This window comes from Anolis carolinensis, chromosome 6, assembly GCF_035594765.1.
Source record: "Anolis carolinensis isolate JA03-04 chromosome 6, rAnoCar3.1.pri, whole genome shotgun sequence".
NCBI lineage: Eukaryota > Metazoa > Chordata > Lepidosauria > Squamata > Dactyloidae > Anolis > Anolis carolinensis.
The window spans coordinates 105206802-105278890 of NC_085846.1; the positions used below are offsets into that span (position 1 = coordinate 105206802).

The 72089-nt window shown below is 39.8% G+C and overlaps 1 long non-coding RNA gene across 1 annotated transcript; it reads right to left on the bottom strand.

Annotated features, from left to right (window-relative positions):
- Positions 1–6310: 6310 nt before the first annotated feature.
- LOC103279089 (uncharacterized) lies at positions 6311–43417 on the bottom strand. Its single transcript, XR_001730396.2, has 3 exons — positions 43031–43417; positions 14930–15057; positions 6311–8849 (listed from the first exon to the last, which is right to left on the bottom strand). It is a non-coding gene; the product is annotated as an uncharacterized LOC103279089 (long non-coding RNA).
- Positions 43418–72089: the final 28672 nt, after the last annotated feature.

A 72089-nucleotide genomic window follows, 5' to 3' on the forward strand; every position in this document is an offset into this window, starting at 1 on the left:
TTTTCTAGAAGACTGTGTGAAGGGATGTGAAGATCTTTCCATCTTATGTAATTTTTGACAATTTCAGGACCTTCTCTCTGTCCCACCAGCCTTGAGGAAGACCTTCTCAATGACTGCTTCAAGGTTCTGGAACTCCCTTCCCAAATATCAAGCACACTGCAAAATTATAGCAGTTTGACACCACTTTAACTGTCATGGCTCTGTCCTATGAAATTATGAGATGTGTTGCTTGTTGTTGTTTTAACTGTTTTCAATTTTATGAGCTGTTCAATTATATATTATATATTTTTAAATTTTCTACTTGGTATATTTTATTCATGTAGTTTTTAACTGTTGGAAGTGACCCTGAGTTTCAAACTGGGAAAATAGTAGGTTTTTAAAAAATTGCTCAGAATCTCAGGTTTCTCTTGTCCTGTCAAATAATGCATTGACATGTTAGAATTAATGAGGTCTTTTTGGCTTCTTTGCCACAAAGTTCTGGTGCCTCAAAAGATACAGGAAAATGCAAGAATCCTCATTCTCATAGTGTTGTGCTTGGAAGATATCTGTTCCACTGAAATTGACTTCCCAAATTTGCTGCTTTGCTGAGGCTGGAGGTTAGGGCCCGTTACCTTTCATTTGAAAATCTACATTAATTTTAAAGCGTGACTATTGTCCATCTCATTCTGTGAAATCGGACAGTACAACTTTGTAACATTTCCAGATACTTTTTTCAAATCTCTACCAGTTTCACCTTTTTTCATTTATAATTGTGGTCCATTTTGATTCTGCGTTACTCTGCATTTGAAAAAAGAAATGCACATGAACATTCAAATATAATACACACATTTTTTTACCATCACCTGACAAACTAGGCATTTATTGAATGTGTTATCTCAAAGAATGACTTTTTTCAACGCATCCTAAAATATAATTTAAAAAATGTATTTGAATAGCTTTTTTGGGCTGAGAACTGATCAGCCAAATTTGGAAAAGGGAAAATTTGTTTAGTTCCAGGGGAATTTGCAACAAAATTCACAAATACTAAAATCATATATATTTACAGTGAGATGAAATGAGGAAATAGAGTTCTCTGTAGTCCCTGCCTCTGAACACCTTTTTTTTTATTCCACATTCAGAAGTAGTTCGATCTACTGTCTCACACAGTTTTGCCCTCTTGCTTCTCATTAAGGAAATGAATTCCTTGGAGACATAATTCCATAATGCTGATGCCAGAGTAGCTGCATCTTCCTATTTTAATGGGTGTCTTGACAGCTCTGTGAATTTTAGCTCTTTTTCTTGTAACAGCCTGCAAATTTGTGGGGTGGTGGTGGATATATTTGGATTTAAACACAGGAAGCTTGAGCCAGCTAGAAAAAGAGACCTGGCTAATCAGACCAATGGCTTTGGCTTTGAAATAGAGGCTCAAAATGGCTTTAGGATGTTTTAGCCAAGAATGGAATATAAGCTACTATCAGCCTCAAATCCATAGCTATCAAAACCTTTGGAGGTTTGTGTTGGCCATTGCATGCATTTTTGGGGTACATTTAGGAGTAGTTCTTGGTGATTCCAATCTAATGGTATTGGGTGGAGGGCATGGTTGCTTTTTATGGGCTTGCAGATCAATGTTCACAGACAGAAACCAAAGTGGCAGTTATCATCAGAAAGCACCAGCAGTTACAAAAATGGCAGTGGAGAGATTCCAAGAATAACTACAAACAGGACGGTCACATCTGTTGAATTGGGGAAAATTTAAGTGTCTGATAGCTCATGATAAGGATCCATCACCAGAAACCATCATCATTTGTGGACTTTAGCCAAGTTGTGCTTGGTTCTGATTTTATGGAAGTGTCAATTGGATTTGCTAACCCAATCGAGACCATCATGGACCTGATGGCCTAATACTTTTTCACTGATTTGATTGTTTGGGCTGAGAAAGACATTTGTTCCTTTCAAACAGAGCTCATTTTGTATTCTTGGATGCATTTACATTGTAGAATGAATACAGATTGACATTACTTTAACTGAGGGCTCCATGCCATGGAGCAACATTGCCACCAGCACCATTTGGCAGAGGCTGCTAAAGACACTGTAAGACTACAACCCCATTATTCCATAGCATTGGGTCATGACAGTTAAAGTGGTGTAAAGCTGCATTAATTCTACAGCGTAGATGCACCTCTTCTGCGGACAATGAAGGTAAGAATGCCAATAAAATGCACCCACCACTGATGTAATAAAACAATGCTGAAATAATATCAATATGGAGCAACATTCTGATCTTCAGATTATTTTTTATTTTTTCTCATCAAACACTAATTATTGGGCAAATGGCAGAATTAGGGAAGGAACGGCACCGTCTGACCTAAGAGGATTAAACGATTAATTTTTGCATTCGTTCACTCAATATTTTATGACATTTTCATTGATACCAATAAAGCTGATGGCTTATTGTGCTTTGTTGGTTCTCTCCTTCCAAATAGTCTGGTGTTATAGGAGAAAAAAGGGCCATCCTGTTTATGTGAGTAGATAACATGTATTTTGGCACTTTTGCACTTTTATGTAATAAAACCCTTTGAAGGAAAATCAAAATTCCTTTTTAATATGATGAATGGCACAAAAGAGAAGTTTCTCAAGAACTATTCTTACAGGGTGGATTAAATAATTATAATTTCATGTTTTGGGGCAGGGAGACACATTGCTCCTTCCACTTTTGAATGAGAATTGAGCGTTTTGCTAGTGCTCTCAATCTATTCTAGGGAAAGTCATTTGTAACTGCGTGGTATTTTTAGCATTACAAAATCCTACAGCAATTAGCTCTTCATGAATCCATCTCTTTGCTCTCATCGTCGCTTTCCTTTCACAAGACGCTTCAGAACCACAGCATTAGACGGTGATTAACTTGCTCTATTGCTTGGACTGAAACATTCCTTTTATTTGCATGACACCCTTTTTATGTTAGTGATTTTATCATCCTCTCTGAACATTATTGGAACACTTTGTCAGGGTTGCTGGATTCCCCCCTTTAAACAATAGACTTGCAGAATATATCTGGGAGCAAGAAATAGAATCAAAGCGGTGTGATCCATGAATGTTCTTTTCACTGGAGTCAACCATTAAAAAAGTGTTAGCAAATTCTCTCCTATCAGATCTGCAGTTGTGAAAGCATAGAAAATTTTTAACAACAGGTCAAATGATTTTTGCCTGATTTTCTAGCCCATTGCTTCTTAAACTGTGGGCCCCATCCCCAAATAGAGTCTCTTTAGCTCAATGTTGGAGTCATGAAAAAGTTTCTGAATGTCATCTAGTGGCTGTTTTAGACATTTGCACAAATCTGTTCTGCAGTTACAGCAGACTGCAGAAGATGCTTCAGCTGTACTTCATAAAAAGAAAAATCAGCCTGTTTAGCAAGCCTTGCAAATGCTGATTTGTTATCAGTTAATGATTGGTTTTATACCTATTTTATATACCTACATATCTGGGATCATGCATAAAATTGTTGGACCAAAAGGGGTCCTGAGTGGAAGAGCTTAATAAGTGTTCTTCTAGCATACACTTTGGTTTGAATTCACACTTTGTCAGATTCAGAATGTTTGTGTACCTTCAAGTTGCTTGTTGACTGATAGAGATAGAGTGAATTTCTAATTCAGCAGTTGAATGACTCCATGTATTTAAACCTGATTACCTGGCCCAAAGTGAAAGGCAGCTGGGCATAGAGTCACTGGATGATTTCTTGCCATGTGATACTGAAGAAGGTCTCATCTCCAATCAGAACACACCTCTGCTACTACCATCCCAGATGGGTCCTGCAGGCAATGATGGGTCCAAACCCAAACTTGCCATTTTGACTGGATCTAAACCCATTCCTCACTGTCCAAACTGTGACAAGTTGCAAAAATAGCTGAATGTGAATAATACTGTCTAGTATATCCATTAACTATCAAACCAAAATTTCACAGCAAAGGGTGGATGAGTGGGGAAACATGACTGCTTTGTCAGCTTGAGGTTCCCTGGATTTAAATTCCTCCAACGGAGCAAAATGAACTCTTCAAATTCAACATCTGGCCCTGGGGAAATATTTCCCTTCTCTCACAATGATTGGCTGTTTCCTCCCAGCTGACAAAAACTGCAGGGAATCCTAGAAAGAAGAAATCAGAATGATGAAATAAGGACTTCATCACATTGAGATGGCGAAAGCAAGGGAAAGGATGGAGTTTCATAGGATTCTGTATTTAATGAAGACATAGAATTTAGTCACTTCCATGACACTGAGATTGCCTTCTCCAGCTTCTAACTCAACCATTTTGAGTTTCACTAACCATTTTGAACTAGAAACAAATCTTAAAAACGTACTCCATGAATGGAGAATTATCTCATTAGGCCTGGTGTTGTGGTGTTACCATTGTATAAATGGCTGTGTCTGGGCACTGTTTGTGCACCTGGAGAGGCATCTAGCAATAGTCATTTAAAACTCTGTGCCCCAGCCTTTCAAAGGATAAGGGTTTCATTAATAAGCAATTCATAGTTGCAGAGATATAGCAATTTTAAATCAGGTCCATCATTTTGAAACTGCCTATATGTATTACTTCTAGAGAGAGATGCATGCAGATGGAAGATGCAAAATAATTCCAGATATTAATTCTATGACTTAGGGGGGGGGGGGGGGAATTGTTTTTTTTAAGTCCCAGTATCTGCTGCCTGCTGGATCCCAACATGTGGGGAACCACAAGTTGTATCAAGGTTTAAAGAGAAACATTTTTAAGGGGGAATTGATGTAACAACATACCATTTTATTTCCACATCACATTCCATTAATCTAAAAATCCTCTGTGGGGTAGGTTTTTATTTTACAAATGTTAGATCCAATGGGAGCATTTTGATTAGCATGTTTATGTTTGTTTGCTTCTATTTTTTTTTAAAAGGAAAAAAAGGATTGAGAAAGAAAACAGAACAAACAGAATTCCCAGTTAAACAAGTCATATATCTGAAGAAGCATTAAAGAAGTAGATGGCAGATATACAAGATAAGGGAATAAAGCAGAGTCAAGACACTGTAAATTATGGCTTACAGTAAGTGTGTATATACACTGTTACTATAAAAGTTATAGCAGTGATTTATTTTTAGCTTGTTGTCCTATCTTTCCTCAAACAACTCGGTTGTTAATCTAATACAGGCTCTGAGTCCTTTCATTTTTCTTAGATTCCTCATGCTGGTCACCCATGGGTCTCAAGTGGATGTTCGCTTATTTTTAAAACTGCATAAAACAGAATATTTCCTCGGGATAAAAGGCAGTGGGGAGGTGAGGGATAAAATGTTGGGCCTGTGATCTGTATTCAAATCTCTGTTCAACTGTGTTCAATTACACTGCGTCTAGTGGTTATTTCTCAATCTGATCTACTTCTTTGGAAGAAAGCAGGGTAGAATATAAAGTGTATTTAATTTCAAACACCTGTCCATCATGAATCCAGAAGCACCCATGTAAAAGCTATCTGTCAGAGGTAGGACACAAATCATATTTGCAGAGGTTGATTTGAAATGTCATTTCAGCCTTGAAATTCTGAATTACTGTGAGTTTTCCCAGCTCCAGCAGTGGTGTTACTACTGTGGTGCAGGAACAAGGAAAAACAGAACATAACTGTGGTTTGAATCATAGTTAATTAATTCCATTGACTTAATTGTTGAATGGTGAATCAACATCTAGGTAAAGCCCACTGGTTCAGTGGACTTATTTTGGTTTGGATTAACGGGTTTATGTATCAACATGAAGGAAGTATTCCTAGTTTTTAGAGCAGAGTATAAGAATGGTTAAAGATTACATTGTTCATGAACATTCCCATATACTTGGACAAGAGATAACTTGAAATTAAATAGAGATGAAAGCAAAACTGACTTTGGACTTTATCACATAAGGCTGACATAGCATAATTACAACAGGAGCAAACTACCTTTGGATGGATTTTACCACATTATATGGTCTTTCCTGTAATGACATTGCACTTGAATCATGATTCAATCATCTCTTTTCATTGGCAGGAAAATCTGATATCGCTATTCTTCTAGCACCTTTCCTTGTGTGATAATATCCTTCCACTGCAGTCCCATTACTGTGAAGTCTTGAAAGAATGCCAAAACTGCCACTGCACAGTCATGGAAAAATGGAGGTGTGAAGGAGAGAGAACGTAGGGAAAAAACACGGTCTGCTTGCATTGTGTCAGCCAAGACTTACCAGCATTCTCTTCTTCAAGTCACTCTCTCTATGCAACAGAGATATGTTCAAGTCCTTTCTAACACATTTTCCTGTTTTGTCTTTCAAGAACAGCCTTAAGACAAGTAAATGAAAACTGCTTTACTTCATCAAAACATAAAGTACAGTACATTCATTGAAATAATGCAAAAGAAAGCCAGGAAGTCTTACTTCAGACAAAGAAAAAGGCATTAATCCAGATGCAGACTTGGAGCAGGCACACAGAGAGTGAAGGCATTACAGTCAGTGTGACCAGCAAGAGCTGGCTGCACCTGATTCTGCTTTTATAACCCCGGGTCCCCACACAGCTGCTAGGGCAGTTCCTAATTACTCAGCTGTATTTCTGGCAGCTAATCTAGCTGTACGACGTCTCTGCTCTGTTTCCTTTCACCTCTCCTGGAATGAGGGTACTAGCAAAGTCTCCTCCTCAGACTCCAACTCACCCTCAGATTCATGAACACTTTCCTGCTCCCCTTCCTCTTCTGAAGAAGAGGAATCCCTGACACTCATGGCATTCTGAAGGAGCAGTTACCATAGGGGTTTCTGGGGATGAGAACATGTGGGTTTCCATGCCTAAGGAAGGGAATCAAACCCAGGTCTTCTGAGTCATAGTCCAACACCTAAACCACTACACCACATTGGCTCACTAACATTTTCTTTACAATCACCCTATTCATCTTAACAATGCTAGAAGATGTGGCAGCTATAGTCCTATGATCTCATTTTAATTGCTGTGGCAACATCTGAGGGAATTCTGGGTTTTGTAGTCTGGTGAGGCAGCAGAGCTATCTGGCTCAAAATTCTAAATGCCACTTCCCAAACCTCAAATCCTAGGTTTCCGAGTGATGTTGCCATGGCAGTTAAAGTAGAATGTAGCACTATGATAGTGTAGTGTGAACGGGCTCCTGGTCATGTCTGCAAACATGGTGGCTAACAATGCATTTTGATATTAATGGAAACAAAGAGAATGAAAGACATCCAGTTGATTAGAAGGTAAAGTCCATTTTTTTTCAAATTAAATGACGTCTTCTTGAGCATTATTTCTCTTCCCCACAAAAGGGCCAACCAGACAAATATGAATATGATAAGAAAGAGTAACAAAAGATGTTAGAAGTAATTTGGTTTATTAGAATGTGAAGCTGAAGATTGACAGGCGGGCAATAGAAATGTACATGAGATATCTGAGTCTGCTATCTTGGCTAATATAAGATATGCTTCCTTCCCCTCACCCCACTCCTGCATATCATTAAAGAACAAAAGGGAGTAGAAGGGAGGGGAAAATGGGGTACTTCTTCAGCAACTTATAAAATATCCTGAGAAAGAATCCTTGCCCTTGATAAAGGGAACATGCCTATTGGCACTCAGCATTCATAAATTCAAGGCCAGGAGTAAAGAACTGAAAGTGAAACAAGGCAACTTTGAAAGGGACCTTGACTTAACAGGAGAAGCCTGCCCATAAACAACTGTGGACAATCTAAGGAATAAATTGAAAAATGATGGAAAATGCGGGGACATAAATGCAAGGAAGCAGTAATGAAATCACTGGCAAGGTTTCCCTTAGCATTGCATGTTCAGTCCTGCTTACCACATCATAAAACAAAGCAAGAAAGGAAACAGATTTCTTTTAAGAAAAGGAAAAGACACATAGTGAGTGAGGCATGGAGCACTGAGCCTGGAAAATAAAATTCACATGATATGAGAACAAGAATGTATTTGAAAGAAGGCAGAGTGAGTAGGTAACATAGATGATAAGATGGTCTTACATTCTCTTGCCTAAAGCTTGAGAAAGTAACTTTGGGATTGCAACGCCTGGAGGGGATGCAAGACATCCTTTGCTATTGGCTCCTGAAAGTTTTAGCTCTCTTTCACTCTACAAAATTATAACATTTTGATATTGCTTTGATATCTGTGCAATATAGACTCCAAGTCTTTGATGAGCTATTGATTCTCTCTGGCAGAGAATTTTAAATAACTCATGAAACTCCAAAGCCTGGGATTCTATGGAATGGAGCCATGACAACTAATGGTAGACTAATGCAATAGTTATGTAGAATGGGAGACGATAATCTGATAGTTGCTTTTTCAAGTTCTGATTTCCCCTTTGTCTTTTCACATCCATCCAGCAGCAATGTCTTGTCAAAATTATTTTACCATTTCACTATTCTATGTGACTCCACACTTCAAACACCATCTTCATTGCTCCAAGGTCCTGCACATGCCTTTTGCCCTCATTTCCAAATATCTTGATGGCTTGGCTCCTCCTTGTCTCTCTGTTCTTATCTCTAGATTGAAGATCCTTATGACCTTCACTCATCCATCTCTATCATTTTCAGTTCCCCCCTGACCTCAATAAACAAAGCAGGTTTATACAGAAGTAGTTGATCCTTCAGAGTCTGACTCCTTTCTAAGGCCATGTCTACATTGGATGGTAAATTCAGGTCAAGTTTGGACTGGTCCTGGAGGTGACCACATGCTCCTTCCTGAAATCACGGCAACAGTGAGTTGCATTCCAAGCAGGACAAAATCATGTTGGGACTGCTAGATAATCATCCTGTCTTCCATCTCAGGGTGAATTGTTGGCCATCGCAGACACACTGTGCTGACAGCTGCAGAGATGTCCATATATCTGGAAAGAAGCAGAAGCACCCTTTGAAGATACCAGTGGACAGACTTGATGGCATAAACACAGGCATAACTCCACCTTATACTGTCTTCTGGGGTTGTAGTAGAAGTTTGTATAACCATCCATACTTTGCAATGACCACTATCACCCCGTTTGACTAACTGTTGACTTCTGTAGCTTCTGACTAATATTCCATAGCTGGTGGATAGTTAAAGTGTATTGACGAACCATATGGCAATGTCCCTATACCCAGATGCAGAAAGATCATATGACCAATAAAGACCTCTGCGGGACACTAGCGGATCTCAATGAATAATGCAATCATTTGGCATTTGTTTACAGTAGTGGTTCTCAACCTGTTGGTCTCCAGATGTTTTGGTAAACTGGTCAGGATTTCTGGGAGTTGTAGGCCAATACACCTGGGGACCCACAAGTTGAGAACCACTTGGTTACAGGGATATAGCCAGATTCTCCATTGACCCCTTCCTCTGAATATACCAAGGGGAGAAATCAGGAGGTGGTAAGATCAGCCTTCTATGGAATCCTGGCATTTGTAATTTGGTGAGACACTAACATGCTTTGGCAGAGAACGCTAAAGAACTTGCAAAACTGTAACTACTATGATTCCATAGTATTGAGCAATGGCAGTAAAAGTGTTGTCAAACTACATTAATTCTACAGTATAGATGCACCCAAAGGCAGGTTGTGATGTGCTTGATGTTGTTGTGTGTTTCAAGTAATTTCTGAGCTATTGTGAACCTAAAACGACCCGATTACAGGTTTTTCTGGGCTGAGAGTGTGTGACTCCCCAAGAGGGTATCCTTGGCTGAGCAAAGAATCAAACCCTAGTATACAGAGTTGTAGTCCAATGCTCAAACGACTACAGTATGCTGGTTGATAGAGTCATCAAAAACATAATTGAATATTATCTCTGCAATAGGTTTTTACAAGAACCTCAAAAAGAATTTTACAGCACTTTCATAAATTGGTTTTATTAGACTGTTGATAGATTCCTCTATAATTGTTTATTGGATTTCTTATTTTATTGGGCTGGCTGTTTATATTATTATTGCTGGTTCTTATTAGCAGCTGTTGAGCTTGATGTTTGTATTTGATGTTGATTACTGGAATGGTTTTTAAACACTCAAAGGAGGCTTATATTATTACAAAATAATAGTCAGTTGTCAAAAACAGTTAAGTATTCAAACACCAGAAATAATGCCCACAAAAATTAACATCCTTTTACAAGCCTGGTAAATTATAAATTAATTTTATAGGTGCTTTTATATATAAAAAAGTAATTGAGTCATCTGGCAAATGGCCCTGTGAAAGGAAGCCCAAAATCTAGGTGCCAATAGGTGCCACCCATGAACCTTCTATTGTAGTTATGAAGGCAAAAACATCTAAATGTGCCTCCACAGTACCTGGTAAGTGGTTACAAGGACATAGTCAGAGCCTTCTCTAACCCTCTTGCTATGCTATGCTATGCTATGCTATGCTATGCTATGCTATGCTATGCTATGCTATGCTATGCTATGCTATGCTATGCTATGTCATACTGTGCTATGCCGTACAGTGCTATGCTATGTCTTACATTAGGCATGGGCAAACTTGGGCTGTTAGGAATTGTGGGATTTGAGGTCCAAAACACCTGGAGGGCCCAAGCTTGCCCATGCCTGTCTTACAGTGTCTCCACTTTCCTAAATCCAGCACTATCTCATTCTTGTCTGGGAATTTAATGAAGAAAACACAGAGATCACAACCATTAAATGCTTAGATTTACAAAGTTAGATTTTTAATATCTACTTTTGGTGGAATGAATGTGTTCAACAGAAAATGTACTAGATCCTATTGCAAGTCAGTTGTCATATATACTATCAAATATTGACTCGTACTGCATGTCAACTATCAAAATATTGTGCCTTCCCACTCCGACTAAGTTTAGATGTTACATACCTGCCAGAGAGGAAAAGTTCATTCTGAAAATAACTCTGAACTAAGCTTTTCTTCTTGGAAAGTTTTTAGATGAGCAAGTCAAATCTCCATAGTAGGAAAAGTATTCTTTTTAATAAACAAGGCAGGGAAGAAAGAACATCCTAAACCATGCTTACAGAAGGAATGCTAAAAAGAGATGTGTTCTAATATGCCCTAGGTCCGATATAAAATTATTTCCTGAGTCCAACTCAGCCCAGAGCCCAAAAGACTTGAGTGTGATGTTATTAGAGCCACTTGTTTTTCCTGATGATATTAGGTAAGGAGCATCTATATCTGAGACATAGTAACACAGCCAGCCAAAAAACCCAAACAAATTATTTCAGCTTCAGTCTTCTTGCCAAGTTTTCAGCTCGACCTTCTTGTGTCTTTTTCTCTCAGAGGAAAAGAAATGGAGGGGAATGACCCATATGAAACTACCAAGCATGCCAATTTTTTTGTTTGTTTAGGATGACTCTCAGGGTTGCCGTTAAGAGGGTGTCATCTTCTCCTGGTAATGGAGATACTTAGGAGAAACCCTCTCTCTTAGAGACCTCCCTGGATTTTGAGATTCCATATTATTAGATACAGATTTACTAAAGCAGAACAAATCAGTCTCAGAATTAATGGCTTTTACAGATCTACATTCCTTGGAATAATTATTTAGGATGCATTTAAACCAGTGTTTCTCAATTTGTGGGCCGCGACCCAGCAGTGGGCCACAAGAACGAAAAACTGGTTCGCAAACCTACTTCCTCTTTACTTACTTATTTTATTTTATTAATTTTTATTTCTGCTTCTTTCCACAGAGCTGACCATTGCATTGAATAGACCACATCAGTTCTAGATTATTAAATATGGTTTTCTGTGGGTGAGCAGATGGTGACTAATGGATGGCATATGTTCTGTATCACAAACTATCCAGTGCAATTTTCTGAATTAGCACTCCAAATAACCGAACCGAACCTACAGTTGACCAAAAACTGATTCGTAACTCTTTTGGTGTTGGAGAGTGGTCTCTGGTCAAGTGAGCCATGGTCAAAGTGGGCCCTGGTCAAAAAAAAGTTGGGAACCACTGATCTAAACTGTAGAAGTAATGCGGTTTGACACTTGTGAGTGTGATGAGAAGGCAGAACTCGAAATGGGACTGCTGATGATAAAAGAGGGGCAATTCTCTATGCTAAAAGGACAGTCACCCATGCTTTCCCCTCTCAATGTGATGAGGTCAAAAGTAGTGTTAAACTGCATTAGTTCTACAGTGTAGGAGAATGTTGTTGTTGTTGTTGTTGTTGTTGTTGTTGTTGTTGTTGTTGTTGTTGTGTGCCTTTAAGTCATTTCTGACTTATGACGATCGTAAGGCAAACCTATCAAGGAGTCTTCTGGGCAAATTTGTTCAGAGGAGCTTTGTCTTTGCCTTCCTCTGAGGCTGAAAGAGTGTGACTTGCCCAAGGTCAGCTAGTGGGTTTCCATGGCTTAGCAGGAATTTGAATCCTGGTCTTCCAATGTACTGTTCAATACTCAAACCACTCCACCAGATTGACTCTCACAAGTCTGATATCCACCTCAAGGCTCAAGTGGGTATCATACAGTGGGATCTGGAGATCCACATTTTTTCTGGCTTTTCTTTAAAAGGGGGTTATTTTGGTACACATGCTTAAAACTATGCAATTTTTCACACTGACTAAAACAGGGTTCCTCATTTCCCAGCCTAATGGGTCACTAGTGCTTTTAAGTAATCTGAAATGTAGGTTTTTGGCTCTCACTCTTCTCAGTCCTGGTGGGTAATTCCAAATAACTGGAAAACCAAAGATTGGACTACACTACTTTAGATATTTAAAGGGTAAAGTCATGGCCATAGCCAGAAAAAATTTTTGATGGGTGGTTGAACCTTTTTTTAAGCAAATCATGAAGGATAGTTCCATAATGCAAAATAATTTAGAAATCAGTCTCTATAATAAACTTCAGTGGACACTCAAGACATATAAACTTCAGTGGACACTTATAGGGATTTGGTTAACCAGTTAAAATTCATGACTAAACCATGTTTCTTTTAAAACCTGAAAAAAATTGGAGGGGGGGGGAGTGTTGAACCCCTAACCCCCCCCCCCTCGGCTACAGTCCTGTGGGTACAGTCATGTGGGAGGTTTATTACAGGCTTCTGGTACATAATCTAAATTAAGCGTCTGAAGGGGCAGAGAAAAAAATCATGCTTTCAGGTTTAGAAATATTGTCAAATGCTTTTGAGTCAAATTCTCTCATTCAGACATCTCCTGATTGCCTTGATAGCCTTTGAAGTTATTTGGAAGCTGTAAATGTTATCAGCATTTGCTAATTAAACCTTCTTTTCAAACAGCTGCATGAGAATGGGGCTCTTTTATGCTGCTGCATTTTTTCTTTCCTTTTAACAGGGCCCCAGCTTTTCTGAAGCGACTCTTACTATTTCTCACAGACTTTCAAATGACATTCTCTTTAACCACCAACCAGGGCTGACTTGAGAAGGAAACATCCAAATTGATATGGACGACGAGGCCAACGACATCCCTGTAGAGTGGATTTAGTGGGTCACACTTATTCCCATCTTTCACAAAATGCAGGCTGAATCTGCACACAGTTATATCTCAGCTCCGTTGTATAGTACAGGTCGAGTATGGCTTACTCAAAATACTTGGGACCAGAAGTGTTTTGTATTTCAGGTTTCGCCCCCAGATCTTGCAATATATATATCTCTCGGATTTAGACATGCAAGGGAGAGAAGACCCTTTTTTCTGTGAAGCCTTGAAAGGGAGGGCGGCATCACACAATTGTTCCTTCTGCATCCTGCAGAAACAACCATAACTATCCCAAAGCATTTTGTTGTTATTTGCCTTGAAATAGTCCTCACCATATTTACCTCTAAATCTGCTGTCATGAAACTTTATTGCCACACAGGCAAGCTAGAGCACTTCTCTTGCCAGGGTATTATTGATTGTAAAGAAATCATTGATAAAACAAAACATGTGCCTTTTCTCTGAGCGGCTGCCAGCTCAGCATGCTGTCTGGTTTAACAATGAATCCAGCACTCAATACCCTAATGATGACACCAGAGCCTTTGGAGCAACCAGGCATCTAAATAGCTAAAGAAATACTGTCTTGGCCATCTTTGGGTTTCTTCTAGCTGAGAAGCTAGTGCTGGTAGAATACCAGCTATCAGAAGCAGATTAACTAACCTCCTAACAAGCCAGTTAAAGTATTTATATCCCATCCTATATTATACAATATGAAACAATATCATATTGACAAATTTAGCTAAAGCATTAAAAAATCCCATAGGTTAAAAGCATATTACAGTCAGCCTTCCAAATTTGCAGATTGTCTTTTTGTGGACTGGATTATTCAGAGACTTGCTTAATGCAGTCTCATTAGGAAACTCCAGTGTGCTCCCATGGTTAATCTATGATATATAGTTACACTGGGGGACTAAGAGATTCCAAGAGAAAGCATGTGTTTAGGTAGTTGTAGATCCTCCAGTATGATTCTATGGTCAACTTACAGCAGAAGTTGACCATTGTCCTGTGTTAGAAGACCTCAAGATTTCTAGAAATAACATTTTATTAGACCCCTTTCAAAAGCAAGCAGTACCCATGTGGGTTTGTGTAGCACCTTTATCCATTTCATTTTCCCTCTCCACAACATAGTACAAACAGTGTGAGAAATAAGGAATCACCAAAGAAATCTACTCCAAAAACATGGGTGTGGAAGATCAATGAATATTTGACTATGTGGAAGGAGCACAATAAGACTGTGGCATAACTGTTATCAGATTCTCGAGGGTGGCTCTTGGGTTTAACCGATTTGATATCAGGAATGTTACTATACTATAAAACTTTAGATTCCCACCATTGGGCTTAAAAACACAGGATTATTCTTTGACAGATTTAGTGACTCAGTGGTGTTACAAGCTGTAGATACTGGCCTAATCAAAGAGTCAACAGAATGGCAAGTCACATGTTCTTGTGTTACACCCAACTGACCTCGGTGAATCAGTATTTTGACTGGCATAAGGATTTCATCTATGGATAAAGGCTGGCTAACTCAGCATTTAGTCTTTTGACTATTTATCTTCTCTGACTTACAGAAAGGTGTGTCATATCCTCTAATGGTCCTCATTTGACAGTGACTGTTCCACTTTTCAATTGCTTTATAAATGACCCAGTTTCTCTCTCCTCCTTCCTCCTTTCACTTGGCTTTCAATTGCTGTGCACTGAGAAAAAAATGCAAAAAAATAAGGTTACATAACTCAACAGGGATAGGAAGAGAAAAGAGAAAGGGAGGTGGAGAACTGCCCTCCTTCCCTGTGGATTCAGGTGAAACTGTTGCAACTTCTAGCTTTTGTGTCTTTTCCATGAATGACTTTTTTCATCTTGACTGCACTCTGATGTTGCTTGTGGCTGCATGCATCCCAATGTTCCTCTATGTAATGTTGGAAGGCCTGGTGTGTTTAACGACTGGCAAAACATTTGTTACTGGTGCGAGGCAAATGTAGAATGAATGCATTCTGGCACCACTCAATGCTGTAGAATCATAAAACTTGCAGCTTGGTGAGGCATCAGCCCTCTTTGGCAGAAATGGCTAAAGACCTTATAAAGCTACAACTCCTCTGATTTCATAGCACTAAGCTAAAGTGATTTCAAACTGGATTAATTCTATAGTGTAGGTGCACATCTAGGACCTTATCACACACATGTGTGCATGCACACACACACAGTGCCATTTCGGCATCACATGTTTCGTCTTCCCATATTGACAAGGCAGCATCCTAGGATGCTTCCATGCCGATTGGGGGTGGGGTCTCCAATATAAGTTGAGAGACGTCATGTGATGGGCTGCATGCCCATTCGTCCCTCAACCATTTTGACCCAATTACAAATTATACACACCTGTAACCTGAGCCAGTTCTGGTCAGGGCCATAGGACCACAAGGGAAGGAAATCTTGGATAGAAGTCACTTGTAGAGTAGCAAAGGCCTGTGCCATTTTTATAAACGAGTTGAAGAATAGCATAGAAGAAATGCTCATTCAATTCACAGATGATACCAAATTTGGGGAGGTAGAGAACAGACTCAGAATTCAAAATAACCTTAATAGATTGGAAAGCTATGTCAAAACTAAGAAAATGAATTTTAACAAGTGTGAATATGTTTTTGAAGGAAAAATGGGAAGGCCCTAATATAGGATAGGTCACACCTAACTTGGGGCGCTTCCAGACAGCACCAAAATCCGAATTTCAGAACTGAATAAAAAAAATCCAGGACCTGACAGCAGGTCCACACACAGACCTGTCAATCCCGGAATGTGGCCCCCCCCACTGTCCTCACAGCCTTCCTCTGCAGAGGGCAGATGAGGGACATCCGGTGGAAATTTTTAAAAAAATAAATCCCTCCATTATGCACTAGACCGTATATGCGCACATGACAATATCTTAATGTTAACATAAACAGGTTCACATGTGAGCATATGAGGTCCAGCGCATAATGGAGGGAATTAAAAAAAAACTTTAGTCAGATCTCTCTCTTCCCCCAATTTGTAATTCAACCTCTTTTTAAGATTATAAAGTGTAAAATAAAGTTTTAGAGAGTTATAATTGCTCTCCATTTGTGCGTCCTTTAAACCACCTGGGTGTTTGTTTGACAGCCCAATCAGTTGATCAGCTGTTTTGGGCTTTTAAAAATGCATGTGCACTGGAGCAGTCTAGAGAGAAAGTCCAGGGAGGGTGTGAAATCTTACCCTTCCCTGTCAGCTCAGGCAAAAGCAAACTACTTCAGCTTCTCCTGGCATGGACCGGCTTACTCATTAAAAATGGTTACAACCTTGACAGCACACATGCCTCTGTTTTTCTCTGTGAAATATTGGATGTTTTTACCCTTTACCTTTTCCTTACATCTGTATTTTGATAAGGAACAGCTGCACATGCGCATACTCGCGCACAGACACACAGAGATATGTGCTGTGTTCCTTGAACATGGATTTTTTTCAAACCATTTTGAAGGACATAATAAAAGTAATGTTCATTAGCTCCAGATGATTGGAGTTCATTATTCACATTCGCCTTACAAGGAAACGTGATTAGCACCCGGCTTCTTGTGCTGGTCTCTCTCTTTGCAGCTGAAGTCTCATTGCCAGGTTGAGATTTGGTGGACAGAGTAAAATTGCTGATCCTATCGCTCCAGGCCTACAGCTCCAGGGCTCTATCTCTGTGACAGCAACCAGTTGCCATGGAAATAAAATTGTGGGATCATAAATGTGCTGCTGGAGATTTTCATCGCTGGTTCATGTAAAGTGGAAACATGGGTTGTTGGGAGATGTCTGACTCAGAGTACTACCAAGCAGAGCAAAACAGCCCTCTAACACACACACACACACACACACACACACACACACACACACACACACACAAAGGGAGGGAGAGTATCTGTCATATTGGCTGGAAATCTGTTAGTTTTCCTGCATATGCTTAATTTCAAGGCCATGGAAGTAGAATTCCCTATGCAGTGTCATTGCTCATGCGGATGGGCATCTTTCGCCAAAGCATATCTATCTTCCACTGCTGAAATTGGGAGTACTATTCCTTTAGTTGCTCATTCATTTATGTATTTGGTTGAACGCTACCACTTTGCAGCACAAAGGTCACATAGCAGTATTAATGCAGAGACCTACGCAGTGCAGCTCTTCCCATCTTTCCTCCTGTCAGTCCTAGGCAGAGCTTGGAAATATTACTTTTTTGGATTGCTTTTACCAGAATCCCACAGTCTCTGTTAAAAGTGGAAGAGTCTTGGAGTTGTAGCTGTAAAATATTGTAAGCTTCTGGATCATAAACATATGAGCATGCAAGAAGTAGAAAGATAGAATCATAGAATCGTAGAGTTGGAAGAGACCTCACGGGCCATCCAGTCCAATCCCCTGCAAGAAGCAGGAAAATCTCATTCAATGGGTCTTTCAGGTAAATAAATAATGAAGATTAAAATGGTTCCATCCGAACCTAACATCTCCATGTAGGGCCTGAAAGAATCTTGTCTGAAGCTTTAATTAACTGCCAACTACTGAAATGCACACTAGATTAGATGGGCCAACTTAGGATTTTGTCACACCAGACTGTGGTCTTGTTACAATTGTGCTCTTTAAGCAAATGGAAGCATACCAGTATTGGAATGATCACATTTACACCAAAGATGTGGATGAAATGCTGGGAGGACAAAAAAGATGTCATAAAAAGGAAGCTATTGTCAGAGGCTCTATCAATTGATGTATGTCCATACAAACATTGAGATAGATGTTGTTGCTGTTGTGTATTTTCAAGTCATTCCTGACTAATAGTGAACCCAAGGGAACCTAAAACATGTTTTTCTGGGGTAAAGAAAGTGTGACTTGTCCAGGACAATTCAGTGGGTTTCCTTTCCATGTCTAAGCGGGGAATCAAACCCTGGTCTAGAATTGCAGTCTGACACTCAAATCACTGCACCACATCAGCAAAGAAATTGAGAAAGAGAGAGAAGTATAAGTAATTATACAGGCAGTCCACAAGTTATGAACAAGATAGGTTAATATCATCAATCTTTGGGTAGCATAGGGAAGGATTAACACTCCTTGGTGTTTGTTTTGCTGTCTTTTCCCCAGTTCAGAAGATTTCACCTCCCCTTCCGTCCCTGTGATAACTGGATTTTGAAAAATTTGGCTAGTTGTGGAAACAAAAATTGGTGATAAAACTTCAGTTAAGACACCCTTGCCCCTTGATAACTTTTTGAAGAGTGAATTTCCCTTCCTAGAAGTAGATTTCTCTCACTCCTTGTTGTCTCACCCCTGTTTGTAACTATGAGTCATTTTGAAGTCAGATGTATGTAATTCGGGGACTGCCTGTATAGAGAGAAGGATCTCTCATGCAGATAACAAAGTCTTGTTGTCGTTGCCATGTGCCTTCTTGTCATGTGTAGCTGGCAGCTGCATAGATCAATTCTAGCCTTTTTTTTTTTGCTTTGCTTTGATACCTATGATGCCTGAACCTGAGTTTCACTTAACCTTGCCTTTGTTTTATCATCAAACCCTCCAACACGGCATGCAGCACTTTCGAGAAGGTAAAAGTTCTACAGCAACCAGACCTAGACATTACAAAATGGAAAATCACCCGAAGGGAGCAGCTGCAGATTAGCTAAAGTAATGGGGAGACTGGCCGGTCCTGCTGATCTCTTGATCCCAGCACCATGCTGGCAACAAGGGTTTGTTTGTTCTTTGCTGTGGCCTTGTGGGTAGCTACTGATTGGGGTATCCAGTTGGAATAGATGGTGAATGGTATCAGCTCACAAGCCAGGACAAGAAAGAATGAATGCACCAAGGATGACAGTTCAGAAAAAAATTGTCAGAACAATGGGCTTTTCAGTGAAAGATGAATTGCTCAAGTTTAGCAAAGGCCTTTTTTTGTGTGCAAATATTGATTGACTATGTGGGCAGTCCTCTCAACACTTTCTGCTGGGAGCCAGTCTAGCTTCTCGTTGGAATTCCACGAACGAGTTTCATACGCTGCTGCCTTTGATGGATAACATTTAATTCCTGCCGAAGCAGCACGAAGGTTGGGGGCTGCCAGAGACTTGCAGCTTATCTATTGAATGCTAATAATTTTGCAAATTGGTATACAAGGGGAAATGTGCAGCAAGATCTTTTTAACACCCTGGCTGTGTAAGAAGGAGCTCGGTGCATGACTAATGGAAATACATTTTCTGGCTTTCTAGTTACCCTTGAATCCGGATGAACAAAGGCCTGAAATGATTTTTGCAAAACTGTCTGTGTAGACCAGCAAGTTAACACAAAATTAAGTTTAACTAGATTTAACAGTTAGTTGGTTTTCATGGATTTCATCATTTGAGGACACAAAAGTGATGTGTGAGGCTTTTGGATGACCTCAATATCACATGCATGGTCATAGCATTACAAATAAACAATGTATCAGCCTTTTGAAGGTAATTATTTGATGAGGACAACTGAATAATAATAGCATAAGATTAGGTAGGAAACTTGCTTCTCAAAATAACCCCAGGCACAGAAAAAATAGCCATATCTTTTCTTCTGGATCTTTGAGGTTCAGACTAAGAACCTAGAGAGATGGAAGCAGGGCCTTCTCCAGGCCCTAGTGTATCAATAGATAAAAAGAAAAGGTATCCATTTCCATGAAAGAAGAAGAAAATAATGCTTTTTTTCTCTCTTCAGAGTAGATGGGGCTCAGACAGTGGGGATGTTATTCTTCATTAATTTTCCTCTTGAAGGTCCTAACATACATCTAAGTCAAAGTGGTGGACCTTTGGCCATCCATTTATTTTAGCCAATACAAGGTGGATATGGACCTTAGAGTTGATCTGACTTGGGACAGGAGACAGAGAGTAATTGATCAATGGACTATTGCAGGAGAACTGACTTGGTCCTAACATACATATAAGTCAAAGTGGTGGACCTCTGGTCATCCAGATGGTTTAGCCAATAACTCATATTAGGCAATGGTAAATGAGTGTGGAGTTATAGTAACAAGTTAGAAAAATTACAATTCACTAAATAAGTATAGTTTGCTTGATCAGGTTTCAGGTATAAGCTTTCACTTAATCTACCTGGAAAGATCTGAAACTGAACCCAGAACCTTCTTCATGCAAAATACATGCTCTACCACTGAACTGTGGCCTCTTGTCTCCTCAAAGATTATTGTAATTTCAGCCTAAATGTGTCTCCGACTACACTATCAGCTCAGCAGTTGAATCCTATGCCTTTCTTTTAGCTTGAATAGCATCCCCAGAGAATAAGAAGTACCAAAGTTTCTTATCACACACCACCAAGCAAAAATTTAGGTTGCACACAATTAAAAAAATTGAATTACAATTAATTGATCCGTAACTGTCCAAGAAATAATCATCCACAATAAATGAAGCCTCTCAGGGAAAACAAAAATAACAATCACAAATTGTTCCCCAAAAGTTCAGGTATAGAAAAGATGTATCTATCAACTAAATTAATGTCTGACTAAGAACCATTAGTTCAGTCTCAGGGCTAAAATGCCCCAGTTAGGAACAAATGAGATAAAATTATTCTGTTAGGAATAGCACATACCTATTAATCTATCTGTTTCTAACTACCTTTTAAGAAAAGGTGGAGGTGTGATTTAAGATTTCTTTTAAAGAAATGTTTTTGAAGGTCTGCTATTTTAAAAAATAGGCTGATCGGACTTTGAAGAGATGTCCAGAATATAGAGCCAACTAACTGATACACAGCAGTGGTAGGGCAATGGAAAGTTACTTGATAAGGTCACCCACCCACCACGAAATCAGTCCCTAAATGTATTCTTTAGAGGGAGAGGGAATGAGGGAGAGGGGAGGGGGAAGAGAGAAACAACTTTTTCATCCTGAACCTGCATGTACTCTCTTTGGCAGAGAAGACCTTGTGAAACTCCAATTCTCATGATTCCAAAGCATTGAGCAATTGCAAATCCATTAATTCTGCAGTGTAGATCTCTATATCTTTATGATGTGAAATATGAAATACAAAGCAAATGTAAGATTTTCATGGTGGAACAATTTTCAATGTCTCATTCTACTATGTTAGAAGTTTAGGAGCTGAAGAAAACTTTCATTCAAAGGGCAACATTCTTATTCTGGCAACCATCACCCAGAGGAACTTTGCATCGGCTCCCCCAGAACTGTGGAATGACCTGCTGGCCTACTCAATCTCTTTAAACTGGATTTTAAAATCACATTATATGTTTATTGTGTTTTAAGTTTTGTATCATCTATTTTAATACATACATGTTTTAATATATACTTTTATTATTGCATTTTAACTGTTGTAAAATGTGTTTATCTGACTGTACTGTGCTTTGCCTTGAGCAGATAGGAGAGGGAGGTAATAAAATAATCATAATCATAATCAATCATAATCATAATAATAATAGTGCGGTTTTCTGGCATTGTATATTTCTGTCACTTCTGTGACTACAAACAGAGGCACAACTATGTGGCCCAAATGATTCATTGGAACTTATGCCTCAAGTACCACCTCCCAGCAGTAAAGAACTGGTGGGATCACAAACCTGCAAAAGTATTGGAAAATGAGCACGCGAAGGTACTGTGGGACTTCTGAATCCAGACTGACAAAGTTCTGGAACACAACACACCAGACATCACAGTTGTGAAAAAGAAAAAGGTTTGGATCATTGATGTCGCCATCCCAGGTGACAGTCGCATTGACGAAAAACAACAGGAAAAACTCAGCCGCTATCAGGACATCAAGATTGAACTTCAAAGACTCTGGCAGAAACCAGTGCAGGTGGTCCCGGTGGTGATGGGCACACTGGGTGCCATGCCAAAAGATCTCAGCCGGCATTTGGAAACAAGAGACATTGACAAAATTATGATCTGCCAACTGCAAAAGGCCACCCTACTGGGATCTGCGCACATCATCCGAAAATACATCACACAGTCCTAGACACTTGGGAAGTGTTCGACTTGTGATTTTGTGAAACGAAATCCAGCATATCTAATCTTGTTTGCTGTGTCATACAATAATGGCAATTATTATTATTATTATTATTATTATTATTATTATTATTATTATTATTATTATTGTGGGATTATTCCACTCCTTTATTGTGAGACTTTTATCCCTTTTAAAACATATTGTACAGGTTCAGCACCTCTTGTCCAGAATGCTTGAGAGCAAAAGTGTTTTGGATTTTCTGGATTTTAGAATATTTGTATATACATAATCTTGAAAATGATGTCTGAATCTAAACACAAAATTAACTCATGTTTCATATATATATAGCCTTAGGGTAATTTTATACACAATCTTTTTTAAAAATTGTGTGTGACACAAAGTCTGTGTACATGGAATCATTAAAAAGCAATCTAAATCACCCCATGTGGAGCATTTCTGATTTCCAGATTAAGGATACTCAACCTGTATAACAATCCTATACCTTGTCAGTTGGATCTTATTGAGATATGTCACTTCTTTTGAGAAACTCTGTCTTTTTTTTTTAAAGCAATAATTTGAATCTACAGTCCTCCCCATGGCCAAAATTGCTTCAGTATCAGAAGGGTTATGTTGTATCTACTGCTGTGCTTGGGTGACTCTGAAAATTGGCTTGTGCCTTGACTAAAAACCTCATTTCTGAAATGCAAATGGAAATATTAAGAATGCTTTCTGATGCTTTTATCGAAAGAATGTTCTTGGCGGACTCCTTTGTACGTTTCTGAGTTGACATTACACAATATTCCCCATTAACCGTTTTGCCTTGGAATAACAACACCTCTGTAGATCTAAACACAGGAATGAATGCAATGCCCGTGGCTTGCATTAGTTAGGAAATTAGAGAATTTGATGCCCTTAGGTCTACACAGCAAGTATTTTTGGTTACCTAATGGTGCCCATTGTCAAGACGTTTTGTTGATTTCCTCCCCTCCCCCCCCCCCCAAGAATAAGATAATATACACTTGGCATCTTGATATAAAATGAGCCCTTCAACTGAAATATGTGTGCGGTCAGCAGTGTAATAGCAGACATGTTAGTCATTGTTTCCTATGCCGGGTGCTGCAGCAAGTAAGAACAGGTCTAAATGCTTGAAAAAGCACGTAGTATGGTCTTCTTTATAATATTCTCTTTCAGAATGGAAGTGGTGTCATGTTTTGAGATACTCATCCCTATAAAAGCTTCCTCATAGCAAGAAACCTATGTTGGTATTCCAGATAAACTACTTAGTTATAAGTAGTACATTAGTTATAAGAGTAAAAGGTAAAGGTTTCCCCTGATGTTAAGTCCAGTCGTGACCGACTCTGGGGGTTGGTGCTCATCTCCATTTCTAAGCCGAAGAGCCGGCATTGTCCATAGACACCTCCAAGGTCATGTGGCCGGCATGACTGCATGGAGCACTGTTACCTTCCTGTTGGAGCAGTACCTATTGATCTACTCACATTTGCATGTTTTCGAACTGCTAGGTTGGCAGGAGCTGGGGCTAACAGCGGGCGCTCATTCCGCTCCCGGGATTTGAACCTGGGACCTTTTGGTCCGCAAGTTCAGCAGTTCAATTCTTTAACACACTGTGCTACCAGGGGCCTCTAGTTATAAGAGTACATTCGTGCAGTTTGATACCACTTTAACTGCTATAGCCCAATGCTATTGTAACCTGGGAGTTGTAGTTTAGTAAGGCACAAACATCTTTTGGCAGAGAAGGTTTTAGCCTCACTGAAAGAAGTGGAATTGGAAACATTATTTTCTTGCACCCCAATTAGGAACTGAAGGACCTCTTTGCCCAATCTGGTGATTGGTTGGTTATTAAGATGGGCTGTGGTGACATTTATGTTCATTAATAGCAAAGCTATATCATCTAACCAAATAATTGCAAAACTGAATGTTAGCCCTAGACCAGTGGTTCTCAACCTGTGGGTCCCCAGATGTTTTGGCCTTCAACTCCCAGAAATCCAAACAGCTGGTAAACTGGCCAGGATTTCTGGGATCCAAAACACCTGGGGGCCCAAAGGTTGAGAACCACTTCCCTAGACCGTCAAGAAGAAGAATGTTTTAGAATAGTTGTTTTCAACCTGGGGTTCCCAGATGTTTTTGGCCTTCAACTCCCAGAGATCCTAACAGCTGGTAAACTGGCTGGGATTTATGGGAGTAGTAGGCCAAAAACACCAGGTTACCCCAAGTTGAGAACCACTGTTTTAGAGAATTCTTCTTCCTCACATGTTAGCCTTTCTCTGGTAGGAATTATCTGAGCAAGGTGTATGGTCATAGGAGACACCCACTGAGATCTTACACCACTAAGTGCAGTGTAGAGGTTCTCCACGTGGAACTATGCTATACCTCCCTTCCCACCGCCTCAAAGACTCAACTTTTTCTGTGATAATTTTCCTCCACAGCTATCTAGTAGACATTGGAAGATGGGTGGATGGGAGGATTGCAGAATCATCTGGTTATATCCACTGTAATAGACACAGAAACACAATCCAGTGAAATCCATTATGATCCTCAAAGTAATGGTTTTCATATTGTAGTCCTCCAGATATTTGGGATTTCAGTCCCCTAAATTCCTGAAATCTGCTATACCGAAGTTTCTGGCACCATGGAATAAATCTTCTCAAGAAAATCCTGGATAGATTTGCCTTAAGGTCACCATGAGTCAGAAATGACTTGAAGCTACAGTACACAAAACAACACCATATGTAAATCGCATTCTGAGACTAATGAAATTATTCAGAAGAGAAGAGGCTTCAAATAATTAATAATGTTCTTTGCAAAAATAAATGCATCATTATTGTTATTTTAAAAAAATGCTGGATGATTCAAAAGTCAACATGTGAACTATCTTTATGAAGATATACCATTGTTTCTTATATGATTCCAAGTGGTTTCAATGCTACTTCTTATTATCCCTTTATCATAGCTCCTTTCACTACACAATTATAGCATTTTGATAATATTTTAAATGCCCATCCCATGGAATTGTAGGATGTGTAATTTAGAAGTCTGGCAGAGCGCTTTAGTGCCTCACTAAATATCATGCCCCTAAATTTTGTAGGATGCAACTATGACAGTTATAGTAATATCAGGGTATTATAACTATAGTGTAAGAGAGACCAGCATTATCATTTAGGGAGAAAAAAAAATCTGTCAAAGGGGAAGAATATTGGGTAAAAGCTCCAGAAGACTTATAACAAGTATTGAAAGACTCACATTAAATTTAGTCGTGTATCCATGGAATTTCTGGGGGGAAGGTCAGTCTTCATATTTCTCAATTTTCTTTGCCAGGAATGAGATTTAGCTCCATCTGAGCACCTACGGCCCCACCTCCCTGCTTTATCAATTTTGATCCCACCTTGTTTATGTATGCAAGACATGCCACAGTGTAAAGGCATAGTGAGGTGGGAGGGACGGAGAGAATAACTTCTCTTACAAGAAGCTTAAGGTGGCTAAATCTTTGAAGTACACTGCTAAGCTAGTGTAGTCTTTTGCGGGCACTTTAATATTCAGCCTGCTTTGAAATCAGCCCAATTGATCTCGAGGAGATCTAAGCAAATTAGGGATATATCAGGGAGATGATTTGAAGGCAGGTGTTTTTAAGGGGGCTTGCAGTCATCTCTATGCAGTTAGAACTGCAAGTGTGGCAACTTTCTTCATGGGAGAGCAAAGCTCAAAAGCTGTTACAGGCAGTGCAGTTACAACAGGCCTTTGGTATCCACTGGGGTATTGTTCTCGACCTCCAATGAATACTGAAATCCATAGATGCTTAGATTCAGTTATATACAATGGCATAGTAAAATGGCATCCCTTATATGTCAATTCCAAATACATCCATGGATGACCTTTTCCCCACCAGCATCCACATTTCCTGTGATTTATTTTTTTGATGGTAAAATGTATGGATTAATAAACGGGGTGTGGATTACCTGTCATTTCTCTCTGATTTACTATACATGCATGCTCAGTAATGGATTCTAGAGGCAACTTATGCTTACCTTGCCAGTTGTAGGCTGGCACACATGGATAGGTTAAAACAGAGTCCCTATTTTCTTCTTCTCAAGCATTGTTTATTGCATTTATTTTGAAGACACACTGCTGCAGCTGATCTCCCATTTTCCCCCAATTCCAATGCTGTTTGGAAATTTCCAGGCAAGGAGCCGGTAAGAAGGAAATAAGAGGTGGGCTAAATGAACTATATCTGTATATTGTTTAAACTAGTGTGTCTCATCTGTGTCCATACAGCATTAGCTAAGCCAGAGATCCATATTCTATCTGGGTGAACCCTGCAACTGCACAGTAAGGCAGAATATGCAGTAGCTGCCAATGCCTTGTTTAATCTTACTCTTCCACTAAAGGTGCATCTACACTGTAGAATTAGTGCACTTTGACACCACTATATTTGTCCTTACTCAATGCTATAGAGTTGTAGTTTCACAAGATCTTCTTTGGTGAGTACTGGTGCCTCACCAAACTATATGCTAATTTTATATACATATATATATATACACACACACATTAATTTATAAATATATAATATATTGTATATACATATAATATTGATAATATTATAATGTAATACAATATTACAATACAATATTATACTACTAATAATACAAGTATATATTATATATTACATGTAATATTACTAATATTACCATGTAATGATATAGTACAATATAGTAATTTAATGCTTATATTGTGCTATGTTAATAATATATTGTATGTACATTTGATTTGTAAGCCGCTCTGAGTCCCCTTCGGGGAGAGAAGAACGGGATATAAATGTAGTAAATAAATAAATAATAAATAACTAAATAGAACTCCTTAAGTTCCATAGCATTGAGTCATGGCAATTAAATTGTTGCCAAAGTGCATTAATTCTATAGTGTAAATCAGGCATGGGCAAACTTTAGTCCTCCAGGTGTTTTGGACTTCAACTCCCACAATTCCTAACAGCCTACTGGGAGTTAAAGTCCAAAACACCTGGAAGGCAGAAGTTTGTCCATGCCTGGTGTAGATGTATGCTAAAACAACAGGACAAAGTATGCAGTTTTGCCCTTTGTTTTCCATCTTATAACAATAACAGCGAGATAGTTTGTTTTCAAAAATTGACACTGGTCCACATTTTCCCCACACTCTTAATGATTATTTATGTAGACATATTAAAACAAAGCCTATACAAACAAACAAAAAACAAAACAACTAAACTTGTCCAAGTTTTTTCAAGAAACATCTTGACAGAACAGAAGTTTCACCTTGAGTCTTGCAAGTTATGCTCCCATGCTTAATACCATGGAGCTGCAAAAACCTCTTGAGCAAAGTCTATCATTCATGAACTGCAAATTCAATGAAGGCAATCCCTGCTACAAGCCAATATTCACCCTACTTCAAATGTCGTGGCTGAAAAGATTGGGGGAGGGCAATAGGAATAAAAATAATTAATTTTCCAGCTTGGGTAGTAGTCAGTCATGCAAATTTTTCATGCATTTGGCACACCAATGACATGATCCTTCCTTGGGTTGCCCTGTAAGCACTCTCTCCCACAGGGGAATAACCAGCTGCTGTCATATTGCAACCCTTTCATTCTAGGTGGACTTCCTTTTGAATTTCATTAATGGAAGAGCTGGATGCAGAGCCTTCCCGAACTACCAATCCATTTGTCAGGGTCCCTTCTTAGCTGCTCCTATAACAAATAAATAAAAGTCCTGAGTACATAATTAATTATCTTTTTATTACTCTCTTCATTATGATCAGGGGATGGCCTGTAGCCATTAATTAACTCAGCGTGCTCCGGTCCTCTGCCACTATCAGATCACGTTTGCCATTCTCCCGTCATCAATTAAAGCAGCCTACATGGTGAATTATGCCACACACTCTTGCTCGGTACACATTAGCCAATTGGTTCCTCCCCTTCTCAATGAGCATATTTCACACCCTTTGTGAGCGAAAGTGCCCTGGAGCCTTTTTAAATATAGCAGCAAGTCGCCAATCTATAGAACGGCTGCCAACCATTCAAAGTCAATTTCTCCAGTGAAAAGAAGGGGAAAAACGTGGCAGACTGAATTTAATGCTTGGGAAAGTTATATTTTTGGACAACAATTTTGAGTGTTTAGGATTTCTAGTGTGAAGTTCTTTTCCCTAGTGTTGGAAAGTATACTTAACAAAGTAACTTCTTTTGTCCTGATGCCACCTCTCCAGCTTGACAGAAGCATCATTCACCTGTGCTCTAGTCATTGCTAGAATTCATTTTATTTATTTATTTACAGTATTTATATTCCGCCCTTCTCACCCCGAAGGGGGCTCAGGGCGGATCACATTACACATATAAGGCAAACATTCAATGCCTTAACATAGAACAAAGACAGAGACAAACGCAGCTCTGAGCTGGCCTCGAACTCATGACCTCTTGGTCAGAGTGATTTGTTGCAGCTGTCTGACTGCTCAACAGCCTGCACCACGTCCCATGCAACTGATGCCTAATAAAGTAAATTATGACAATAATGTCAACACCACAACTACGTAGCAATTATGAATACAAAACCATTACAGATTTGTCAGTCTAATCTAAGTAACTGTTTTGCATCCACACTCACTACTTAGTCATGACTGTGACACTATTTACCAGAATCATAACTCCTCCTCAGACCTCCTATATCAGACACCAGTTGCAGAGGTAAAGAGGATCTATTCTGCTGGTTACTGGAGAGTCGATGAATGACATTTCCATCTTGTTTTGGGGGGATCAGGTCTGGAGAGTTTATTTAGTTAAGTATGTTTATGTGGACGAAGGATTTGGGGAAATCCAACCCCAAATAGGGAAACAAGTTGTCCAGGAACACCTGGACACTGCTCTAAATGAATTCAAGTCGCCAGGGCCAGATCAACTACATCCAAGAGTACTGAAGGAACTAGCGGAAGTTATTTCAGAACCACTGGCGATCATATTTGAGAGTTCTTGGAGAACGGGAGAAGTCCCAGCAGATTGGAGGAGGGCGAATGTGGTCCCTATCTTCAAGAAGGGAAAAAAGAACGACCCAAACAATTACCGTCCGGTCAGCCTCACGTCGATACCAGGCAAGATTCTGGAAAAGATCATTAAGGAAGTGGTCTGCGAACACTTAGAAACAAATGCAGTCATTGCTAATAGTCAACACGGATTTACCAAAAACAAGTCATGCCAGACTAATCTGATCTCTTTTTTCGACAGAGTTACGAGTTGGGTCGATACAGGGAATGCCATGGATTTCAGTAAGGCCTTCGACAAAGTCCCCCATGACCTTCTGGCAAACAAACTAGTAAAATGTGGGCTAGACAAAACTACAGTTAGGTGGATCTGTAATTGGCTAAGCGAACGAACCCAAAGGGTGCTCACCAATGCGTCGTCTTCATCTTGGAAAGAAGTCGTGAGTGGAGTGCCGCAGGGCTCCATCCTGGGCCCGGTTCTGTTCAACATCTTTATTAATGACTTAGACGAAGGGTTAGAAGGCACGATCATCAAGTTTGCAGACGACACCAAACTGGGAGGGATAGCTAACACTCCAGAGGAAAGGAGCAGAATTCAAAATGATCTTGACAGACTAGAGAGATGGGCCGAAACTAACAAAATGAAGTTCAACAGGGACAAATGCAGGATACTTCACTTCGGCAGAAAAAATGGAATGCAAAGATACAGAATGGGGGACACCTGGCTAGACAGCAGTACATGTGAAAAAGATCTTGGAGTCCTTGTGGACAACAAGTTAAAAATGAGCCAGCAATGTGATGCGGCTGCTAAGAAAGCCAATGGGATTCTGGCATGCATCAATAGGGGAATAGCATCTAGATCCAGGGAAGTTATGCTCCCCCTCTATTCTGCCTTGGTCAGACCACACCTGGAATACTGTGTCCAATTCTGGGCACCACAGTTGAAGGGAGATGTTGACAAGCTGGAAGGCGTCCAGAGGAGGGCAACTAAAATGATTAAGGGTCTGGAGAACAAGCCCTATGAGGAGAGGCTTAAAGAACTGGGCATGTTTAGCCTGCAGAAGAGAAGGCTAAGAGGAGACATGATAGCCATGTACAAATATGTGAAGGGAAGTCATAGGGAGGAGGGAGCAAGCTTGTTTTCTGCGGCCCTGCAGACTAGGACACGGAACAATGGCTTCAAACTACAGGAAAGGAGATTCCACCTGAACATTAGGAAGAACTTCCTCACGGTGAGGGCTGTTCGGCAGTGGAACTCTCTCCCCCGGACTGTGGTGGAGGCTCCTTCTTTGGAGGCTTTTAAACAGAGGCTGGATGGCCATCTGTCGGGGGTGCTATGAATGTGATTTCCTGCTTCTTGGCAGGGGGTTGGACTGGATGGCCCATGAGGTCTCTTCCAACTCTACTATTCTATGATTCTATGATTCTATGATTCTATGATTCTATGTGTACAGCACAACCTCTAAATCTGTGGGGAAAACATTTCCAAACTTTGGGTGGATACATGTGTTGTAACCTGGTCAGAATCTAAGTGCTCAGAAGATGAGGAAGGGGGTGCTGGGATAGCTTAGGAAGGCCCAGAGGAGGATAACAAACAGTCTGGAGAGAGTTGTTTTGGAATCAATTGGCAGTTCCCATGAGACTGGAGAAAGCGATATCAATTCTCATGAGAATCTGCCAGAAGTGCAGGCTGAGAGAAATGTGGGAGATGAATATTTGTCCAGACCAAGATGCTTGGAACTTGGAGGCAGAGCATACAACTCGATTTCCCAGAAGCTTAGAGATAAAGAGAGGAAAAGCGGGTGTGTAAGGAATGATGTCATGGGAGGGATTGAGGCCTTTTAAGTGGCGTTCTGCTGATATAATCTTTTATACGTTGTATTCAGGTGAACAGCTCTCGCTTCCTGATGCTATTTTTTTTATTCATGTATTCAGGTTTCTAAGTTTGTTCCTGTTTCTAGTTTCATGTGCAGCATAGGTTGCCTGCCTTAGATTCATGCTATCATGTTTATGGATATATCTGTGGATTGATTCTTGACAATGTATTTGAAAGAATATTGGAATTTTGGCTATCTTGGAAATAACTTTTTGAACTTTGATTCTCCTTTTTAGATTTGCTTATTTTTGTATACTCTCCTCTTAATAAACTTTTACTTACTGGATTACCTGGACAGAGTGTGGTTTTTGTGATGAAAAGGTGTTCCAGGGCTCTGGCGCAACAACATGGTATAATGATAATAATAATAATAATAATAATAATAATAATAATAATAATAATAATAATAAAAACTTTATTTGTATTCTGCCCTATCTCCCCAAGGGTGGATTATTTTCAACTGAATCAATATGGAGGTACCAAAGAAGAGGATGTAGCTTGTACAGGAATACAACTGAATAACTAAATAATTGAAATCACATATATCCATTCTTTTGATATGGAGGTCACACTGCACTTTATTACATAGTTGTTTCAGAATTTCAGTTAATATGTCCAAAGAAGGACTGTCATCTTAGCTTTTAAACGTTCAGCCTTGATTTTCTTCTGTACCCATTTATTTGCCTTTTTAGCAGTATCCAGAAAAACTCTCTTTTAGCACCATATTTCTATAGGAGAGGAAATTTCACAACCCAATAAGACTCCAGAACAGAACACTGCTGCCTGAGTAATGCGATGGCTACAAGATTTTCATATCTTTTTTAAAAACCCATGTTTGGCTGCCTTGATGGCTCCTCTTGCGTATTCTACTGAGTGGGAACCTGGACAACTGTCTCATTCTGCTGGCGCCACTGCCTGGCTGGCTCTCCACTGCCTTTGCTAAGATGCTGCAAAATGAAGATGTCCTTCAGGTTCACTGCAATGAGATTTTGCATTTCTCAGGCTCCTTGGAATTCCTCTCTGCTATGTTTGCCATGCCTCAAACAAAACAAGCAAATTCACAATGAGCCAAATGACTTCTAGGGGTGCTTCATTAAGCTAGACTAGAAAAGGGCATTACTGCAGTGTATACAATAAATAAAGATGAACAGAGATAGATGAGCTTTTTAAACAAGTTATTACTGAGAGTCTTTACTGTAACATTTAAGTGATGAGACACACAGTGACAGCCAACTGGGCACAGTCAATTGCCAGCGATGTCAGCATGGAACTTTGCATGACCCAGCATTAGGAAGGTTTTCTTTTAAATTCTCATTCTCTCTCTCTCTCTCTCTCTCTCTCTCTCTCTCTCTCTCTCTCTCACACACACACACACACACACACACACACACACACACACACACACACTCCCTGCCCCTCACTGTACCTTTTATTTCTTCCTTTCTTATATCCACAAGATAATCCGTGCTAGCACGACAGAATAAAACCAAAATACCATTTTAAAAAATAAAGCCCTAGATGGATGTCTTACATGTGGATTTGTGACTTCTTCTTTAGACATGATTTAACATTTTGATCTGATGCAGAATGTCTGCATTTGGGCCAGAACTGTCCTACTGCGTGAACAAGCACACTCAGGTGTGTAGTCATTTGTGCAGCCTTGCCGTTTATCACAAGAATGAGAAACACATAACCCGAATGCTGAGATTTATGCTACACACCCTTGTTGCAGGATCTCAGCCAAATAGTCAAGCATGTTTTATTTTAAAGATCCAAATCATTGCAACCATAAAGGTAGGAAGAAGGCACTGGCTTTAATTAGCTTCGGCTAAGCTTCTGAACACAAAAGAGGGCTTTGACAAGTACTGAAAATCAAGACATCTAGGATAGCTTCAAAGATTCAGTTGATTGTGAAGGCTCCTAAAGCATAAAATATTTTCTGATCATGGAAGCTAAGCAAGGCCAGCACTAGTTATTAAGGGTTCCTGAATGGAGCAGATTATCTAGATCCATTTCAGTCTAGATTCAGGTCTGGTTATGGGACAGACAACTTTGGTCAACTTGGTGGATTACCTACGCAGAGAAATGAACAAGGGGAGTGTGTCCCTGTTGGTTCTCCTGGAACTTTTAGCATTGACCATGGTATCCTTCTGAACCACCTTTCTGGAATGGGGCTTGGAGGTACTGCTCTTCAATGGCTCCATTCCATCCTGGAGGGTTGTTCTCAGAAGGTTGTGCTGGGGGACTTCTGTTCGACTCCTTAGCTACTGGGCCTGTGGGCTCAGGGCTCTCAGGACCCTCAGGGCTCTGTGCTGTTCAATATGTAAATGAAACGGCAGGGGGGGTTATCTGGAGTTTTGGAGGGCAGTGCCATCTTTATGGAGATGATACCCAACTCTATCACACCTTTCCATCTAATTCCAAGGAAGTGGTTCCTGTGCTAAACCGGTGCCTGACAACTGTGATGGACTGAATGAAGGCAAAAAATGTGAAGCTTAATCCAGAGAAGATAGAAGTGCTCCTGATCAGTCGTAAGATAGATCTGGGAATGTGTAGTCAGCTTGTGTTAGATGGGGTTACACTCCCACAGAAAATGCAGATTTGCAATTTGGGAGTACTCCTGGATTTGGCTCTGAACCTGGAGCCCAGGTATCAGCAGTGACCAGGATTGCTTTTGTACAGTTAAAGCTAGTGTGCCTACTGTGCCTGTTCCTGGAGAAGTTAGATCAGACCATAGTAGTACATGCCTTGGTTACATCCCGGTTGGACTACTGTAATGTGCTCTACATGGGGCTCCCTTTGAAAAGTGCCCAGAAACTTCAGTTGTTTCAGAGAGCAGCAGTCAGACTGTTAACTGGGACTGGCTATAGGGAGCATAAAACTCTTCTTTTGCAACACCTCCACTGGCTGCCAACATTTTTCCGGGCACAAATTAAAATGCCAGTTTTGACCTCCAAAATCCTATACAGCTCAGGTCCAGGTTATCTAAAGGATTTCAGAGGAAGGAACTGGCAAAACCATCTCTCAGCATTCCTTGCCTAAAAAATCCCTATGAAATTCACACGGTCACCTTAAATCAACAGGCAACTTGATGGGAATATACATGTACTCCCCATTGTCAACATGCTACTTACAAGAAGGTTCTGTTCCTAGTTCAGTAGTAGATTTAAACTAATTCAACTAGCTTTCTACTGGAAATAATGTGTTTGTTCAGATATGTTTATCAACACCCCATTTAAAATATAATGTTGTGTAATTAGGGCCAAGAGACCTTATTTCTCTCAAAGGCTTCCTTCCTTTATTGCTAATATATGCCAGCAGTGCATGAAGTCAAAGCTAAGGGACAGCTAGAAATAAGTGTTACTTACTTACTTACTTACTTGTTTCTCTGGGTGTATCTACACTGTAGCATGAATGTGGTTTGACACTACTTTGACTACCATGGCTCAATGTTATCGAACTCTGGGTGTTGTAGTTTGGTGAGGCGTTTTGGCAGAGAACAGTTAGAAACCTTGTAAAACTGCAACTCCTTTGCATTACACCATGTCAGTTAAAGTGGTGTTCAACTCATTAATTCTACAGTGTAGATGCAACCTAAACCACCCTGTACCATGATCACACTGAGATTTGATGGTACAGAATGGTGTAGGATGCATCTACACTGTAGAATTAATGGGTTGGGTGCCACTTTAACTACCATGGTGTAATGCAATGGAATTTTTGATCTGCAGACCAAAAAATGGAAAACAATGGGAAGTTAAATAGACTAAAAAGATGCTAGCATTAAATTAATTTAACAAGCTAAAATAAGTTTAAATCGTTACATTTTAAAAGGTAGAACTAATTTAAAATATCTGTGCAGGTTCATTCTTTTTCTCTAGAGCAAGGGTCCCCAAACTAAGGCCCGGGGGCCGGATGCGGCCCTCCAAGGTCATTTACCTGGCCCTCGCCCTCAGTTTTAGAATATAATATTTTTATATCAGTTTTAATAATATAATATATTGTATATACATATAATCTTGATAATATTATGTTATACAATATAATACTAATAATAATACCATATAATAATAATATTAATTATATGTTATATATTACATAGAATATTACAGTATAGTGGTATATATATATATATAATGCTAATATTGTGCTATGCTAATAATATAATATATTGTATGTACATACAGCTGCTCTGAGTCCCCTTCGGGGTGAGAAGGGTGGGATATAAATGTAGTAAATAAATGCAGTAAATAAATAATTAATTTTAAACTTCAGCTCGGTTAAAGTCTGAAATGACTTGAAGGCACACAACAACAACAATCCTAATTAACTTGACTATCTCATTGGCCAGTAGCAGGCCCACACTTTCCACTGAAATCCTGATAGGATTATGTAGGTTAAAATTGTTTTCATTTTTAAATATTGTATTGTTCTTTCATTGCTGTTGCTGCTGCTGCTGTTTTGCACTACAAATAAGACATGTGCAGTGTGAATAGGAATTTGTTCGTATTTTTTTTCAAATGATAATTTGGCCCCTCAACCATCTGAAGGATTGTGGACCGGCCCTCTGCTTCAAAAGTTTGAGGACCCCTGCTCTAGAGCTTATAAAAGTTATTTGTTTAGACAGCACGTCTCATAATCCCCATATTGGCTGGGAGATTTGAGAAGCTGTAGTCCACAGAAAGTTCCTTGTCCCAGCTCTACCATGAAGCTCAGAAATAGTTTACCGCTGAACACAACTTGCTGGAGAGGGAAATGATGAGAGAAAGAATACATCCATATTTTGAGTGCTTCACAAGGGACATGCGAACAGCAGGAGAAAGCTGGACTAGACAGGACTTCAGTTCAGTCCAATTGTAGCATTCCAAGGCTCTGAGATCAATGTCTTTTTTTGGCCATCTGTAACAACTGTCATCTTGTTCCAGAGAAATGTCCTCTCTCTTTGTAAACCCAGTGGCTTCTCATATATAGGCCATGGAAGGAAAGGAAAAATGACCAGGGAGGGGAAAAGCATCCCGTCACAGCAAATCAGTCTCCCAACACATTAACACAATTTGCAGATGACCCTGTCTTTTTCAGGTCAGGCTTCAGGAAGGATGACTCAAGCCTTCCTGGTACAAAGGCACAATATTGAGTATTTGAATGTGTGTTCACCAGAAAACAGGAATGCACTCGAATAGTTTCTGCCCATTGGAATGATTGGATCGAACAACATCCTTAATACCATTAAGCAGGTCTCTCGATTTGCTCCTTCTCCATGTCGCTGCCAAATCCATAGGAAGCAATGCTATTGATAAAATGAAGGCAGGGCTTTGGCTCTGACCAGTCTAATTCATGCAGCCCATTTGGGAGTAGCAGATGACAAGCCTTCCTTTACCCACTCCCCACTCTGCCCTCCATTCCCAGGAGAAGAGTCTATTGATTTGTTTTTTAAATAGTGCTGACACAAGTGGAAGTGATTCAAATGAATGGCAGGCAAACACCTACTTTAGGTCAGGATGTTTTTTTAAAAGCAGTTCACACTATAATTGCCAGTCAACTGCTCAGACTTAACAGCCTTTGCTTGTAGGAACAGCAAGCAAATCAATGCTATGGAATAACGGGATTTGTAGTTTTGTGCTCTTTGGCAGAGAAGCCCAAAGACATTGCAAAACTCCAATTCTCTGGATTCCATGGCATTGAGCCACAGCAGTTAAAGCAGAATCAAACTGCGCAAATTTTCTAGTGTAGATGCAGCCTTACATAGGACACTTTCACGTTTGGCACTCGCCATATATTATCTTTTTTCCTTTAAGGACTAAGTTCCTGTTCCTGTTCCTATTTTATTTTATTGGGCAGATGTTTTATGAACTGGAAAAAGGTTGCCTTAATTGTGTTCTTTTGTTTATGGTTTTTCCCCACTTTGTGGTTTATCTTATTGACACCCTGCTGGTTTAATTTTGCACTTTACGGGAAGAGGAGCATACGGGGAGGCAGAAGGGCAAGGGGCAGTCTTGCGGAGCCAGCGGTACCCAGGAATGCATTTCAGTACAGGATCCTAGAATAAATAAGCAACTTCCCATAAGGGTTATAATCAGTCAGGACCCATTGAGATGAATCAGACTTGCTGGTCACAGGCTAGTTTCAGTCCCATTGATGTCAGTGAGGACTGATTTGGCATTGGAAAACTCTCATTTTGGACTACAGCCTCTAGAATCCCCCAGTTAGGAAGGTAGTGGTGAGCCAGGTGGAGCATTCTGGAAGTTGTAATCCATAGTAAAAGGTAAAGGTTTCCCCTGAAGTTAAGTCCAGTCATGTCAGACTCTGGGGGTTGGTGCTCATCTCCATTTCTAAGCCGAAGAGCTGGAGTTGTCTGTAGACTCCTCCAAGGTCATGTGGCCGGCATGACTGCATGGAGTGCCGTTACCTTCTCACCGGAGTGGTACCTATTGATCTACTCACATTGGCATGTTTTCGAACTGCTAGGTTGGTAGAAGCTGTAATCCATAAAATACATTTTTTCAAGCCTTTTCAAGCCCTTGAGAATCTTTGCTTTTAAGAATGGTTGTTCATATTAGCTATAGACCTCTGAGGAAACCTCTGAGGATACCTGCCATGGATGTAGGTTTTTTTTTTTAAATCATGTCAGAAGCTACTTGAGAACATACCACAAGTCTCTTCTGGTGTGAGAGAATTAGCCGTCTATAGAGACATTGCACAGGGGATGCCTGGATGTGTTGCTGGGAGGCTTCTCTCATGTCCCTGCATGCTAGAGCTGACAGACGGGAGCTCACCCCATCTCTCGGATGCGAACTGGCAACCTTCAGGTCAGCAGTTCACAAGGGTTTAACCAATGCTACTGGAACACGGCCATCTGTGAGGAGTGCTTTGGTTGTGTGCTTCTGCATGGCAGAGAGTTGGACTGAATGGCCCTTATGGCCTCTTCCAATTCTATGATTATATGATGTTTGAATAAGGCCTTTCTGTGTGTGTATGAGAGAGAAAGAGATGTATTTTAATGCCTCTAAAAATGCTCTTGAGTGCTAATTTGCCTCCAGAAATGCTCTCCGAATGCTAATTTGTCATATGATTAAGAATTCTTTAATCAGTTAACAGCCCTAATAATCATAAACGATTAGTGGCGCCTCTTTACATGCAGCAGTAAATGTACAGCCATAAATACTCTGAAAACCTGGAGAGATATGTGTGCAGATGTGGAGCCCAGAGCCTAGGAAAATTACTCAATTGGACTACAGTTCCCAGCATCCAGCCAGCTTGAGTGGGGGATTTGAGGGCTATAATCCCAAAATGTGTATGTGTGTTCTCTCTTGGATGCAAACCAGTTCCCTTTGATATCACGCAAGGCGACTGTATCTGGGAGCATCATTTGGTGGAGCCAAAACACTCACTGTCTGGCTATATTATCTACGGCTAACATACAAAGGATTAGAGAAATCTGAAATGAGATAAAACCTCTGAATGTATGTGCATCTGGGTGAATGAGTCACTCCAGATAATACAAACACACACACTGTGCTCAGATGTTTGCCTATTCCTTTTAACTTTGCCTAACTGGTCATCTTTAACCAATCAAAAATATTTCAGATATTCTCCTCTAAGGAAGATCCAGCAAATGCAACCTCTGTAGATGGAGCAGCTCGGTGCCAGAAGTACAAAATGGGTCTGTAAACACAAGGCCAGTAATCTGAAAAAACGGTGTGCCGTAGTTCTCTAGAGCAGGCATGGGCAAACTTCGGCCCCTTGGGTGTTTTGGACTTCAACTCCCACAATTCCTAACAGCCTACCGGCTGTTAGGAATTGTGGGAGTTGAAGTCCAAAACACCCAGGGGGCCGAAGTTTGCCCACGCCTGCTCTAGACTCATAGAACAATCCCATAAATAGGAGTGCATATTCGTGGCTTGTTATTCATTCTATTGGTAGGTAGAATGCTTCAAATACATTTCCCAAAGAGGCCTGTAGTACAAAACATAGGAAGCGTAAAACATGTAAGGGGAAAAAAATATCCTTGCAGACTGAAGTCAGCCCAATTTACAATGTAAACAGATATTTGCTTGGGTTGTTACTAGATGATGATATCAAGATGAATAACAGCTGTCTTCATCTTAAAGACAGCCTTTATGTGTGCTCTGTTTTCAGCTGATTCTCCTGAATAAGAATTTTAACTGAACCCTGCCTATGATTTGCAGTTTTATCTTATTGGAAATATATTGCACAATTGTTACATTATTTGTTTGATTAGATTCTATCGAAATTTATAAAGAACACCAGTGTATTTATCCCGGTTCGAATCCGGGTAAAGCATGGATGAGCTCCCTCTGTCAGCTCCAGCTCCCCATGTGAGGACATGATAGAAGAGAAGGATGGTAAAATATCAAAACATCCGGGCACCCCCCTGGGCAATATCCTTGTAGACAGCCAATTCTCTCACACCAGAAGCTACTTGCACTTTCCCAAGTCGCTCATGACATGAAAAAAATCTATTTGAAAATGTGGACACTAGTTAAATCCAGAATTTGGAAAATTCCATTCTGAGGAATTAGCCAAGGTGTTTTTAGTTACTGTTACAGCTACTTCTCTACAAATTATCTCTTTAACATATCGTTTCTGAAATGTAACAAAATACTTACTTCCAGTTGCTGTCACATTTGAAAATGTATTATTTGACCATTACAATGGGAATAAATACACACCCATAGATGTTATGATTGAGCCTCATGGCTCTGTTACTGGCAGACGTGGGCGTAAGACTCCTCGAGAGTCAGATACTCTCGAGGAGCGAGAAAGAAAGAGACTGCGAGATATCTTTGCAGCACCATCTGACGAAGAGTCTTTTGAGGGGTTTACGGAGAGAATGGAGGAGGGGCTGGTTAGCTCGGAGGAGGATGAGATGGATTGGACTCGGGTGAGGGAGGAATTGGGTGCCACTGGCAATGATGGGATGGAAGATGAATGGGGACCTTCAGGATTAGATCCATGGACAAGCTGGAGGGATGGGACGGGATCCACAGCTGGGGATGCTGTGGGGCGTAGTCAGAGGTGTTCCAGCTCTGATGAGGAAAGTGATGAGGAAACGCCCGGGTTAAGGAGGGCAGCTGATAGTGATGAGGATTTGTAACTGGCATAAAATGAGGCTTGGGAGCAATTGCAAATTGCATTGGGCAAGGTAATCTGGACGAACGCTTGGGATCTGTGTGGGACGCTTTCCTGAAGACTGGTGTGTTTTCGTGTGCTGATACGTAAGTTGTTTTGGAATTTGGGGTCAGACGGCGGGAGGAATTGTGTGGGCTTTTGTTTGTGCAAACTTGTGCTTAATCTCATTAGCTTTGACCTTCCGTCGTCTTCTTGACGGACGCCATCTCCTGCTTTGGATTTCGGACTGAACTGACCACGGCTTGACTTCCCCCTACTCGGACTTGGTGAAACTACAAACGTCTGCTTCTGGCTTGAACTACGGAAAGGAACTGGGTCTACTCTACTGCTTCAATCCTCGGCTGATCTGTGTGTATTGGAAATCTTGCCTGCTGTGTGGAGGAGTGACTCAAGTTACTCAAAGCACAGTGCTGGCAGCAGAGAGGAATCTGCTGCCAATTAATTGCATTCTTTTGAACACTTTGTTCCCCGGCTTCTGTTTTGTTTATCTCCAGGCTGAAGCAAGCTGTTTTGTTTTTATCCGGATTAAACTCCGGTTTAATCCGGTTTATCTTTTGAACGTTTTTCCTTGCCCCTTTTTGCTTTTAAAGGCTAATACTGCCTGGCCCTTGTATTTTACGGGCATTTTGAGTTCTGTTATCCAATAAACTCTGTTATCTTTGATCTTGTGGCGTTCTGTCTATGACAATAGACATATTAAATAGCACAACAAGAGTGTTGGGGAGAAATGAGAGTTTAATACAAAGTTATGAGCACATTTAGTGTAAGTTTGTAACTGCACTGAGAAAATACTTTGGCCACATGTCTACTTTCATAAAGAAAACATCAGTTTGCTGCATGTTGATCAAGGGAACAGAGTCCTATTGCTTACAGTGGCTGCTGCCTCCTAAGGCCCCATCTACACTGCCATATAATGCAGTTAGAAACTGCATTATAAGGTCAGTGTAGACTCATGTAATGCAGTTTAATTGCATTGAACTGCATTATATAGGTTACTACACTGGCTATATAATGCAGGTTCAAACTGCACTATTTATCTGTTTAGATGGAGTTCAAATCAGAATTGGAGAATCTTGGGCTGGGAGATACAGTTTAGCTATGAAACAAAGGTCATTTAGGTAACAAGGGGCTAATCTATACTGTGGAATTAATGTCATTCCCTTTATTCATTGCTAATTGTTTGGGCCATTTATAACTGCAACTGTGGAAATTTCTGCTACTCAGCTATAAAGTCAGACTGTGGCCCTAAATTTCTAAACAAATTTAGGCCAAAGAAAAACTATAAGTTCTATCTGTCTGACAACCTTGTTACGACTTTCAAATCGTTTATCTTGGCTGATATACAGAGAATCCTGAGTAACAAGAGTGGGTTAAAAAATCTCTGCATTTTGAAGTAAAACTGCTCCTGCTTTGGGAATTACCTTATTTGGCTAAATGCTGTGTTTATGAGTCGGATGACATTTACAGATAAGGCAAGCTTTCTTTTTTTTCCAGATCAGAGCACAGGTTAACTCTCAAGCTGGTTTAGACAAGTACCTATAGCAAACAAAACTTGTTGGATTTCTAACTTCATTATCATTTTAGATTTCTTACTTTCATTAAAGGGGCAGTCCCCACGCCCATCACATGTGCCCCAGATTGGTGCAACTCATGCTTTTAAGAAAGATGGTGGTACTTGAGATGGATACGCAATGACAACAGAGAGTGGAAAGTCAGGTTTTCTAGCAACTCAAAGATAGCTGTGCTATCAGACATAATTATATTACTGGCAAGGAAAAAGAGAAAGCCCTGAGCCAAATGCATTGGAGCCAAGCCAGGAAAAATAAGGCACACTTAAACTGCACTATCATCAATGGAGCACAAGGCCACAGCTTTTTCATTTTCAGTCCTTATTGAAATCACCAGATCCAAAATTAGGGTTTGGTTTTTGTTTGTTTTTTAAAAAAAGGAAAGATTCAAACTCAATTAGTATTGTTGTTTTTGTTGGTGTTATTATTGTGTACCTTTGAGTTGTTTCTATATTATGGTGACCCTAAGACATATAGGGTTTTCTTGGCAAGATTTGTACAGATGGGGTTTGTCATTGCTTTCCTTTGATACTGAGGAAGTGTTACATTTCCAAAGTCACCCAGTAGATTTCCATGCCTGAATGGGGATGTGAACTCTTTTCTCCAAAGTCATAGTCCAATGCTCAAACCACTATACCACACTGGTTCTTCCAAATTACAATAACTCTCATCATAATACAGAAGAGTGCAACAAGGTGACCTATTTGCTGCCCAAGTCTATTGCTTATGCTTTATGAGCAACTTCAAGGTCACTGATCTTTCTTCTAATGGCTCTGAAGTTAGATAGCTCTTTAAATAAGGACGCCTTCAAAGGACCTCATCACATTGATGAGAGTAGTGGAGCAATTTGCCAGCCTCTGTGCAATCCTGGCACAACACGCCCTGCCTTGCTCATTTTGCCACTCACCTGATCCTTTGGGGGGAAGCGTTGCTGCCCAACTTCCCCCTGTTGTTTGTATGCAACACGGGAAGCCTCCCATGTTGCAGAGCTGCCTTCTGAGACAATTGCACCTCTCTTTAGACACGAAGCTCCACAAGAAGTAGGTTGACGACATGTGATGGGATCTGGCAGGCTCCGTGCCTGAAGAGAAGTGTAATTTTGCCCGTCTGATGAAGTGGCCAGAGATGACATACCTTAGATAGTTCTTCAAACAGAGGATTGTCTTCTGTAGAGAACACCAGACCAACCTAGGCTTTGGAGGCCTTGAGCTGTATAAATAGAGAAAGCAGTTCATTACTTTCTGATGCTTTCTTCTTCTGCTAGATTCTTATAATCTCTGGGTACATCTGCTTTGCAGAATTAATGCAGTTTAACACCAATTATCATGGAAGCTATAGCTTTACAAGGTCTTCTAGGCCAAGAGTGCTGGTGCTTCCCCAAATGACAACTCCCAGGATGCCACAGTATTGAGATATAGCAGTTAAAAGCGGTGTCAAACTGCATTAATTCTACAGTTTAAGTTCATTCATAGGGGCTCTATTTGTTATCAAGTTCAATCTCCCATCCAATGAGGGAACATCATCTAAAAGAAGGGTTCCCAAAAGCCTGTGGGCCAGGGGTGGCCCGCCAAGGTCATTTATCCCCCTCCCCAAACTCTAGACTTAGGGTCACCTTAAATCGGAAACAACTTGAAAACACACAACAATCCTAATTAACTTGACTGTCTCATCAGACAAAAGCAGGCCACACTTCCCATTGAAATATTGGTAAATTTATGTTGGTTATAATTGTTCTCCATTTTAAATATTGTATTGTTTTTTCAATTTTTTTTGCACTACAAATATGATATGTGCAGTATGCATAAGAATTCATTCATGTTTTTTTCAAACTATACTCTGCCCCACAACAATTTGAGGGACTATGAACTGGCCCTCTGTTTTAAAAGTTTGAGGACCCCCAATCTAGTACATCTCCAGCAGATAGCTATCTGGTTTCTTTCTGAGGACATCTACATAAAGAGACCCACCACTTTTCAGAAGAAATGATTCCATTGTCAAGAAATTCCTTCAAAATTTCAGTTGAATGGTTGTGTCTTTCCATGCCTCCATTCAGCAAGGGCCAACAATATAGAGCAAAAAGTGAAGAAACCAAGAACCTCATGATGTCAGGACATGGACATATTTGTAAAACCTATTACCCATGAGAAAGAAAAAGTTGATATATGGATGTCATTTGCAGTAACAGCCTGGGCAGTTGTGAATCTAGTGTATGTTTTAGACCGAACTGTAAAGGAAGTATCCAAGATGCTGGATCCCATTGCCCAAAAAAAGTCCAACATTTTGGGGGGCTTCTTTCAAGTTCAGACTAAAATTCAGAATGGCTTCACCACTTCACAGGCACAGAAGCCACAGCTTGCTCTTGATCTTGTGTCCATGTCAGATGCAATCCCAGCACTGCCATAAGATTCAAATTTAATTACTTGTTCAATACTCTGCTTCTCTTCCAATCCCAGCAACCAAAGTGACTTAAAACAAGGTTTATAAAAGGCACAAGTAAAGACTCAAAAAGGTTTTGAAAAACACAGGTTAAAGTATTACAACATCATTGAATTAACAGCTGTTGAAAAGCACATTTTCGTATGTAGAATAGTGTAGTCTCTCCACTGTCCTCAGTAGCAATTCAACTGCCAAAAAGCATTCCTGAATAAAAAGGATCTTTCCTGGCATTATTCTAGAAAGTTATGATATCTTAGCTTATGTAAATTTTTGTGGGTAGTATCTCTTGTATTCTGACTGAGGAGGTGCTTCTTATTTTTAGCCACAGCAACCTGATGCCATGGAAACCCCGCTTTGTCCTCCTTATTCATGTTCCAGGCCACATATGGTAGGACTATAAGCAATCATGGATGAAGGGTGCACACAGCTCAGTGGCAGAATTCCTTTCGCATAATGAAGTTTCCCGGTTTAGGCTTTGCCATCTGCAGCTAAAAAGCCAGCCTGGCTTAGACAGTGTGGGGTAAGAGCCTAGAGCAGCAAACAATTAACTGAGATGTTGGATGTGCTACAAAATTGTATGAGCTACATGACTTGTCCTCCAAGGAGAGCTTGCGAATGTCCTACCATGGGAGCAGTGAATTCATGCTGTGCTTTACCACTACTCCTGAAGGACTCCAAATTGAATGAGAGCTCTGCCAGAGATGAGTTTCTATTCAATTGAGACCAGGCATAGTAGGAGTGTGTTAAGATACCCTGCTTGCTTATTCCCTCTATTATAATTTTGTGATGGTTCTCCAAGCCACTAACACCACCTGTGAACACACAGTTTAACTTACGGCTGCCACTTCTTCAGACCACTATCTTTAGGGCTATTGTATGAGACCTCACCTTGAGCAGGGAAGTAGACAGGCACATACCTCAAGCGTCTCCATTTGGCAAGGACAGTTCCAATTATTCATGTCATGCCATAGTCTGGTCTCATGACTATGGAACATATTTTGTACTGACCAAGGAACTCATAATAAATGCAACACTAGAGACTGTTGAAGGGTCTGGGGCAGTGGTTCTCAACCTCTGGGTCCCCAGGTGTTTCGGCCTACAACTCCCAGAAATCCCAGCCAGCTTACCAGGTCATGAAGGTGCACCAAAGTGAACAAGAAATTGATCAGAAATATTACTGAAGGGAAAAGTACACAGTGTCCTGTGCTGACCAGGGGCAAGACAATTAGCAATGGATAAACGGAATGGAATTTAGGGTTCATGCCACAACAGTTAGAAGCAGCAGTGTGACTATTTTCAACCAGACTCCAGCTTTTCCCCTGAACAAATATGCCAAAGAGAACCAAAGAGTCAAGGATAATTTGGGGAAAAACTCCCAAAGGAAGGGGGGGGGGTAGTTGTTGCTCTGAACTCCTCTATTCAGTGTCAAGTAAATGCATGAACAGTGAGGCATGCAATCTGGCAAAGAAAAGGGGATTCTAAAGCAGGCGCCATTCTTAGGGGCCAAACAAGTCTCTTTTTGTCCTGTGCCCAAAGTCTAATTGTAAAACTCTTTTGAAATGTACCAATCACCCATGTCTTTCAAGTTGGCTCCCCCCTGCATTTTAGTTTTCCACTGGCAAACAGGCAGACCAAAGAGGCTAGCAATGTTTACAACATTTAAACCCAGAGAACAGTAAATGTGAGTATGGAACTGTGGGAATTCCATGATTTGCAAAAAGAACTCAATCATCAGGAAAGTGAACCAAAGGGGGAAAAAATAAAACTCTCAACTCAGTCTGATGGGCATGTAGCAACAGAATACGGAGCATAAATACCTAGGCAGGGAAATGGCCACCAAGCTACCAGTACCTTCTGATGACTCATGGCTCCCACATCACTGGGAGGTGAATCTACTCTGGTTTTTAATCCACATTTTAAAAGAGCTTAAAAGATCACTAAATAGCACATGTAGTATTCGGACTAAAACCTAGGACCTCATCAGACACATTTTAAAATCAATTTAAAGAGAACCACTGAGCCCATCATATGGTACAAAACTGCTTCTAGACATTCTGCATGGGACTCCATCTTAAAAATGTGTTTAAAGTGTGTAGAAACTGAGGTTTTTATCATCTTCTAAGCTCCCAATTCAAACAGAAACAGGTAAAGGTGCTTATTTACATGTGGGATGGGAAATGTCAGATTCCCCCGAGTTAGATCGTTTTAGTGATGTTAAAAAGTGGGTGTTCCTGTGTGTGGTCTCGAAATGAGCCTTGAAGCTTTTTTTTTTCTCTCCAATAATCATCTTGCTGTAAAATTACTTTTACAGTAATTTTATAAAATAATTACTCAGGAAATGCAAAATTTCAATATATCACCACTTTGCTGTGGCTATATTTTTTCTCTTTTTTACACCTAGATTTTGGACTTCTGCAATTTTACAGTAATTTTATGAAATAATTACTCAGGAATTGCAAAATTTCAATATATTGCCACTTTGCTGTGGCTACATTTTCCTGTTTTTTAGTCCTAGATTTTAGATTTCTGCAATTTTGAATTTTCCCTTCTTTTAAAAAAGAAGAAATCCTTTCAGTTTGCTGGCTTCTTAAAAGCTATCTTCTGGCACAAATCATGGCTGCAGAATGCCAGTTCCTCTCTCATAATAACAGTTGAGAGAGATCAGGAATGGGCAAAACTCAGAATGTGGAGAATTACAGTAGAAACAGACAAAAGTACATGGGGGGGGGGGATATCTATTTTCCTTATAAATGGAAATGAACGAAATGCTATGGTAAGAAGATGATCCCACCTCATGGGATCAGGTCCCTAGAGCAGATGCATTAAGATGGGAACGGCCAGTGGCCACTGGAGTTACTCTGAAATAAAGCTAGAAACTTGATAGTGAGTATATAACTGGAGCAAATTATAGGGAGCGGTCAACCCTCCTGCTTAAGGAGCTCCACTGGCTGCCGTTCACCTTCCGGACCCAATTCAAGGTGCAAGTGATCACCTACAAAGCCCTGAACGGTTTGGGACCCTCCTACCTTAGTGATCGCCTCTCCCCCTACGAACCTGCACGATCTCTTCGTTCGTCGGGGAGGCCCTCCTCTCGCTCCCACCTCCGTCACAAGCACGGTTGGTGGGGACGAGAGAGAGGGCCTTCTCCGTGGTGGCCCCCCGGCTCTGGAACTCGCTCCCCAGGGAAATCAGGCAAGCCCCCACCCTGGTAGCATTCAGAAAGAGCTTGAAAACCTGGCTCTTTACTCAAGCCTTTAGATAAAGATTGCTAATCCAGAAGCAATCTGTATCTGTGACCATTCTTGTACCGGTTTGCACCTTTTACCTTTGTCAACTCGATATAGACACAGGGTCTATTCCCATCCCAATTTGCACTTCCAGAATTTGCAGCACTTTATCAGTCACCTTGTGTTTACAATATTTATATGGTGCACCTTACCCAGTCTACTTTTACAATCTCTCAGTTTTAATCCATGTTTTTATTAGTTCTTGTTTTTTATTGGCTAATGTTTTATTTTATTTTTTTATTTTTTTTATTGTGCAAGTTGTTGTCTATTGCTGTGTTTTATACTGCTACTGTTTTTATTCGGGCTTGGCCCCATGTAAGCCGCCCTGAGTCACCTCCGGGGAGATAGAGGCGGGGTATAAAAATAAAGTTATTATTATTATTATTATTATTATTCCATATTATAAATAGTTCATTAAAGAGCAGACTTATGATTTTTCATCCATCTTTTTGTGGAACATTCTAGCCTTATTTCCTTGAAGAATGAACACACCTGGAGATGAGGCAAAAGAGCAAAGCATTGGAGGCTATCAATGCAATTGTGGATTCTGTCAGAAATAGGTCAGTGTCTGTGAGCCTGGGGAAATGGAGGTTGCATTCAGTGGCATTTTTACAAAGAAAAGGAATAGTGCCACAATCATGATTCCATACAAATCATGTATACAGAGAAGTTACAGATAGCTGGGATAGTGAATGCCAGGGCATGATTTTACTTTATGTCAAAATTATGGTAGTATTGATGTCTAAAGGGAGGCTATTCCAAGATTATGGTGACACAACCCAGAAAGCTCCTTTCCATATTCTACCAAAAAGTATTGTATCCTGTTCTCTACTTTTTCTGTTTCTTTTTTCTTTCTTTCTTCTTCTTTTTGGCATTTTTTGTGTGTTTTTGCTCTGTATTTCTTTTCTTGGTTCACTTTTTTGAAATTTAATGTAACTTCTAAATCTTTTTAATAAAGTTAATGAAAGAAAAGATATGATCCTGTTTTCATTGATATTACTGTTTTATAGATAGGACGCAGGTTAAGCTAGGAAGTCAGGAATATATACAGCATGATATTATAGATTATTTTACTATCCTTTAAAAGAAATAGGTGCCCAATTATTCAGGTTACAACTGTTCTGTTGCTATCCAAAGCAGAACATTGTAAGGCCTGCTATAACTCTGACACCATGGGAAGAAGACATACTAGTGAAAAGACACGTTTAATCCCTATTCAGATGGTCAGTAATTACCTGGAAGGAACAGAGCTACACATTGTCCCCCCATTCCATGAATGTACAATTTTCCTGGAGGAAGTCTTCGGACTTTATCTCATGGCCAGGAGGGAATGGGGAGAAAGCTGGGGAAAGTGTCCTTAAGTGGGGAGACCCAACCTACCCCAAGCCATCCCAAGACATTTCCCTTTCTTCTGGCTTTCCTCCCTGCTGCTATCATTCAGGAGTCAGGGAAAAGCTGACACCTGAAAATGAAGTCTTCTCACACTGGCAAGACAGATTTCTACACACAGCCACCAGAAGTAGCTCTACATCATGGGATGCCCCCCATTGGACTCCATTTTGCCAGCATATGAAGATGGTGAAAAGTGGGTGGAAAATCTCCATGGAGTTGGAAGTTTCCTTTTGCTGCTCATAGAGGTTTGTATAACAACATCTTCCCAAACATGGTTATTTTTTCCATTCTGGTTCATTCTAACAAACATTTCACAATTTTAGGTGTATTGGCAAGGGCAATAATTTGTGTCACCATTCCATTCCTGAATAACTGAATAGAGTCACACTGGAAGATGTTGATGGGATTGTAATTTCTGTCCTCCCTCCTTCAGGACTTTTACTGACTACCTGAAATACAATTGTAATTCTATCAATTATCAACAATAAAAAATGAAAAGGCAATGCTATAGGGAAGAAGGGAAGAAGATGGATGGATGGCCAAAACAAAGTTCATGTACATCAAATGGACATGCATGATATACTTCCACCTGGCACTTCTACACCAAAGATTGAAAAAGTTATTTTTCAAAACTACAGCTCTCGAAATGCTACATCCAATATAGCCACTGCCATCTTATCCAGGAAAGCTTTTTCCCCCAAGTATCTTTTCTATTCCAAACTAATTTCCTTTATGCCCCATGTCATTTCTTAAACAATTCTGAATTTTCAAAAAATACACATGAGGAGGTAACATCTGTTGTATTTTGTTGTTGCGTAATCAAAATGAATTAAATCAATATATTATAAATAATTTTGGCAAGGGGGTTCAGAAATGACCCAACATGATCTACTCTTTTTATTGCCTATAAATTCTTTAACTATTGTCATCTGTCATGTTATCAGTGGTCTGATACTCTTTTCCCATTGGTTATTCAGTTTAGCACAGAGTCAATTTAATGCCTGTCATGTTCTCCTTGACTTTTATAAGGTTGTAAAAATTGTTCCCATGCACGTGTGGTTTTGTACGCTCATGCAAGCTCATTGGTTCAATGTGTACAACAGCATATCATGAAACTGTTTTAACATGTCTGTTGCAATCTAAAAGAATAATAACAACAATTCATCATTGCAACCATGCATTGTGTTGATATATAATGCAGTTTAAATGTCCACTGAGTTATGTTTCAGTCTTTTGCACCAGAGCTACCTGGGCATTTAGTGGAGTTGTGGTCCAAAATGCTAACATTTCCAAGCTGTGCATGTGCCTTCATTACATTCTATACTAGACAAAGCTATAATTTAGAAAAGGGACATCCCAGCCCACAAACTAATTGCTAAACCAAACTAGAGTAGTTATCTTGACTTAATTTACTTAAATGTTACCTAACCAACCAACAATTTGTTTAATATATTTTCACTAGCTAGTACTAGTAATTGGTATTAAACCTCAGTATAAAGCTTACATTATTAGTTGGCATCCTGTTGAAAAGTTACATTAACAGTAATTGACTTAACAGTCAAGTCTAGTTAAATCAAATACAATGTTTGTGTTCTCAAGAGATATAGCAACACAATTGGAACATTGTGCAAGCCCACCTAGCAGTATGACAATTTCACAACAGCCTTGATGCACAACATGTCCCAATATGCAATCTGTCCTGAACTACAATGTGTCTCAATGCACAATGTGCCGTGTCTCTTAAAGAAGTTCGCAAGCCAAGTCTTGAAAGATATCAGATAACAAACAATCTGAGGTCAAGAAGCCATAGATCAAAACAAGTAGAGAAGTCAGTAAGAAGTCTGTGGGTCATAAATCCAAGTTGTACAATGGGAAGATCCAATGGTGAAGAGGTGAACTGAAGTTTGCTTTCATTAACAGGACACTTATCTGCTTTCAGCAAGACTCAGCTCAGCCCATATCCACACACTCAGTGGTATTTAGACAGTATGTCTTACAGTTGTATGAGCCTTTCACTGTGTTTCAAGGTCAGTGTGAAATACTTAATTCATCTTCTCACATAAGAGCTTGGATGTTTCTCATCCATCTCCCCTTTTTGTTAAACTGGAGGAGGACTTGAGTATTCATCAAGCAGTAGGAAAAAAGGAAGACTCAAATCAAGGAAGCATCCATATGCATGCAGTAAGGAGCAAAGTCAGGAATCTGTGGGTGACAATTTGTGCCTGCAGCACGTTTCAATTTGTTCTTATGTGTATAGTACTTTGTCTTAAATGTATTTTATTGTGAACTTCATCGGGAAACTGGTGTGTCTTTTTTAAAAAAAGAGAGAATCCAAATAAATAGAGGATGTCTTAACTATGGAAATCAGCATTGGATTTAACTACAGTACATCAAATTTGGGCAGTTCTGCAGTTATAATTAAAACGCTAAATTAAAACGTGGCATGTGATGCTTTGTTTCCCTGCCTGCCCTCTTGTCTCTTCGACTCTACTCTGAATCATTTCTTCTCTGTTGGTTGTAAAGAAGCTCTCCCTGGAGGATGCAGCTCTTATGCGCCTTCAGCATTTTTGCACTAGAGCGGGCTGAGTGGTGGGGGAAAAAACTCTTATGGACTTGGCACATGAGAAGAAGGGGGGAAAAGAAGCCACACTGCCAATGTATCAACTGCCTTATGTCCCTTTTCCCACTGGAGGCATTTGTTCCATCCAATATCTCCAAAACACCGTCTGAAAGAGCAATTTTCAGGATTGTTTTCCTAGCTGAAAGTGCCTTCTTGGATAGGGCTTCTTGATTAATCACCACATTTTTCTTCATGATCTAATTCTAGGATAAAATTCCTTTAGCTCTGGAGATGGCCAGAAACAGATTACATCGTAACAGCCTAAAATAAGATACAGGGGTAGTGTTGCAGAGTGGAGGGAAAATGGGAGCCATAATACCCCAAATTAGATTTCTGCCCATCACATGAAATCTTCCATCAGTTCCCAGATTTCTAGCATTACAAAGGCTGAGGCCACATCTAAACTGGTCAAGATATTTTGGAGTAGGTCTAACACATACATGCTGAACCCAGGGCCAGTGTCCAGCACATTGACCTCACTGGGTTGTTATCTTATCCTCCATGACACCACCTGCACTCCTATCACATCTGCTGACCAGAAAGAACAAGGGGGTCAATCCCAATGTATATTTTAATTGGGATGGACTGGGTGACCCAATAATCTTCCTATGCAAGAATCCCCCAGCCAGTGCAAACAACTTGAGAAGTTTTACTAAGCCAATGCAGTATCATCAAATAGGACTGCAATCTGTACTGGTTTACCTGGAAGTAGGTTTACTCCTTTTGGACTTCTTAGTAGACATGTTTAAAATTGTGCTGCAGGGCTGGAGAGAGCAAGGTTCAGATCTCCAACCATGAAGTTGACTGGAGAACCTTTAAGTAGTCACTGCTCTCCGAACTAAGACCTTCACAGGATTTTTGGGAAGATAAAAGAAAAAGAATGCTAAGTGCACATATGCCTGACTTCTTGGAAGGGGTATAATTCAAAAACTGGCTATCAGACCACACTGTATACAGGACAATTTGGCTCAAGTGAGAGAACTTAATTTTGAAAGCCTAAATCAGATCCATTGAATCAATGAGATGTGCTCTGATTTAGGAAAAAATTATTCATTATTTATCAAGATGTCTCTAGTTGGGATTAACAGTCGGCTTTAGGCCAGTGGTTCTCAGACTGTGGGTCCCCAGGTGTTTTGGCCTATGACTCCCAGAAATCCCAGCCAGTTTACCAGCTGTTAGGATTTCTGGGAGTTGAAGGCCAAAACATCTTGGGATCCACACATTGAGAACTACTGCTTTAGACTATGGAATGTCTCTGTTAGAATCTCTTGGCCAACCTTATTTTTGCTTGCTGGGGATTCTTCTCTTTCCCCTCCACTGGACAAGAAGTGGCCATGTTAGGAGGAAGGGTGCAACATGTTAAAAAATAAGATTGTTTGTTTCAGATTAATAGAAAATTCCAACCTCTGCAATAACAGAGTTAGTTATACAAGTATACCGTAAGTTATGCCTAATAGGACACCAGCCTTCATGTTTTGAAATATTTTATTGTTTTTGGTGCCCTAATGCCCTCCCAACCTTTGGGAAGAGATCGCAAATACATTCTGTTAATACAACTTCCTACCATTCCCCTTGCAAGAAAAAAGAGCCTCAGCAACAAGCCACCTCACTATGCTTTTCCGGCACATTAATAGCTGAACAACCAAGACAAAAAAAATACCCAATGTTTCTAATGAATGTGTGGCTCATCTTAATGAACCTTTCTAGGATATTTATTCCTAAAACCATAATTGCTTATAATACTGGATCACCAGCCTGCTCAAATTCATTTCGATTCTGTCTCTACCATTGAGCAACTGGTATTTGGTGTCTTTGGATTAGTATTCTATGAGGTGCTAGGTAGAATCTATCCAGAAAGGGGACGAAGAATGAGTAAAATTGTTTCTGAAAGGGCAAACGTGTCTCTTTTCTGCATAAATACTTGAGGAAATAATTCAATGCACAAATGGGAAGATAATGCAAAGAGTGATGAAACAGTAGTAATGGTCCCATTATATTTTATGCTGGTCAGACCTTACCTGGAGTACTACGTCCACTTGTGGGCATGTCATTTTAAGAAGACTATAGACATGTGGCAGCAGATTCGGAGAAGAGCAAAAAAGAATGATAACCATGTGTTGTCAAAGGCTTTTGTGGACGGAATCACTGGGATGCTGTGAGTTTTCCAGAAATATTAAGTTATGCCTATGTTTTCCATGTTCCAGAAACATTCTCTCCTGATGTTTCACCCACCTCTATGGCAGGCATCCTCAGAGGTTATGAGGTCTGTTGGAAACTAGGTAAGTGGGGTTTATATATATGTGGAATATCCAGGGTGGAAGAAGAAACTGTTCTCTGTTGGAGGCAAGTGTGAACGTTGCAATTGGCCACCTTGATTAGCATTGAATAGCCTTGCTGCTTCCTGCCTGGGGAAATCCTTTCTTAGGTGGTGTTAGCTGGCCCTGATTGTTTCCTCTCTGAAATTCCTCTGTTTTCTGAGTGTTGTTCTTTATTTACTGTTCTGATTTTAGAGTTTTTTTAAATACCGGTAGTCAGATTTTGTTCTTTTTCATGGTTTCTTCCATTCTGTTGAAATTGTCCACATGCTTGTGGATTTCAGTGGCTTCTCGGTGTCGCCTGACATGGTGTTGTGAGAGTGATCCAGCATTTCTCAAATAATACACTGTGTCCAGGTTGGTTCATCAAGTGCTCTGTTATGGCTGAGTTCTCTAGCTGAATTAGTCTGCCTTTCATGTTCCTTGATTCATGTTTGGCGCTGCATTTGTTAGTCCCTATACAGACTTGTCCACAGCTGCACGGTATATGGTAAACTCCTACAAAGGTGAGAGGTGAACCAACCTGGACACAGCATATTATTTGAGAAAATAAAAATGCTGGTTCACTCTATCAACCTCTGAAGAGGATATCAAGGTTCAGATAGATGTATGTAGGACAGATGGCCATTGGCATTTATGGCCCTTTATAGTGCTAGATATAGTAGTGGCATTTGCTGGCTTTCCATGTCCCTGGAGTGGAAAAACTACTATGGGCTTTAGTTTGAACTTTAGAGAACACCTTTGATATGTCCTTTCAGTTTGGACTAAAATCCAGAGCAGATTCACATAGATGTCACCAGTTATCACTGAGCTATGGTCAGAAGGCATGGCACAGCATTCCCTTCAGTGAGCAAAACAAATATTGAGCAACTGTTTGCTTCTTATCAGCATGTTTGCATAGCTTTCTTTGTCACAGTTATATGGCTGCTGCTCTTGCCTTCTTCTTTTTCTTCATCTTTTGTTATAAATAATTCAATTTGTTTCTGAGGCACTACAACATCAGCTTGGCAGTAGTGTTTTAATAACTCATAAGTGCTTACATAACCCTACTTTTTGCTCTGTTTTCGAACAAAAAGCGAACGAGGCAATTAGCTCAACTGCCAGGATGCTGTTCTGCTCCCTTTGCCAGCCAGAGCGTGACACTCAGTATGAAGCAGGCTTCTGAGGAGACATAAAGATGGTGGTGCATTTTACAACCCTGGCGGGTAACAACAAGCTTGTTTTGGTGGGATTCAAAGCACAAGTTTCTCGACACTCCTAGAGCTGTGTTGTTATTGTTTTTATGTGCCTTCAAGTCAACTCTGACTTCATGTGACCTTACCTTGGCAAGTTTTATTCAGAGGAGATTTGCTACTGCTTTTCTCTAAAACTGAAGAAGTGTGTTTTGTCCAAGGTCACCTTGTGGATTTTCAAGGCTGAGTGGGAATTTGAAACCTAGTACTCCAGGGTCCTAGTCCTATTCTCAAACCACTACATCAACCTGATAGTCATTTTCCTAAAAATGACCCAGGTATCAATTCCTTTTGTTTAAAAAGTAATATCAACACAGAAACTCAGAAATCTAAATTATTTGTTGCAATGAGATTTAATCAATTGATATCAAAAGAAGACATTATGTGACTCTTCAGTTTACAGATTCCCAGACTGAATATGAGAATACATTGTAGACTCTTCCCTTTCAGGGATCCCTCCAAAAGTAGGGGAACAATGACTGAAAAAAAGGCTCTCTAGGAAACCCTAGGTTTTCCAGCATAACTCAAAGGTCAACTTCCATGAGAAGCTGACCACAGAATTGTGTTAAAGAACATACAAATTGCCTAGATAAATGGTCCCTCTAGGAATCTCTAGGTCCTCCAGTGTGAGGTCGTCTCCCATATCCTCATCAAATCAGTGTGTGATGCCAGTGGGACTGAGGGCGCTTCCAGACATAACTTAAACCCTCACTGAAGTGTGTTTAGAAAAACCACGTTGGCGCAAGTTTAAGTTCACTCTGCCCACCCCCCAAAAAAGTGCTTTCCTTGAAGGTATCTATAGGCCATCCTGATAACAATCAAGATGGCATGCAGCCACCACAACCCCCCCCCCCCCAAATAACCCTTAAAATTAAGAGAAATGTACCTGGTTGCCATTAAGATTCTGCTTGAGTCCTCCTGGCATGAAGAAATTACATGCCAGGAGACGGGGAAGCAGGGGGGGATGGGGAGAGGAGAAGGAAAATTGCTCCTCGCTCCCCCTCTCCTTGTCTCCTGGCTCATCATTTCTTCATGCCAGGAAGATACAAGGAGGACCTTAATGGTAACTGGGTAAATTTTTCTTAATTTTAAGGATTTTTGGGTGGACTGGGAGGCAGGGATGGGTGCCATCCCGGACCTTTAGGTTCAAGGAGCCCAAAGGATTTGGGATAGTAAATGGGGACTCACTCACAGGTAGTTCTGGGACTATCTGGGGATCAGTTTCCCACAGGTCCAAAAACTCTTTAGACCCTGGCCTTTCAGGAAGGTCCGGATCTAATGGGGTGTTTGATTAATTTGGAAAAACCCCTGCAGAATTGGAGAATTTATGTGAAGTCATGAGTTCTCTGATCCCCTTTTCCAGTGTTTCAAGTCATTTCTGACTTATGGCAACTCTACAGTGAACCTATAAAAATCACCCAGTGGCTGAACGAGGATTCTCTAAAGTTGTAGTCCCATACTCAAGCTACTATACCATTCTGGCTGTCGATTCAATATTATCTTATATTTAATATAGAGAACAAGATTATAGCAATGCAGATTCAGAAAAAAAATACTTGCACTATAGCTTACTTGCCTCATAGCATCCAGAGTTTATATAACTCCAGACTCATCTTTAAAAAAAACCTCTATATCCAAATCTGTCATCCTGCAGATGTGCTAACCTACATATCCTATGCTTTGTAAGCTATCGGCTGGGAGTTGTAATCCAACCAAGAGGAGGGTGCCGGGTTAAGGGAGCCTGCTCGAGATAAGAAAAAAGAATAAATAGCAGAGATAATAAAATGAGACTAAGAAAGAAAAAAAGAAAGAAAATGCAGAGTCAGAGCACATTCCTTGCCAGTGTGAATAGAATTAGAGTAATCATTTGGATAGGTCAGAAGTCAAAGATAAAAGCATAATAAATTCCCAGAAAAATTAGATTACTGTAAGCTATTAGAAATTAAAAACCTATATAAATCACAATGGTACAATAAATGGTATTTGGATAATAGTGTTTGACTGATTAAATTAGATTTCAGATGGTGGAAAGCTTCTGGAAGTGGAGGGAGAGAGACTAGAGCGCTAAATACACATCTCTCCCCACCTCTGAGCCTGTGATAGAAACAATGATTTCAAGAAGCAGCCCGTGCATAATTTAAGGGAGCTGCTTGCGTAAATATTTTCTTTGATATTTTTGTTATCTTGACAGTTCCGACTAGCTATGCAAAGATGATCAAAGATGAAGGCAGGTCCAACAGAAACTGCACATCCTTCTTCTGTTGGACCACTTTAACTTGAAAGAAGACTAAGTAAAATTCCTTTATTGAATTCTCTGGCATGAAAAAAAGAATTCCTGGGGAATTCTGGGAACTGTAGTTCAAGAAAGGAATTTTTCCAAGCTCTGGCACATGTTCCTTCCTAGCAGTGCTTGTGATCACAGCATAAAGCCAAACTGGAGACCACACAGCAGACAGGAATGCTACTCACACATTGTATTTCACCTTCGTTGATTATTGTTACTGTACATATCCCTCTCTTATGTGTGTTTATAATTCTGTTATCATTTTCTTGCAGGATACCATTTTCATGCTGGCATAAGCTTAGTTTCTTCCACCTTACTAAAAACATATTTGTACAGAATCTCATTATTTAGAACCCCTCTCATTCTATTTCTATTTGTATTATGAGGAAAACTTAATATCACAATGCATTGCAAAATTATTGCACTTTGAGCCACTTTAATTGTCATAGCCCCATGCTATAGAAATCTGGGGTTTGTAGTTTCATGAGGAACTTAGAACTTACTGCAAGAAGTTCTAGTGCTATAGCTTTTTGTGTGTGTGCCAGGAATTAATTGAGAAACTGCAAGTCACTTCTGATGTGAGAGAATTGGCGGTCTGCAAGGATGTTGCCCAGGGGATGCCCGCATGTTTGATGTTTTTACCATCTTTGTGGAAGGCTTCTCTCATGTCCCCGTGTGAAGCTGGAGCTGACAGAGGGAGCTCACAGGTGCTGTCTAACATAATTATAAGTAACTTGCCAGATTGTATATGCTAAGAATCCATAAGATAGAGAGCAGGTAGTTATAATGTTATCAAGCAATATCAATAAATATTTGTGTGTGCCTTCAAGTCGCTTGTTGACTTATGTCAATCCAATGACTTTCATAGGATATTTCATAGATATGGAACACCCAATGGAGTTTGGAGAGAGACCAGTTTTCTTTGGCAGAGAAAGCAAAATATCTTGTAAAACTACAGCTCCCATGATTCCAGAGTATTGAATCATGGAAGTTACAGTGACATCAAAATTCATGCATTCTACAGTGTAGATGTACCCTAAGTTGTCCTTTGTAAGCATCCCATAGCTATGAGAATTGTACAAGCAAGTTCGTAAAAACGCTTAGTCTTAGCTCCGGTATTTTATCCCAGCCTCCAACTGCCAAGCTAATGCAAAAATACAAAGTCACTAATTCAAATTACCTCTTTCTCTGCACTGGACAGATGTTGACATTTGTCAATGATGCTAACAACCCATCTGCTAGTGGCTGAGGCCTCCTTTGCTGCAAGGGACCAGCTGTTGGGATGCTGCACCTTGGCAAAAGGAAACAGAAGTCCTTGTTTTGCATGGACCTTCAATCTCAATAACCTTGCATCAGCCAAATAGCCATGTTGTTTGGCAATACCTTCACAAAGAGAAAGTAATAAAAGTAATTGTGAGCTTCTACATACACAGAGAGGGAGGAGACAGACAGAGAGAACTAGCTGTTTTTGCTTTACAGACAAGAGTCTCAGTGAGAAGGAGTAAATACTGTTTTCTAACAAGGTCACCTGAATCATCTGAACATTTACAGCAGCTAATGCTCTAACACCCAAAAGAGGAAACAATTTAAGTTATTTAATGAGCATGAAATGTACACCTTAGTTACTTGTGAATATTTCAAAAGAAAATCACTAGAACCAATGCAAGGAGGCCAAGAAAGGGCAATTATGAAACCACAGCAAAGCTAATATTTTCAGACAATTCTGTTTTGTCAGATATAAATCAACTGTCCCTCAAGGCAGTACATCTTAGGGCTTCTTACAGTCTCTGACTCTCAACAGGATGGATAAATATTATATTATGAAGCTGTAAAAAGAGGAAAGGTATTGCTCTAGAGCAATGGAGATTCCTGGACACGTTTGAGCTGCTGTCTCCATTATTTTTAATATGCTGAAAATGTTGATAGCAGTCTCGCTCTTTCCTTCTGATCTTAATTATAAAACAAAACCGTTGGTTTAAAACATTGGAGTATGTACCCTCCTCCCAATCTTACTCAACCCATACAGTGTTATGGTCCATTTAGCCGACATCTCTCATCTAAAAAGAGGTGTCAAAACGTTATGACAGTTACTGGGGATGATGTACTGTCTCTGGTACCTTGGGCTGTAAACTCTTCGGATCGTATAAAGGAAGGTGTCACATCTTTGTGAATTCAAAAGGAGGAAAGGTTCAAGCTGATGGACGCATCCGTACAAAAGGCAAAGCCTTCTTATATGCACTTTAGGCAAACTGATAAAGTGTCTTGTCTATAGGGTCTGGTTACAGTGCTGTCCTTTTTCTCATTGAAGCGGCCAGTGGTATTGCATACATAATCACCATCTTGAAACTGTCACTTAAGCACCCAGATGGTGCCAACTCTACCATTAGGTGAGCTGAGCTGACTGCTCCAGGCATTGGATATTGGATGTTAGGAAAGGAACAGCAGATGGCAAGTTATTTCATTAGTTATGATGTTATAGTTACTGTTAGGAATGGGGAGGCATGTTTGTGGGATTCTCTGGCTCTTGGGCCAAAATGACTTGGCTGCCTTTGAGAGCAGTGATGGGCTTAGTTTTGGAGGAGAGTACTATTTGCTGCTGTTTTCTCTCAGGAAAAAAAGTTTCACATTGGCCTTGCTCTCAGATCTTAAAAGCATAGGCTGGAATCCTGGTGGTGAGGTTCAAATGTATAAGTACCACAATTGCAATTCTGTGCAGTGAATCCTGCCCCAATCCATCCAGATATCACACACTGGGCAGCAGCTTATGTTATCAATAGGGTTCTGTTTGCCTATCAGTCAAGAAGCATATGCATAACTGATCTATAGAGTGACATGAAGAAGACAGGACCTCTGTCCCAGTCTTCCTCATATCAGCAACCAATCATGAGAGGGGGGTGGGATTGACAAGCTGCTGCTTCCTGATCAGCATGATGATTGATAGGCAGATCCTTGTCAATCACTGTGGCAGCTTTCCAGTGTGTGGGGAATTAGGGGTCACTCATGGTTCTTAAGTGTATCCAAAATTTGAGCACCACATGTATAATGGTTTGAGTGCTGGACTATGACTTCAGATACCCAGGCTATCTAGAAAACCGCATCTCCTTGTACAAACCTGCAAAGGCCCTTTGATCAACCGAGAAGGTCCTACTCTCAGTCCCACCCCCATCTCAAGCATGGCTGGTGGGAGCGAGAGAGGAGGCCTTCTCAATGTTTGCCCCCATCTTTAGAATGCCCCCCCAAAAGGAAATCAAAATGGCCCCCTCTTTACTCGCTTTAAAAAGCAACTTAAAACATTTTCTATGCTCTCAAGCATATGATGAGAAGGAGGAAAAGAGCTTATGACACTATTAAACAGAACGGAATAGGAAATGGATTTGATATTTATTTATTTATTATATTTCTACCCTGCTCTTCCCTTTCCGAAAGAGACTCAGAGCGGCTAACAGCTATGGCAAAATTGAATGCCGCATAACAAATACAAATAAACACAATGAGCAATAAGACATATAAAAACATATAAATACAATTAAAACAGATTGAAACATTGTACCTAGATCTATAGTCATAGTGCTGCTACATTTGCGTCTAATTCCACATTGTTCTATTCCTCAAATGCCTGGCTCCATAGCCAGGTCCTTAGCTTTTCCCTGATATGCTATCTTACCCGGCTTTTAATGGTTTAAATGTTGATTATTTAATTATTATTTAATTTAATTGTTTTAACTTGCGTAATATATTTTATTGTTTGTTGTTTATATTTTTACTTCTGTTTTATACACTACAGGCATTGAATGTTTGACTTTATTATGTTGGAAGCTGCCCTGAGTTCCTTCGGGGAGATAGGACGGACTACAAATAAAGTATTTTTTAATTTATGTTATTATTATTTGAAACACAACAAGATGAGTGCACAGCAGACACTCTGCTGGCTCTTGTATTGGATCACACGTCAGACACTTCCCAAGTGTCTAGGACTGTGTGGTGTATAGGCGAATAATGCATGCAGATACCAGCAAGGTGGCCTTCTGCAGCTGGCAGGTGGTAATTTTGTCAGTGCAGATTGTTGTTGTTGTTGTTGTTGTTGTTGTTGTTATTATTATTATTATTATTATTATTATTATTATTATTATTATTATTGTATGACACAGCAAACAAAATAGATATGCTGGATTTCGTATCACAAAATCACAAGTCGAACACTTCCCAAGTGTATAGGACTGTGTGATGTATTTTTGGATGATGCGTGCAGATCCCAGCAGGGTGGCCTTTTGCAGTTGGCAGATTGTAATTTTGTCAATGCCTATTGTTTCCAAATGCCGGCTGAGATCTTTTGGCACAGCACCCAATGTGCCCATCACCACCTGGACCACCTGCAGTGGTTTCTGCCAGAGTCTTTGAAGTTCAATCTTGAGGTCCTGATAGCGGCTGAGTTTTTCCTGTTGTTTTTCATCAATGCGACTGTCACCTGGGATGGCAACATCAATGATCCCAACCTTTTTCTTTTCCACAACTGTGATGTCTGGTGTGTTGTGTTCCAGAACTTTGTCAGTCTGGATTCGGAAGTCCCACAGTATCTTTGCGTGCTCATTTTCCAATACTTTTGCAGGTTTGTGATCCCACCAGATCTCTGCTGCTGGAAGGTGGTACTTGAGGCATACTTGATGTAATCTCTTACCCCATGGTCACCGCCTTTTCCTTGTGTTTCTTGTCTTTTCTAATTGCAAGCCTGAGGGAAGGGACTTGTCAAGTTAACAATTTGTAAGCTGCTCTGGGAGCCTTTTTCAGTGAAGGGTAGGGTATTAATGATCTAGATAAATATATAGGTAAACTGGTGCATAGGGTTGTTTTATCATCTGTCTATCTGCAGAGAAGATTAATGTGTGTGCACATACATGTGAAAGAGAGAGAGCCAATCCACTATGGCTTTCAAGGGCTCATATCAACCAACACCTAATAAAGAATTTGAAACATTTTACAAAATGTCCTAATACAACAATTTAATGCAAAAGAGGATGAATAAAATTAAATTAAATTTAGCAAAAAGACTTCAGACTTGGAATTAGTCCCAACTAGAATAGGGCTATTGGATCTGCTGAGGTTATTTGTTCATTGATTCACCATCCAACAACTGATACAACAGCTCTATTACAGCGAGGGCTAATAATTAGATTTTAAAAACAATAGGACACATTTTATGGTAGTTTTGCAGTTGAAACTATTTCAGATCTCAATTTGCCACATAGGAGTATATGTGTGCAACCAGACTAGATAAATATCTTCAGCAACCAGGAGTCTGCCCAGCTCAAGTGAAACAAATTTTCAGCAGCATTAATTTCTGTTCCATTGTTCACTTCTGCATTTAACTACTGAAATCAGACCAAAAAGAAAATGTTTTTTCCTCCCACTCTTGCAAATGTAATTGATGCACTCCCAATAAACTCTTCTGTTCCTGGCTGTTATGTTCCAGAGCTAGACTAGCCAGCATTCAATAAATGGAGCAACAGAATGCTATTAGTATTAAGTGGCTAATAAAAGAAAGAGTTATAGAAGCATGTTAATAATCTCAGCACATGGCGAGGGGATGAGGGGAGAACGGATGCTCCTTATGACCAATTTGGATCAAACGTAACTTCCAAGAATATTGGATTGCTTCAAAGAAGTAACAGCCTAACTGTGGCTGATGTTTTATTGGGAAATGGATAGAGTGATCAGCAGCTTAATTACCCTGAACATCATCTATCTGAATGGCTCAAAAACATAGAAGAAAAAAGAGATGAGAGCATAACAGGCTTGGAATGGATCGGAAATGGAATCGACTGGTGGCAGAAAAAGGTGTCTATTGTATCATATTTATATGCTGGAATAGCAATTCTGTAGTATATAGCCTTGAAGCTACATAATAGATTATGGCCAGATTTCTCTCCACAACTCCCATCACCACAAAAATCCTACTCGCCAGTAAGCAGCTGCTGAAATTGATGGGAACTGTTCCTCTGACAATTGAGAAGTAGCTGCCAGACATTACCAACCCCTCCTATGGGCGATCTGCATTCCAACAGACAGAAGCAGAACCACAGTTGCAAATCCAACACCACCAGTATCACCCCACAGCAGAGCTCATTTCCGCAAGTTGGGTGTGAGCATCATGCGGCTACTTTTCATTAGACAGTGGAATAGACTCCTTTCGATCCCAGTGGCTACTTCATCTTGGATACATTCATGGTTTCTATATAACCCTAAAGGAGGGTCTACATAGGGATCATGAATATGTAGCAGTCATAAGTCCCCAGCAGGATCGCAGGCACTACATTGCGATTTATTTACAGCCCACCTATTTCCTCTAGCCTGGGTCTCATGGAGACCCTGTCTATCTAGTAAAGCTGGTCAGGTTGAATAGATGGAACATTGTCCATTTCAACCTCAAGCTCTTTTTCCAGAGGAGAACAAAATATATTTAGATCTTCAAGAAAGGATACTGGGCAGCAAACTACTTGGTTTCCACTGCTTCTGGTGATTCTTTTGTCTGTAATGATGCCATTCACCAGGGTATTAACCATTATTTTCCCCTAAGCTATTAGGTAACTTGATGCTTGTTTCATCCTCTCTGGACTGAGTTTTCTTGGTGAAAAGCATCTCCAATCCCTCCTTACCCCTTGTTTCCTTTGACTGTCCAATCTCTCACAGCAAGCCAAAATGTTACAATGTCAAAAGCATGACACTCAAGGATGGTGGAGGATCCATTGGAAGCTGGTCTTCCTTGTATCACCCCAGGCAATCATGGACTATTATTATTATTATTATTATTATTATTATTATTATTATTATTATTATTATTATTTATTCTGGGTATTGGAGCTCAAAACATAATTTCTCCACGCACTAATCTCTGCAGAAATCTGATATTAACTGATGTCTTGCCATGAGCAAAGCTTGCATTTGAACTCAAAATGTGTTCTTTCTGCAAGAAACCTGGGTTATAGTAAAATGTATGAATAATTATTCACACCCAGAGATATTTTTGAAGCTGATTTTCTTTTTGTTAGACCCAAACAATGAGATTTTTCCTCAAACATGAGGAAAAAACAATTTTGACTCAACACTTTGACACTTACATTTGCAGCAACAATGCCAAACAAGGCAGAACATTTTTATATCAGCTGAATTTAATTTCCTTTATCCTTCCTTTCTTTTAAAGGGAAAGCAAAATATTCCCATATAGGACCCAACCCACCAATAAAACCAGACAGAAAAGATGAGCGTAAACAAAACATGGAGTGTAATAGGTATTATTGGCTTTATGGAGCTCTTCTTCAGCCCAGGAAAATGTGAGTTTTGTCCTAAGACAAATAGAAAATAAGCAATTCAGTCTTTTTTATGTGGGATTCTCTTGTGCTCTGTACATTTTGAGAAATTAAGACAATGTATCAAACAAAATTATTGCAATATGCTGTGGAATATTTTTGTGTGACAGTTCTCTATGGAACTAAGTTCCTGAGTTACACACAGTTGACTTACAATCAACTCATAGTTGAGAACAGAGATGCGACAACAGGAAGTGAGAGAAATCTACCCCTCAGAAAGGAAATTCACTTTAGAGTTCTCATGGGGAAAAGGTGTCTCCACTGAAGCTTTCCCACCAATCCTCCTTTTCCCAACAAGCCAAATTTTTCAAAATCCAATGATCACAGAGACAAAAAGTGAGGGGAAATCTTCTGAACAGGGGAAACAGACAGTGAAACAAACACCACAGGGCTGTTAACCTTTCCCTGTGCTACTCAAAGCTACCATACACACACACACGACTAGAGTTATACTTAAGAAATGTACTCATTCTGATTTACAAACAAATTCAACTTAAGAGCAAACTTAAAGAAGCTATAACTTGGGGATTGCCTACATTGTACGTCTAACATTGTTCTGTTTAAAAGGGGCAGGAGAATTCCTTTGAGCATTTCCATCCAGGTCTCATGTGATTAGATAAATACACCAACCTCTCATATTTTGAGATCTTTTAGGGAAGCCCTTGCCTCTGCCCTACCATCCTCACATGTTGGGATCATGGGAGAGGGACTTCTTGGGTTGCATCGACACTGTAGAAATAGCTTGATACCACATTCACTGCCATGGCTCAGTTCTGTGGAAGCAGATCACAGGCTGTGACATTCAGCCTAGATGCTTCTGTGCTGCTTTTGAATGCAATTATTTCAAGGCCATCGTGCATTTTTCTGGTGTGGAAGGTGGCCTGGGAGAGAGATGGGGAGGAGGTTCTGGCCTGAGGTAATTCAAATTCATCAGCATCTGCAATTTCAGTTCATTATACAACTAAGAAAATTTGCATCTAATTACTTGTTTTAAATAATTTCTCCACTTTTGCTAAGACAGGAAGGAGAGGAAAGCAATGAAAGACGTGAAAGCTTCTGTTCAGACACCACCTCCTCATAAATGTTTTTCAAAAATATCATCTGAAAGACGGAGAACTACATTCCAGGAGGCACAATTCATATCTGAAACATTCATAAAACCATTCTTAATTAGTCTTTGGTTCTGGAAACTCCATCTCCTATTCTGGATGCAATTCAGTTATTTACCAGTCTCTCGTTCTAGATGTTCCAACTCCTCGATTGAAGCTATTCTGCTCCCACCAGCCTTTGGTTTTAGGGACTCTACCTCCTTTTCATTGGAGGCAATTCATCCCATTCATCTCTGGCTGTGGACACTGTATCAGAGACAGTTCAGTGGTCTTTGGTTTTGGAGAAAAACATCTCTTCTTCACTGGACACAATAGCTTTTCACCAGACTCTGACTCTGGGTGCTTCACCTCCTTGGTGGAAACAGATCAGCTTCCACCATTTTTTGGGTATGGAGATTCATCTCCTTCTCACAAAATCATTATCTGATTCTGGACACGCCACCTCCTCAATGGAGACAGTTTATCTCTCAGCAGTTTTTGGTTCTGGGGACTTGGGTCTACATTCAGGGAGTCACTGTAGCAGTGAAGAACATTGAAAGGTCGGTTTCAGGCTTGAAAAGCATAAATGTTGGGTCCCTTCCTGCTTCCTTGGCTACAGCAGCACTAGCTGCTTTTGGTTACAATTCCCTGTAATTCCCTGATATTTTGCTGCCCAATAATGCATTGAAACAGGGCAGCTCCTGGATCAAGACATTATTTCAAAGAGAGAGAGCAAGAGAGAGAACAAGAGAGAGAGAGCAAGCATCAAGTCACTGTCCTTTCAAAGTCCAGGCAGCTGCCGAATGATGCTGTGGGCTATCACCTGGCCTGTCTATTTCAATGGACAGAATGGCCTAGAGATAACAGACTCGGTGGCAAATACATTTAATACATTTAATCGCAGTCACTACAAAGGCATTTGCAGCCAAGGAAGATTCAGCAGAGAAGTGACAATGATCAAAAGTTAACTCGGGCTGTGATTGACACCATCTGTAGTTGCTTAAGTTTCATCCATCATGTAAATGTCCTCGGGGTATGCATTTGCTAGACTTTTTACCTCCACTTAATTGACTGCCAAATAACTCAGACACTCCTCAAATATTTGAGCCAGGATGCAAAACATTTTATGATTTACCCTGGAGATCAACTAGGAGCAAACTGGGAGTACTAACCAGACTCACCTTTACAAAGGGCGAAAATTACTTAGCAGCCGGTTAACCCGAATTTCAGACAAATTTGCAATATATGCAATATGCAGACTAAGAATTGTGGAGCAAATGTCAGAAATATGAATTGAAGCAGAGTTACATGGCTTTGATTTATTTCTCCACCCCACCCCCTTTCCCTCTGCTTTTGCCTGGCTTCCTTATGTCATAAGCTGATTTTGACGCCTACATACATGGAGTGTATTTGCATAAATCCATAAATCACACCAGGCTTTAAACACTGATATTTCTCACTCTAAGTATTCGGATGATAGTATCATCTACAATTATCAAGTAATAAGCATATCAAGTGGACAGCAATCTGCTTAAAGCAAACTAGATTCTATTGACTTAGAAAAAGTATCTCAGATCTACTACAATGAAACAGGATGAGGAAAAAAATGACAGCATGTGCTGATGGATAAAAAAGTACATTTATTAATATCTTTTGAATAGAAAAGCTGAGCAATTATTCTTAGAACAAAGGCAACTCATATAAGGGCAACTCATAAGCAAAATATTGTAGAGGTGGAGTATCCCTTTTCACAAATGCTTGGAACTAGAAGTATTTAGGCTTCTGGATTTTTTCAGATTTTGGAATCCTGTATTTGCACGTATATACATAATGAGATATCTTAGAGATGGGACTCAAGTCTAAACATGAAATTCATTTATGTTTCATATATACCTTATATGCATAGCCTGGATGTAATTTCATGTAATGTTGTTAATACATTGAAACATCAGAGAGCAAAGGTGTCATGATCTCAGCCATGTATGTGGGACATTTTGGAGAATTTCAGATTTTGGAAATTTGGATAAGGGATGCTTAACCTGTAATATTATATTTGAATTACACTCTCTGTTTAGAGGTATTTTTATTAAAAAGTTATCATTTATACCGTTAGAACATGCAAATTTAAAGATATTTGTCACAGTACACTCCTACCACAGTCACAATTAAAATGATTACATAATGAGCACAAAAGGAAGTCATAAGATCTTTCCCTATTTCCTTTGACAATCATGTGGACTAGAATCTTCCTTTAAAATACATAAATTGAGGCAATTACATTTTGGAATGGGATAACCCCATGCAGTCTTTGCTTGCTCTAAGTGACACAGTCAGTATGTTGTTTCTGAATTCTGGGATGCGATCTGAGTGCATGGCGGAAAGGCCCTGTCTGTTGCCCTTTTCCTAATAAAAGGGCAACCTGAAATGAGCCGAGCTTACTGTCAGCATCAATACTGAATCAACAGACCAAGGATGGCAAATTCTACCCTTTCAAAATGAGCCAGATGTCTTCTCCATGGAGCAGCTTTGATTAAAGCTTATTTGGATTTTTCTATTTATTTTTTTATTACCTCAGTTGCCAAGTTCCTGGAAAATATCTTTTGTTTTTATTGGCTGGTGCATTTTACGGCTTGTAAAAGAATCATCTTCGATCTTTCTCCGTTTCGAGTTTTATTATTACAGCTAAGGCTCTTTATTGCCTTTTAGCATATTTCAAAAAGGGGTTGGTGGGCAGGTGAGCCACCTCAATCATGTTTTTGGACTCTTAACTTTTCTACCCTTTTAATACACTCTTGGTCTTTAAGTCAAATTTATTATTGGTGAAATGTTATGGTAACCATCTCAGCCGGCCACAAAACTGTTAGGGACAACCATTTCAAAATCAATATCAGGATGTAAACAAAAAGGCTATCCAGAAAAACACGATTGTAATTCAAAGAAAGGAAATTATCTATGAATTACATGAATTGTGTGTCTAATTATTCAGGCTGGATTTCTGACCCTTTATTTCAATGATTTCTTACACAGGCAGAAGTAATATGTTGTATAGACTCCTTAGCAAATAAACCAAGGTTTACTCACCAGCACACTTTATTTTCTTGCTTAATATGTTGGCTATCTGTCCTGCCAAAAAAAGATACTTAACATTGCTTTATTCTCCAGTATGAATAGCTGGAAGTAAAACCAATTGGTCACAGTGCATCTTATTTCTGAACATTGTAGTATTGAACCACTGTAGTATTGAACTTGCAACCATAAAAAAGGTTTATTTCTAGGCAAATATAGAGAAGATTGGGATGTGGAGCAAATAAACATTGTCCACCATCCACTTGTGAAAAGGAAGCATATATTTTTCTGAGTTGAATCTGTTCAGAAATGTAGTCCATGCCTTTACAATGAAAAAGTGTCTGTGAGTAGTTGTCCCTTGAGTATCCAATGGATTCAACCATCTAGGGCTTGAAAAATTCCAAAAAGTAAAACTTTATTTTGGCATTTTATATAAGGGACACCATTGTCACTGTATATAATGGGACTTGAGCATTCATGGATTTTGACAGCCGCAGGGGATGTATGGGATGGTGGGGTTGGAACTAAACCTAGGTGGACACCAAGGACTCACTGTCTGTTTGTTTCACTTTGTTGCCAAGGCTACAGCTCAAGAGTATTTCTATATGTTGTCCATATTTTCTGATCATTTCCCATCATTTTTAAAGCACATGAAAGAGGGAAAGGCAGCATTGCCACGCAATGGCTTAAATTCTATTGTTAGTCTTAACTCGATTAACATTGAATCAATGAGATTCACATCATTCAATTGGTATACTCTAGCTGGTTAATAACCAACAGAATTCGATTCAGTGTTTTTGGACTGGTAGTACTGGGAACCATCAATCAAGAAATGCACCACACAAAGGTTGTGCCATTGGTAGTGGTGGTGGTGGGGGGGGGGGATGCAAACAAATATGTTTTAGACCATTAGAAAAATACAGACATTAATATTCATCCCAGGGAATAATGCACAGAACTCCAAGTAAAAGCAAACTGAGAGAAAACACGGAAATGCTGGTCTGATTCAGAGATGCAATGAAATCAACACAGAAAATTGTTCACATCCATAATAACATCCATCTTGCCATGTATACAGTTCAGAAAAGCTGGGACAAATTGTTTAAATGTTGCCCTCTTCTTATAATTGACCACAGCAGTTGGTTAGTTCTGTCGAAAAAAGACCATTAGATCAATTGGGTTTATGTATGTGCCAATTCACATTTCAGTGGTTGATTCAGTGTGTCTGTTCTAGCTGAGACAAAAAATGCATCTACACTGTAGAATTATTGCAGTTTGATGCCACTTTAACTCCCATAGCTCAATGCTAAGGGATTTGGGAGATGCAATTTGGTGAGGCACCAGCACTATTTGGCAGAGAAGGGTAATGGCCTTGAAAAACTTAAACTGATACTAGATTAAGCTGCTCTGATATCTTTAAATGCTAGTTCTGACCCTTCCCACATTTAAGTTGTAGGCCAGTAGATTCAGGACAAAGGTCTACTGTGGTTGTCACTGTATAGCCGTTTTTGCTGCAAAATAATGAATGCCACAGTTCCAGAAAAAGCATTCACCAGCCATTTGCATCAGTATAGATCATCTCCCAAAGAGGCATTTCTTCCCCTCCCTAATAAAGTGCTTAAAAGGATGATTAATGCAGTTGTGAAATGAGCTAGATTAATTAAGTCACTTATGTCAAGATAATACAGCATTTTTTCAGTACATTTGACAGCATAATTTAGACTGTCTTCTTTCCCAAATGGAAAAAAATAGACTTGGAGGTATATATTTCTGACACTGAATTAGTATATATTTTAAAGGAATTAACAATGAATATGACTGAATATTCGTTGTGATATTTTGCAGTCAAATTTGAACTGATTAAAACAGGCTGACAATAGTTGGACTGGGAGTTACTTTTGTGGGCGGAATTGTTAGGGTCCCAAATATCTTGAAATACAAATGCCATTAAGACTTACCATTCATTCACACTTATCAATGAATTGCATCTCAATAGAAAAGTACGGTTAGAGTCTGGGCACAAACTGTCACATAAATCTATAGGTTGCAAACTGTGGATCAACTTCAAGCATGAAGTTGTACATTTTTGCCATGTCGTCAACAGTACATTCCAAGGGATCCAGACTGATGGATAACTGGCAAATAGAGAGCGAAAACATGGAGGCAGTGACAGACTTTGTATTTCTAGGTGCGAAGATTACTGCAGCCAGGAAATCAGAAGATGTTCACTTCTTGGGAGGAGAGCAATGACCAACCTCGATAAAATAGTGAAGAATAGAGACATCCCACTGGCAACGAAGGTCCGCATAGTTAAAGCAATGGTATTCCCCATAGTAACCTATGGATGTGAGAGCTGGACCATAAGGAAGGCTTAACAAAGGAAGATAGATGCTTTTGAACTGTAGTATTGGAGAAAAATTCTGAAAGTGCCTTGGACCGCAAGAAGATCCAACCAGTCCATACTCCAGAAAATAATGCCCGACTGCTCACTGGAGAGAAGAATATTAGAGGCAAAGATGAAGTACTTTGGCCACATAATGAGAAGACAGGAAAGCTTAGAGAAGAGAATGATGCTGGGGAAAAAGGAAGGAAAAAGGAAGAGGGGTCAACCAAGAGCAAGATGGATGGATGATATCCTTGAAGTGACTGGCTTGACCTTGAAGGAGCTCTGGCATGGGCTGGTTCATGAGGTCATGAAGACAGAAGCGACTGAATGAATAAACAACAACTAGTAATGATTTTTTATATAAAATAAGAATAAAGATTTGGTAAATAAAAATCTGATATTACCCATGATACATGCCAAAAGACAGCAGCACCTGGAAAAAAACTGGAGAATTTATCAGTAAAGAACTGGAGAAATAAGAGATGTACTATAACCTTGTTGGCAAGTTTAATCTATAAATTAAAATTAGCAAAAGGAGAAATGAATGAAGATCTGTTTGGTAACACATGAAAACCATTTATTATCTTTATGTGTAAATGTAATGGCAAATTCAATAATACATTTTTATCAAGAGAGGCAAAAATTATGATTCCAATCTATGGTTTGCAATGGCTTTACAAACCATGGTTTGTGGTGTATTTTTTTATCAAGAGAGTAATGACAATA